Source organism: Stegastes partitus, unplaced genomic scaffold, assembly GCF_000690725.1.
Source record: "Stegastes partitus isolate 25-593 unplaced genomic scaffold, Stegastes_partitus-1.0.2 Scaffold81, whole genome shotgun sequence".
Taxonomy (NCBI): Eukaryota; Metazoa; Chordata; class Actinopteri; family Pomacentridae; genus Stegastes; species Stegastes partitus.
Genome location: NW_007577812.1, coordinates 1 through 68,608, shown reverse-complemented (window position 1 = coordinate 68,608; position 68,608 = coordinate 1). Strand labels below are relative to the sequence as shown.

The following is a 68,608-nucleotide window of genomic DNA, read 5'->3' as shown; positions in this document are numbered from 1 at the left end:
CTGCGCTGAGGTCAAGCAGCACCAGGACTGAAACCCTCAACAACCATCAAAAGCTCACTGAGCTCAGTTTCATTTATGTGGAACTTTAGGAACCCAGACTGGAACTTTATATAGAGGTTGTTATTTTTTTCTTTTGAAATATACACTGTAAGTTGTCATGAATGCTGTTTTGCTCGTCTGACAAAGGTCATGACACAAAACAAGGTGAGACAGCTGTATCCCATGTAGTACTTAAATGACATCACTCTAAATGAGGACCTGCTGCCTCGACTCCTCCTCCCTCCCTCCTCCGCCCGGATCTCTGGTGGGAGGGAGGAGAGGAATCAAGGATGCACAATTAGTCAACTGAGATGAGCCTCAGGTGTGCTGCAGAATGTTTGCAGCATTTGGACTGGAATGGATGCTGTGCCTGTTACAAAAGAAAAGATGAAAATGATTAAAGCTGATTAAGCAGTTTGCTAAAAACAAACAAAAACATCCTATGCCACAACATAAGTTTTATTAAAGTTTATCATTTCCATTCTCTGGTCTGGTTCACACCACAGAATCCCACAATGGTTCATTTATTCACAGCAAACATCGGCGCTGATGTTGAAACTTCCACCAGGATATGCAAAAAAAAAAAAAAGGTCTTTCCACACCTTCCCTGGTCACGCCTCCTTAGGATATAATTCACTTGGCCTTCCTTTATCTAAAGAAGCACTGCAGCCTCTCCTCATTTGGTTAAACTGCTCCAATCTGCGCTGAAGAAAAGCCCACCTGCACTGCAGCCTCTTCCTGGGAAACAAATGGCTTTTGCAAGGTTCACAAAGGGCCACATGTTCCTGAGGACTTTGTGTCTCATCTTCGTGGGGACCTTCCTTGCTTTTGCCCTTTGGGAAGCTGGCTCTGACAGGCAGTCATCGTCTGAGCTCAAAATACCACAGCAGTTCTCCGCTGACCTGCCTGCCTGCTCGGCTATCCTCAGTGGAGACATGGGGGACAGGAAAAAGGAATTAGAAGAGCTTCTGACGTCTAAAAAAAGGACAACTTTCTTCACTGAGGGCTTCTACATGAATGCAACAAAAGACTGCTCAGCATTCATTGAAAACAGAGGTTTCATTACAGAAACTCTCAGTAAAGAGGAGGAAAACTTTCCCATTGCGTACTCAATGGTGATCCATGAGAAGATTGAGATGTTTGAGCGACTTCTGCGAGCTGTGTACGCGCCCCAGAACGTCTACTGCGTACATGTGGACCAGAAGTCCTCTGCAGAGTTTCAGAAAGCTGTGGCGGCCATTGCTTCATGCTTTCCTAATGTGTTTGTAGCCAGCAAGTTAGAACGGGTGGTGTACGCCTCGTGGTCCAGAGTGCAGGCAGATCTGAACTGCATGAAGGATCTGCTGCACTCTCCAGTCAACTGGAGGTACCTGCTGAACACCTGCGGGACAGACTTCCCCATCAAAACAAATGGAGAGATGGTAAAAGCACTGAAGGCCCTCAATGGAAAGAACAGCATGGAGAGTGAAGTCACCAGTGAGTACAAGAAAACCCGCTGGCAGTTTCATTACAACGTCACTGATGGCCTCACAAACACATACGTGCACAAACCTCCCCCGCCCATCAGCAGCCCCATGTTCTCTGGAAATGCCTACTTTGTGGTCACAAGAGCCTTTGTGAAGCACGTGATGGAGGACGGAGAGATTCAAAAGTTTCTGGAGTGGGAGAAGGACACGTACAGCCCTGATGAGCACCTGTGGGCCACCTTGCAGAGGATTCCTTCAGTTCCCGGATCTGTGCCTGCCAGCGACAAGTATGACATCTCAGACATGCAGGCCCTCGCCCGCGTGGTCAAGTGGAGCTATTTAGAAGGAGATATGCAAAAAGGAGCCCCCTACTACCCGTGTACCGGTATTCACAGAAGAGCCGTGTGCGTGTATGGAGTTGGGGACATCAACTGGGTCCTGAGTCAACCTCACCTGCTGGCCAACAAGTTTGATCCTGAGGTTGATGATATTGCCATCAGGTGTGTGGAGTCAATCCTGCATCACAAAGCTTTAGGCCTGGACCCACTGTTACAGCAGCAAGATTCAAACTCCTAGCAAAGCTCCTGATGATTTAAAAGTGTAATTTATCAGTCAGTTCTTCAAACAGGTAAATACTACGGTGTGCCACATTTATTTAAAATATGAAGGATCTTCCACTGAAATATTCTCTTTCTAAGAGCAATTCTAAACATATTCTGGTTGTTAATGTTGTTGTAAGGATACTGTTTTACACCTTTAAGTGGTCTGTGATTTTTAATATGGTCAAGATGTTGGTGTCAATTGTGTTAACTTATTACTAATGTTCCATGGCTTTTAATGATTTCAATGAAATCTGTAATTGTGGTGCCATCTAGTGGAGTCAAAGTGGAAGAGCTCTTCTGGGGAGGGAAAAAAAAACAGAACACTCAGCTGGCACTTTATGTACATCGAGCTAAACCTAATGCAGTCTTGTAATAAAAGTTATATTTCAAAGTTTGAAATTGTTTCCAAGAATGTCTTTTTTTTTTTTTAAAAAAAGATGTGATGCTGTTAAACTGTTCTACTGGCAGCGTTGTCTAAAATGACCCTATAGTTGAAACAAAACCTCCAACAAAAATGATCTATAACCTACTACAGCACTGTTCTATTAGATTGCATTGATTTCAGTAAGGTTTTTCAATAAGTTTAAAAGTGTTTATTTATGAAATCTTGTCACAGTCTTGGGCTTTGGTCATTTTATAGGTTCAGCATTGTCTAGCTTGTGACAACTGGCAGTAAATGGAATAATAAAAAAACAATGCAGTGGGTCTGGGTCCATGGCTTTACTCGGAGGAAATAATAAGACCTACATCTCTGATTCAGATTGTTCCTTTCATAAATGTTCACCCTCCACGAGTGAGAGGGTACATTCAAGTGAGGGGCAAAAAAATCCAACTTTATTTTCCCCAGTAGGCAGGACTTTAACAGAGAACATCAGCAGTGAACGGTGAGAAAGGTGCCGTCAAAACCTGTTCTGTGAAATGCCACTCAAGTGGGTCAGAGACGTAAAATGCAGTTTTAAAATCAGATCAACCATAAAAATATATTAATTTCTCTCCTTTGACACCTTTTTGAATATAAATATACATACATTTAAATGTAATAAAGCAGAACATGCACCAACCACTTGTAACAGAGTGCCTTAAATAAAGTGTAGATACAACAGTGACTAGGAAACACCGATAAGCTAAGTTTGACGGGATATACCAGAGTAAATAAAAAGGATTAAAAACATTTCAGACAGCATGTGGACAAAATGTTGAAGATCAAACTGCTTGATACACAAATACAGCAACGACAACAAAAAAAACAGTTCCACAATGTAACAGGCAGCATCGTGTCGAAAAGGCACTTTCCTGACGCAAAGAGGTCTCCAGTCACATAAACGTAGGAGTGGCTGCAGCTCTAAACATTCATCGTTCTCCTCCACGTCGTGGGGGTTCGAGCGGGGGTCACTCTGGAACAGCGGCGGTGGCGATCTCCGCTTTGCCGTGCATGTCCTGGTCGATTCTGCAGACAGATTCGACAGCGATGAGACGTCTGTGTGGCTGGGATCTAACACTGATCAGGTCACTACGCTACCCAGATACGCAATTTTTTTGTATAATCAAATCATGATGTGTGATCAGTGCATGAACACAATCACAGATGGAATTCTTAAATGTAATGTATGAAATTTGGGGATTTGACACCCATTTCAAAAATTACAAAATAAACAATAACTAAAATAACATTTTTCTGTAGGCTCTTAAAATATCTTCAGTATGTAGACAACCTGCTTATCTCCAAGTGCTTTCATTGTCCACAGCAGACTGTACTTCTGTTAATAATGTCAAGAAAAAAGACCTGGTCCAGCTAATTGTGGCATAGTTTTATCCGCTGTTTCTCTAAAACGGCACGATCATCATTCTTTTCCAATGTTCCAACATCCCTTATCAGCAAATTAATCACCTCAGCAAGTGTACACTCAATACTTATCAGAAATGAGCAGATTATTTCTGTGTGCATGAGCGAGGCTGACAAAAGTCTCGGGTAAATTACCAAACATGAGTAGGGAGTGGGTATGCAGTGAGTCATGCAAAGAGCGGACAGCGTGAACAAGCGGTGTTCAGTGAGAGCCGGTTACTGAGGAGAACCATGTGAGGACATGGTTTAAGTGCAACCACACACCACAGTGACTAAGTCGAACTACTTCCCTGTGCTTCCGCCCCATTCAGTCGCACAAACATTAACAGACTTCCCAAACGCCAACCACCTTAAATTCTGCACCTCTTTTTTTTTTTCTTTAACCAAACACATGCAGGTAAGTGCAACTGGATGCTTCCACCTCCACATCAAAACACATTTAGCTTCTTCCAAACTATTCTGACTTGTTTTTGACTTGAACTTGTTAACTAGCATCCCAGTGCATTAAGGTTATCCTTTCAAAAATAACATTTAAACCATGAACAGATAGCTGACTTTACTTAGAGAACAAACTTAACATGAACTGGCTTTGTGATGAACTTCACATATTGGCTCAGAAAAGAAATAAAGTTGGTTAAACAGTCACCAAGGCACCTATTTATGAGAATCAACCAGCTATTTACTTTATGCATTATCAGCTGAGAGGAAAACGTGGTACATTGAGGAGGCACGTTGCTGATTTGGGCCAGGAGGTAACAGAAAATCATCCAACTACAGAGATATAGGAGAGAATTAGGTGTCTTGGTGCATTTCCGTAAGCCAACTGATCATTTCATTGTTAGTTAAATGAAATGCAAAGGATGCGGAGACTGACCCTGGGTGAAAGTGCGTATACCTTTTATGGCTTTTCCTATTTTTTTCGTCGTCAAACCTTAAGAAGGGGGGCAGGGAAATGGGGTTAAAGAAAGGAAAATACACAGCCAACAGCAACCACAGATGCAAAAGAGCAAAACATTTTCACTGAGTCACGATGATTATTTGTGCTGCCTTTTGACATGACAAGACAAAGTCTGCTGCACGTTGGGCCGCATCGAGGAAGAATACAGCGCGAGCAGTTCCCCAGCATAAGATCAATAGATGAAGCATATCAGCAAAGGTTTACACTATAAATGAAGAATAGATCAATAGAAGTTTATCAAAGTAATCTCGATTACATGTTGACACTGTGTACAATGACACTTGGAAAAGAATTTTGATATGTGAACTCTGCACCCGGATCTCTTCTCCATTGTATTATGCACAATGTAGGCATGACAGTAATGCTTCTGGGCATTACGCAGGCAGCATCTCCTGCCTGAGAACAACTGGCAGACAGTGCATTGTGTACATTTTTAAATAAATCAAACACCCATGATATCTTGTGAAGACTGACCACCCAGGAAGAGCACAACGCTGTAGCGCCACCTACAGTAATACTTGAATGCTTACTCTTCCACCACCTATTTGTATAGATCCAATCAGAAGGTCTGAACCACAATTCAGTTATGGCTTTGACTTTATGTTGCTTAACTTGTATGCACCATATTACATGTTTTCAAACCGTGCTGATGTGTTCCCATACTTACTGTTTGATACAATCCGGTATGGACACGTACTCCATTGGAACTAGTTCAGCAAGGTCTGTCAAGCTGTACACGTACTTGATTTTCTGACTAAATTTGGAGCTGTGAAAAAGAAACAGGAAATGTCACAATCTAAAGATGACCTAAAAATATATTCACTTCTTTGTTTTAATGACCTTAAACATTACCTTATAAAAGGTTTTGTGAGCGCAAGCAGGGTGCGAATAAACCAGGAGGGGTGCACGATTATCAAGGACTTCAAATTCTTCCGTAACCTGCACAGAAACAGTAATAAGAGGTGTCGATTAACTACACAATCCATGTGACGATACAGTTTTAAGACTGGCCTCACAGAATGGGGGAAGCCTTTCTTGCAAGTCATGACCACTCACCTCCTATCGATCTGCTGATAACACTTTCTGAGCCAGCCGACAGTCGGCATCTTTTTCCGAGAGGTTGCCCCATTTAAATACACAATCATATAGTTCTCAGCAACCAAAAGCTCCAGTGTGCCGATGACATACCTGCGACAGGAAGATCCCGTTAGCGATGGCTGTAAAGTGTGTGCTCTACGGCCCATAGAAACTCAAATCAACACTCACTTGAATAAATTGTCCATGATGTATCTGTAATTTGGTTGATTGCTCTCAGGCATAAAGCACACAGCAAACACAATTATGGCATTCAGACCGTCTCCGTAGTAGCCTGCAGTGACAATAAAAACATCAAAAATGAATGTTGCAACAATAAAACATCTTTTTTAGGAAATACTACCCATGTCAGACACTTGTGTAATATGACCTGTGGTCCTGTAAATAAAAAAACAACAAAGACATAAAATGACTGACCTCCATGACTGATAACCCTCTTGTAAGGTTCAATAGCCTTCATGTCCACTCTGTGCTCCTGGTCTCCAATACGAAACACCCTCCAGCGTCGACCCTCCTCCCTCTCCTCCAAGGCTGAGAACTCCTGCACTGACTCCACACCTTTTTGCAGCAGCTCTGTGGTTTTTGGCTTAGGGAGGTCATCTGAAGGAGAAGAGGTACTTTAAACCTACAGACTGAACACTGTAACCCTTGGATATGATCAAATCAGATCTATTTAGATCAAATGTAATAAAATTGTCAGATCGCTCCATTAAACATGTTAACTTTTCAAACACATGCATTGGATTTGTTTTTTCTTTAATCTTCTGAATCTTGATGGCATGCTTTTTCTCTAAATCAGCACCGACAATCAAACGTCCAATTCCACGTGTCCCTTTTGCTTTTTTCCAAAGAGGAAAATTCCTGATATTTTATTGTACTGCATCCACATGTCACAGTATAATAAATAGACATAAACGTATCAAACACTTGCAACACATCACTGCTGTAAAATACCTGAGGACTCCTGTGGATGTTTTGCAGGATGATTAGCTGCATTATGGGAAGAATGTCTTTTTCGTATATGATGCAGACATCAAGCAAAGTGTCCAAATGATCACGTATATCAAGCATGCAGCAAGCAGAATCAAAAATAACCAAGTGGTGCAACAAAATCACAACAACGCATGTTATGAGGAGTTTTCTGTGAACAGCCTATTTCCAAAATATACCCAATTTATGATACTGATATGGTATCCCCACATGGAGATCTACACTGAAAATAAATGATAATATAGTCATTGTTTATAAAATGGTATAACACATAAAAATTAAAAATCATGTGAAATATTTTTCAAGTGGCAAAATGCCAAATATGTACGCTTTCAATTAAACACGAAATTCATTAGGTTCATACGTATCATGCTAAAATGTCTTAATTTGTTGTTCAATTTCTTGTGGTTCTTGAAAATGTGACACATTGACTGACTAATAATCACCGGCACAAATGTTAAAATGAACTGCAGCATTACAGTGCCAACTAAACCACAAGTGACAAGCTGCTATTGTTTCTTCCAACGTAGGGAAATTTTGACAGAAAGGAAAATGACACGAGCAAAAAACATGAAGTGCAAATGAAAGGGTGTGAAACACGAAAAAAACCCCATGATTTGTTTGAAGAACTGAAGACATGATCTGGACAACAAGGGTTGATTGACTCATGGTTTGCAGTAAAGAAAATGAAGGCTGTCCAGGAGACCTTACCACAAGGAAGAGAGAAACCTGTTGCTGGCCTGCAGCCTGTTTCCAGGCAGAGCATGGAAACAATTCTTCCAAAGTGAAAAAGAGGAAGGCAGCAGTTTGGAAACACAAAAACAACAAAGCATATTTTAACTACACTTCAGGCAGTCAGCTGCCTAAGCAAACCTGTTCAATCAAAGGAAGAAAATGCCATTGCTAAGAATCAGGAAATAAAAGCTCCTGTTCAACAAGCCGGCCATTAAACCCAAGGACAGAGCTTTTTATAAATATCCACCTTGGACATCAACTGGGTAAAGCTGGAAAGTTTTCTTTGCACCTTCCACCTCATCATTCAAATGTTACTGTTAAATCTTCTGTATTATCATCAGGGAAAACTGAAACAAACAAGGTTGACAGATAGTACCTAAGTACTAAAGCTAAGGTCTTGTCATTGTCTTCACGTGATGTAAAACCCTTACCTTCCCATTCAAACTCATTGCTGTTGTCTGAGGGAGTGTCTATGTCGTCCAGGTCCAGCTCTGTGCTTTCATCCAGCTCATCAGAGAGAAGCGAACCTTCACTGCGGTCAAGTGTAAGACTGATGTCTGGGGCTGCAAGTTTTTTCTTGGCCTTCTTGCCGTGGGTCATTGCATAGCCTAGGGTAGATGCCAAATCATTAGTAGTTATACAGTTACACTGTGAGAACAATTTAAGGATAGGTTCAGATTTTTTAAAGTCGGTTATAACGCAATAATCACATACAATGAAGAGTTATTTTCCTAAAGCAACTATAATTTCAGCAGGGGTGGGTATCATTAAGAGTTAAGTGGCACATCTTATTTTAATGATACCACTTATCAATTCACTACTTTAACAATTCTCTTATTGGTTCTTTTAATTTTGCTTTTTTGAAGAAACACATTTTAACAATCTCTCTAAGGTAAACTCCCTCTCTTTCACTGTTCATTTTTAACTAAAACATTTAATGCTGGACTTTTTCCTTGACACATTTTTACTCTGCAGGATAAATAGTTAAAAAAAACCAAGTACTTCTTCTACCACTGCTAATACCAACATTCAGTAAGAGAAAGAGTGACGATAAAGCAAGACAGTGTCACTAAATCCCTCTGCTCTGAAGCTGTAAATTTCTGACTGACCGTTCAGATGATGCTCTGACCATTTCAGATTGAATTTGTAAACACACCCACATGTAAACAATCATCTGGATAATGGCTACTCATTAACCCATGTTCGCATAATTTAGTTAACTCCGTGTGAGGGCTCTAGGCTACTAGCACACATAATATACTTGCTACAATGACAGATGAACTAGAAGCTAATCAGTGGAAAAACACATTTCACTGCCTGTATGAGACAAACTTTCACTGGATGTTCTTGAAAGCTAAAGACTTGTTGCAGTTGTGGCAATAAGTATAGTAAGCATCAACTGTACTGGAGTGTAACCACACTTGTGAATGGTAACTTCTCTCTGAGTGACATTAAGAGCGGGGTGTGTGTGTGTGTGTGTGTGTGTGTGTGTGTGTGTGTGTGTGTGTGTGTGTGTGTGTCTGACAGAAAAAGCTGGCCTCGCCCTTTGCACACAGGCTTTGAGGTAGAGAACTCTTTCAGATTGAGAAAAGCAAAAATGCCTCATGGATGAATATCAAACAGACTTGGTGAGATAAACCATGCAACGTAATGTTTATGTAGCAATAATAAATCGTCTATTTTCTTAATTTTTCCAGTACCGACAGCACAACCCATAATGTTAGAGCTTGTTAATCTCTGGTAATTTATCCCCAAGACATGTTTCATACCAGGTTTTGATACTCATCCTTAAATTTAAAGGATTGTGGACACGATTTCAGAGAGTTGGTTTGAGCAAAAGTGTTATCTAAAGTTCAGCCACATTTATTCTGAAACTTTAAAAGTCTGAGTCACACAGATCAAGTGGGATCTTTAATGTTACAGTCTTAGTTTGACAAGATTCAACATTACCCCCTTATCTTAATATCATTCCACTGCAGCTCTGTAAAGAAAACACTGCCTGAGAGGATTTCAAACTCAAAAGACCACCTTAGAAAATATCATTTTCCATGGGTGTCTCACACTGCTGTGGCTTCATATGACTTTTAGCTGAACTTTGCGCAAACAAGAATGAACAGTGATCATTACAGCAACCGATAATTCTCTTAACATTCATATATGAAGTGTGACATTTAAGATTAACTTGAGAAAAAATGTGAACATGTTCTTTAATAGTCTCCTCGGTCACTGCAGCAGTGTATTAGTGTAGTCCTGTGTTGTCATTACCAGCGTCTCCCTCCTCAGAGGTTCCTGCGAAAAGGTCATCTTCAAGCTCCTCTTCTTCTGGGAGGGGCCTAATATTCAAGCAGAAGGTAATCTTGGCTACAGTACGTCTACGGTTCATGTAACTTTCAGAACATGTGATGGAAAGCTATGAAGTCTGATGCATGCGTGATGGACACAATACCTTGGAAAGTCCTCATCCTGCCACTCTTCCTTAAGTTCAACTCCTTCCATTCTTAAGCGGGCCTCTGTTGTGGCGACTGACTCTTGACGCTCAAGGCTGAGAAAGAAAACACAAAAAAAGTTATGCAATCTTTCATGCTTAATGGCCTCTAATTGCTAAAAGGTATTCTTGAGCTACAGATCTATTAGGATCAGGAGCAGGGCAAGCAAAGATTATGTGTCAAATCCAAAGACATAATTGGTCATCTTTCAGTGGTGACTTGTACAATCCTGAAAGGATTACGGGGGAAATGTTAAAGTTCTACTGATTTGCTAAGAGTCAAATACAATTTTTGTTCTGCGGTTAATACCAAAACAACTGAAAGCTTCACAGCGTTAGTGAAGAATAAGCACATAAACTTAGTTGAACAAAAGCATGTGATTATACACTTAGCAAATAAGTGTGGAAACTGTCATAAACACTTTGATTTAGATTTTAAAGGATTTATTGCCCCAGCATGAATGAAATTTCATTTATATCTGCTCTACTGATGTGTAAGGTATATAATACATTTCCTCAACTTCTATAAAAGCTAGATCAACAACTTCTGAAATCTGACTATATGTTTGTGCTGGTTTGTAATATATAAACAGAAAAAAAATCTATAACTAACTATTAATAACACATTCAGTACTTTAACAGGATTCTTATGTTATCCGTCCAGTTATTCCTATAAATTGTCTTTTTAGTTTGGTTGTGTTTGTTGTTTTTCACTATCCCTCCAAAATACAAATTAAACCTTTTCCTCCGTTTGCACTGCTTAAGATTTTAGTCACAATGCCTGTGATATGAGAGAAGCCCAACTTCATGTCACTTTTGCATTCAAGCATTTTTTGCAACTCAAAAGCAGCATTTCCTATGTCCCCCTGGCTTTTTGGATAGACCTTAAACTTGCACTATTTACTATAAAAGGCAGAAACACGTTTTCATGTGCTGTACCTAATCTCAGCAAAATGGGAAAAGCCCTGTTTACGTATGTGGCTCTTAACCATCACAGCAATCCAAAAAGCTAACATATCCTTATAGCGTTTTGTTTCTCCAACAAACCAAACTTTAGGTTCATATGAGAAGAAAACAACCAGGATACCTTTGTTACACCAGGCAGCGAGGGACAGATGCTGTGCATTGCGCCGCTAATCATTATGTGACACACAGTCTCATGTTTGAGAATCTCCTCAAGAGTTTCAGCTCGCAACTGGCCACATAATCAGATCACTGGCTTCTTGAAAAGCTTACAAGCTTAGTTTGTAAACCATAAGACTACTTGCTAATGCTGACCATGGTATCAGTATCTTTGCTGTACAGAGCTGGCTTTGATGCACTAATCATGTACGCGACTCTATTCGTGCTCCAGACATAAAAACATGCTGGGCATTTAGTGCTCAACATTTCATAAGGTATAAGTGTAGCTGTCTGCTTATACACAGCTCTAATCCCCACATTACATGTGAAATCCAATGGCTACAGGAATGTGTTTTTTTTAAAGGAACCATTGCAAATAAAAGTGCACTGGCTGCATGTAAATGGAATTAGCTACAGTAGGAAGACAAAGGATGGATGACAGCTTAACAACTACACCAATAATGAAGAGCTAAATTAAGATGCAGATCAATGATGGATGGTTTGACTACGGTGACACCTCTTGGCTGAGGCTTCCCTCAAGGCACTTCACATATACAACGTACATTCCATGCTAATTTAAAGAAATGTCAAGACCAAGTTAAATGTTTGAAAGGATGTCTGTCTGAGCTAAAAGAATTCAGGTGTCTTGACCATGATTGTATCCATACTGCTGGGATCATTATTCTGTGATATGATTCTTTTCTTCGTCTGCAGCTCTTCTTTGCTGTCTTTTTGTTTTCATTACAAAAGATGTTAGGATTAATTAGTACCGTATATCTGAATGTAGTACAGTGCAATCTGGTTATACATGTTACAAGAGTTTGAGAGAAAGTTTGCCAAGGATGGTCCTGTGTATGACATTCTATTATACATAAATGAGTATGTCAGAGAGTGAGTGGCCTATTTTGCTTTTAGGGAAGTTCTCTTTAAGTGTAAACTGATAACACTTCTGTCAATAAAACAGCTAGTTATTCGACATGAGGATTAAACATCCATCTTATCCTTTCACACAAATAAACAACAACATGGCAGACATTTCCAAAAGTAATTAAAATGCTGATTTGTAACAGTTTTGCAACTTCAGTGATGTGCACAAACTTGTAATGAGCGGCTGCGTATGTGATGTAGCTCTGCTGTTGTTGTTTTTGTTTACAGCGTGCAAGAGAAATGTTCATGAAACAATGTGGGAAGTTTTCATGTCCAAATCTACGACCCTGTTGTACTGGATTGCATTATAATGTGGTATACCTTTAATCTAGCATGCAGCTTTACTTACTACCCCAGCCAGGAGAATGGCAAAAGGTTTGGAAAGGACACGTCCGCACCTTTTATTAGTGCCTGTTTGCAGGTTAAGCACTGATTTGGAAAAATATCTGGATGCCTCCTGAAAACAGGTTGTATGCCTAAAAGCAAGCATTGGTTCCTGTAATTATATTTCTTTCTGGGATCTGCGCCCCACAGTAAGAGAAGGTCTTCACGTAAGAGGCTGAACACATAAATAGAATGAAATAACAGGGGATCGCTGGCCTGTCAAACGACTTTTAAATGCAGTGGACTGAAAAACATTAGACTTGTCATCCGGCTCAGGTGGACGGCATGCTGGGAGAACAACATTCCTGCAAAGGAGCGATGAAACCTGAACCTTGCTAATGTTTTTTTTTTTTTTTTTAGGTTGCCAACCTGCAGAGCAAACACCAGAATGTATACAGACCTTCCTATGAGTCCAGATGGTGAGCGAGGCTGAGGAAGGCCGACCGGAGTGGAGACTCTCTCCCCCGGCACATTGTCTGGAGTTGTCCTTTCCTGTGGCGTACCTCTGGACTTGGTCATACTGTCTTGATATGCCTCTTCTCCCGTCTCAACTGTAGATGCTGTGCTATTCTGCAATTCGCTTAATTCCTCTTCATCGCCTTCTCCCGATACTCCGGAAGATGAGGGGCTGGAAGTCTGCCTGTTGCCCAAATCCTCGTGAGTCCTCCTGGGTGTGACAAACTCTTGGCTGCTATTGTTTAAATTCATATCACTAACACCCTTCAGCACCGCTTCACTCTCGATCACATCCATGAGTTTCTCTGGTCGCCCTGCTGCCAGAGCGGGTCAGAGTTTAAGAGTCCGACAGACAAAAAGAGTTTAAAAAAAACACCGCGCAACTAGTCGCCCGAATTAATCAAACCGCTAAGTCTGACTTACACAACTTCTTTAGAAGTTTTTTGGCTAGCTGGCTAGCTGACGTCCGCCGCACAGCTACACAAGAGACGTGTTGCTAACAGCTAGCTATGGCAACTAACAGCATATCTTATTAACCAAATAGTGTCAAATGTCACACAGGCTGCACAGATAGTCACCTTTCCTAAATGCGTCACAGTGTGAAGTCGGGAGTCCAAAAGTGTGCTAGCTTTGCATGAGCAGCGGTCCTACTTATCAGCTTCCTTCCTTCCTTCCTCCCAAGTCAGAATGCTCTCCTGCGGACGTAACAGACGTTAGTCACGCTAGCTCCGGGGCTACAGTTAGCTACCGTAGCCAGCAGCCAAAGCAAAAGGTAAGCTATGTTGTCCACCTAACGCCGACTGTTACAAATTAAATAAAGCCAACTGTCAACTAAGAAACAACGTGATTCCGTGGGTCCATGTTACGTATAAAGCCACCCTCCCGCTTGTTTAAACTGCCGAGTTTTCCGGCATCAATCTCAGCAACGGCAGAGTTAGCTGTTTGCTAACAGCGCGAGCGAACATTGTGTTGTTACTCGGCCACCTAGCGGTGCACGGATCTCTGTGGAGTCGTCACTCGTGTTTCCTGCAGGTTTGTATCTGAACTTTCTGCATGTATCTCAAGTTAGATGCGTTATTAGAATCTCGACACATTAGGGGTTTTGTCCAGCACAGCGGACCTCGTATTTTAACCTGATAATTGCACCATTTTCAAGTTAAATGAGTGTGAGACGCTACTTTAAGCTAGCCCACGTTGTTTGTACGCTTATCCAATGTTCGCAATAACAATCTCTTTTGTCACCAAGAAGGGTTTTAAATTGTAGTTTTGGTACAAAACAGTAAACACAAGTTTATTTGTTTAGCATCTTGAATGATAAGGTTATTCAAAGTCCTTACAGGAAAATGTAAAAACACAATAAAATATATTAGCAAAGTTAAATTGACTGCATACAATACAGGAAAGGTGGATAAAGTGCACACACATGTGTAGAGTCATTAAAATTAACTGACACCAAACACAGACAAGAGATGAGGACAATAGTATATTAGTATACCTTAAAATCTAAATAAAAATTAATTCAGCATGTGGATAAAAGTGCAGATATGCTTACTTAAAAATATTGTGGAAAACAGTCGTCAACTTACTTGTAAAACTTGCTACATACCTAAAAAAAAAGAAGTAGGATCAAGGATTTAAAAATCAAGCATTTGTAGTCAAATACACAGTAGTTGTAAGTAGATATTGATATTTATATGTACATTTTTTATTTTTTGTTTTTTCCTGTGTCGTATCTGTGTACGTCTGTTGAAAGCTGCTGTCAACGATGTGAATTTCTCCACCGTGAGATTAATAAAGGCATATCTTATCTTATCTTATCTTAGACAAATAAGATGCAAGAGTTGCAGTCTAACACAAAGCGACAGTGTCAAATCAAAGCTGGTATAACAGTAATAAATACATTATTTAGGTTGTACATATTGTGCAGGAATGAGTATTTTTATCTTGCCTCGGATTGTACCAAAGTCTCCCACTATGTAGACTTTAAAATGTGCAAAAGGATTATGTTCAAAATGATGAAAATGTTCCCCACTATTATTACAGAGAGTGGAGGCAAGCGAGATCTGTGATTCTCAAACTGTGTGCGGTGGAATTAGTCTGTTTGTGGAGATTCACAAAGACAGAATCACATGTAAACACTGCAAAGACATGTCTTTAATATTTTAGTTTATTTAATAATATTTTGGATGACCAATCTTTGAGGAGTACAGAAGGAGAGATGCAGGTAAAATGAGAAAGTCCTGTAGCACAGTCATTTAAATAAATAACTTGTGTTTGACCAAATATTTTGTCTATTTTGCTGACAAACAAACCCACCAAAATTCTGTCAGGAGCCTAATGATAACTTACTAACTACAACAACTTACAATAAAACAGTAAAATGTGTTTTATTGCTCCATGGCTAGCTGTTTTCATATTTTGTACTTTAATGAGGTTAAAAAAAAAAAAAAAGAGAAAAATGTGTTTGAGTTTAGTGAACAGATCAGAGGCTGCAAGGTGGCGCAGTTGGTTAGCATCGTTGCCTCGCAGCAAGAAGGTCGCCAGTTCGCATCCCAGTGAGGACACCCAGGATCTTTTCTACGTGGAGTTTGCTTGTTCTCCCCGTGCAGCGTGGGTTCTCTCCGGGTTCTCCGGCTTCCTCCCACAGTCTCAAAACATGTTGAGGTTAATTGATGATTCTAAATTGTCCGTAGGTGTGAATGTGAGTGTGTTTGGTTGTCTGTCTCTAAGTGTAGCCCTGTGATAGACTGGTGACCTGTCCAGGGTGTCGTCAGCTGGGATAGGCTCCAGCTCCCCACGACCCTAGTCAGGATTGAGCGGTGTATAGATGATGGATGGATCTGTATTAGAAATATAATATCCTTTGTAGTTAAGTTGTAGTATCAGTAGTAGTCTGTTAAGTAACTATTCACCCAAGTATTGTACTTAGTACAGTTAAATGTTTTTATTTTGTGTTTCTTTTTCACTTCTAATTCACGGCTGTTACAACTAGAAAGTATTACTTTACAGGTGATAAAACTTTTTGTTATATAAAAATATGTTTTAATTTTTGTTGCTAGTATTTTCATAATATTTAAAGTAAAATTTACTGCGTTTTAGTCGCCCAGTGTTTTCTCTCGAATTGCTACTTGCATCTTCCATCCAAAAGATTTCCCTTTCATGAAAAACACCTGTTTGAAATAAGACTAGTAGAACTAAACAGAACATGCTGCATAGCGCAAGAGTCAGACGAGGGCTAATAGAAATGCCAGTACAGTTAGGAATCTATAATTAACTATCTTTATCTAACTAAATTATTGTTCTTTGATGGTTAAACGTATAAAGATATCTTTATAATATTTAAGATGACATCATTACATTTTTAATTGTTTCATGACATGTAATATTAACTTATTTCCACGAATGCAATTTGAATCTGATTTTGAAACTGTTTCACGACCACTTCGAGAGTGTTTATCTTTATCTCCAGTAACCAACATTCACCACTAGGTGGAGCCAGATGCTCACTTAAACACTGCAGTCTGGGGATGCATTTGTTGATTAAAAAAAAAAAAAGAAAGAAAAGAAAAAAGCGGCCTCCTTAATCCCCCTTGTAAAGCAAATTGGACCAAAGTCTAAGATGTGGTGAGTAAAAATCCGGCACCTGCCAATTACAAGACTTACATTTACAGATTTATCTGAATTTCGCAGGGACACGCTGATGTGTCTTGCACTTAAAGAAGTATAATCTTTTTTAAATAGAGCAATTCTTAAAATAATATGGTTGTTGTCATCACTCAGATTTGGTTTAATCAGTAATTATTTTTGGCAACCTGGAATTTTTGGAGTATAGAAGATGCAACAAATGCGTTTTACAGGTGGCTGTGAGTCTCATTTTATTTTCAGACCTTCAAAAGAAAAGGAGAGCCTGCTATAGATTTAATATAATGACGCAGCCTGGTTAATGCTTCCTCTGTGTGCAGCGGATCATTCAGTGTAATTTCTAATTAACACATTGCTATTTACTCTGCTGGATCATTAGGCCTCATCACAAAAGGATAATCCAGGCAAATTGAGAGTTTATGCTTCCCTTCCACCTTCCAACATGGTCCTGTATGCTAATGAGTGGAGTGGAAATTATCTAACAAATTAAGACAAATGTTGGCAGTTTAGTCAAGAAAAAAAATCTATTGAGTCAGGTTTTACCGTTAACATACAGTCTGTTAAAACACGGTTTTAACAGCTAAAATATTCCCTTCATTTATAGTGGTTGATGCAATTCTATTTTCCTTTGCCTCGCTTTTAAAGTTTTTCCAGCAAATACACGTGAAAATCCAAATGATGCTAAGGAAGATTTCTGTCACAATTGCTGTTAGAATGAAATCTTGTCAAGCAAGAAGCAGCCTTAGTGAAAGAGAATAATTGTAATGTTGTGTTGTTAATTACTGTACACCTCTTTCCTTAAGCGCCAGCTACAAACAGCTATTGTTGCACATACACTGAAGCCCAGCAGTTGATTTAAACATTAAAAGTCAAAGCAGCATTGTCTTGATTCCGCATGTACCAGGATGATTCCTCCTTTTAAAAGTATTACAAGAACTCCAGATCTGGAGCAGACCCCTCCTTTCATGATGAAAGGAGGGATGAGCGCCAGGATCAGAAATGGAATCTGTATCCTATTTGCGAAGCAGAATCATTAGGAAGGTTCTCCAACCAATTTCCATAAGTGGGGTAGCGGGAAGTATTTAGGCTACTCGAAGTATATCACTAATGAGAAAAGACAAAAAGGATTCATGTGCATGTTTTATGCAATCTCTTTTTGGGTGTAGATGAATAATTATTTATGATTGCAAAGCCTAAAAGGGAGGCAAGAAGATGGCAACTGCAAAGAGACTGGTAAAAAATTTAAAGAGGAAGTTAAATGAATATTTAAGGGAAGATGAAATATTTAATGGAAACAAATGAGCAAAACATTTAAAACAGCATGATAAATAGTAGTGAGTGCCATTAAAACGGCCCTCATAATTTGTGCTATTTGCTGCAGTAGCCGCAAGGTCTCGCTCGAACTTGTAATGGTGTGAACTGAGGACTCCCACAATTGTTTTCAGCACGCCAGTCATAATATGAGGACATTGTGTCTGTAACCCAGAGCTGACCTCCTATCTGAGAAATATTAGCCTTTGATTCAGTGTCGTTTGTATTGATGCCACAAGGCAGAAACAATTCATGTTTTATTGACCTTCTCTACATCCGGGGTTAGGGTTCTGAAAAAAACACATAATGACATAAATTCTGAATTTGGTTGCAGTTAATTTCTCAAGAGATGTTTGTGCAAGAGGAGTTATCATAACATCAGTGTCAGTAAGTCTGATACTCACATCTACAGCACATTTAAAATAAATTTAAAAAAATCACCTACCAACATCAAAAGAAAAAAATAAATAAATTCTGGAGTATGCACCAGCACACGTTCATTTGTTTTCCAAATGCGATAATAATTAAATCAGCAAACAAATAATTATTCAAGTCAATGAGAACAATTATCTCAAAGACGCCTCTGAGACTTGGATGTGCATACTGAATTGATTAATTATCTTGCTGAAGATAATTGAGTGGAGCTAGATCTTTGACTGCTTCCTCTCCACCTCTCTTACCTTCATTTGGATCTAAAGAAAAACATAATTTCCACCATCATTTATAAAAAAAAATATCGTGCAAACTTTTGTGTGTGTTCTCAAAAAAAAATGTCCCAGTATAAAGACATATAGGACACTTTAAGAGCTGCAGTTATAGTTTTGCGGTTACATTGCAGCTGCTGTACATTATTCCTGGAACATAAGAAAAAAAATCTAAAAATGTCTATGGGCAGGAATATGGGGCTGTTCATCTCTTAAACTTAAACTTCATGAACCTTAGGTTTTACAGCACATTCTAATCTTTATGAAATTGCCTATTAAATTTATTACAAATGTAGCAGCATCCTGACCTGTGCTCATCTGTCCAAGTTCAACTTTGTCAGCGGCGCCGTGTTATGCCCTTACTAACCTGTGGGCAGACTATTACTTACTCCTGAGCCAGACAGAGATCATTACCTCTGTGAATGATGGCGAGGAAGCCCGAGCCCAGCAGCTTTATTTCCCAGCTCAACTCGGCGGACGCAAGCCATCACATCCTGTTAACAATTCCATGGCTCCACCATAAAGATAAGCTCTCTCAATCAGCCCCGTCTGTCCCGATCGCCACTGAAGGGCCATCAGTCATCGCTGCCCGGGAACAGGGGGGCCCCTCCTTATTCACTGGTGATTGACACCGTTTAGATGATTCAGCCAGAATCACCGGGGCTGTTTATTTCCTCTGCGGACTAATGCACTGTTTTCTGATTAAGGCAGTTCATTAAATATTTATTTTTGATATCAGCATATTCCAGTTCATGTAATCAGTCTTTTTTTTTCTGCTCTGTGCAAATATTGGACCATTTCGTGCGGAATCTCACCGAGATGAATTAAGTCAGAGGCTTTGACATTTTAATCAGAGCGAACATAAGGAGCCAATTGTCACTGTCAAACCACATAAAGGTCATTTCAGTTGTTAACAATCTGCTTGCCATAACATTTAATCCGTACATCCTAATGATTCGTTTACATGTGAGATCCGCTTGATATTTTATGTATAAGCACACATTCTGTTCAAGGCCTTTTATTCTATTAACCTGTCCTGTCTTTATTAGATCCTTTCTAAGATAATTCCCATATGGCTTAGCCTTTGATAAATATGCTTTTAGGTCTACCTAATTAATGCATTCCGCTGTGATTTTCTTCACTTGTCACCCACTCTTTAACCTCATAGCGAAAGAACAGACTTTTCCTACTCAAATTAAAGGTCCTCCGAGACGCCGTACATGTGTGAGCTAATGATGTAGCGCGCTGTACAACCTGATCTCTTATCTGGAGGGCCTTGTCGAAATGTTTTGAATAAAAGTGAATAACATGACCTCACTGTTCCTTACTGTGGATATATTCCAAGCAAACATGTTTTAGTGTATTATGTCGGAATTAAAGTGATATTTCTGACTTTTTTTTTTCTTCCTGTTTGATCATCCCTTGAGTCATTTAATAGAGGTCTGATTTTGTTACAAACAAAATATTATTAGTAGTGCTATTTGCTTTGCGATGGGGCTCTCATCGGGATTGAGATATGTGTTTTGTTGCGAAATTGAGGCCGATAGTGTTTGATGATTTGTACTCAACCCGGATCCTCTGTTGCGGGTTTAATTGGATCTTTACATTAATTCGACTGCGAGTAGAACAAAGTCACATTTAGATTCGTGTGGGCATGGACCGACAAAGCATTGGCGTGGTGTTGAGACAGCGTTTTTGAAGGGACACAGGAGACCTCTGCTAACTAAGTCTACGATTTCCAAATTAATTAATGCAATTCAGCATTTTTAAATGCACCGCTCAATTCTTTTCCTTTTCCTGCCAGCATTACTGTAATTTCCAGCCATGTGACCAAGGGACCATTCATAGGTATAATGAATGGGATAAGGCGGTGATCAGCATATAGACTCTTGGCCATTTTCTTAACTAAATGTGCCTAATAAGAAAAAGGCCAGCTGTGCTCCAGAGTTATTACAATACAATATGTTGCCTTATATTTTTATGCCGTTATATTTTTAGGAGAATTATTTGCAATGATTGACCTAGATATAATTAGACAGCTGTCACCTGTTGTTGTGAAGTGTTACAGTGAGGGTAACGTTTTAAAGAAGCCACTAAAGGATTTGTTGTTTGTTTCTATGGTAACACATCCCAGGGTGCCTGGTCTTTAGAAAGAGTAGTCTTTGTACGCAACCAGAGCAAAGGTTGTCCGGCAGAAACGGATAGTTTCTTGAGTAGTAAGAGGAAAGGAATTTAAAAAATAGATATAAATGAGCAATTTATGTCAGAAGCTAGAAGGCAGATCGATTCTTTTTGGGGTATTTTCCAATAGGCCACATAGAATACATAGAATGACATCTATATGTAGATGTATACTTTTTTGAGCAATGCTCCATTAACTGCTATCTGATACCCTAATTAATTAAGTTATTCAAAGCTGTAGGAACCTGTTACTTCCTCTGAGACCACTGGAGGTGTCGTGCTGTGATTTCTCAGTATCCAAACAGTTAACTCTGTTTGCCTTGTAGGGCCACTAACATGTACAATGGCCTCGTCCTTTTCATGTCCAAAGAGCGGTTGATAAAGCAACTCGTTTGTGAAAACATCGACTAAATCTGGGATAGTAGTCTTATGACAAACAGCTTTTATTGTCACCTCCTATTAAAATTAAACCCAGTTGAATCAATCTGAGTGAATTCGCCATGAAGTCAAGTTCACTGAGGACACTTGTCTGAAACACCAGCACACTTCTTCTTCTACTACCAACTCAGTGAAGAGTTCTAATAGTATTTAGGCAAAACAGGATTTTGACACTTGACTGAAATATCAAACAAGTTTTAGTTCATCCATTGTCAAAATGCCAAGAATCTTTCACAATCCAAGCGTGATCAACCCCTCTGCCAACACGGAACCCTTTGAAGCACACTTTTAATTTAATGTCTGAGAAAAGCCCACCGGTAACTGTCAGTGCATTCATCTTCCATCCAGTGAGTGATGAGAAAAACCAAAACTTATAATTACTCTTTCTGTCACTTTTCTTTCTTTCTTTTTTTTTTTTTTTTAAAACAATAAATGTTTAAGTTACCATCCACACAAAACAATAAATATTGTGCACAAAAGCTTCTATTTTCTCCTCTCTGGCTTCAAGCCCTCTTAAGAATTTATTCACCATTACAGCCAAACACTGTAACTACAAGAATACTTTTCCTTGTCTTTTAAAAAGATGAAATATTTTCTCTGCTGTGTAATTCTCCTCTCTGTATTTCGAGAGATACTGACCTAAAAAGGTTGATCAAAGACTGTTGGAACTCTACAGCCTGCAGCAACCAATAAATTGGTCCATTCGATGTTTTGCACTGACAAATTATTCTCCAGAGTACTAACATTCTTGGTAGCAACTCAATTAGCAAGAGACAGATGTAGCAAGAATTCACATTTATGTTTCATAGACGTTTCAATATTTTATTATTTCAGCGCATGTTGGCACGGACTCTTTTTATGTCATGGAAATGATAACTGTTTGCTAATTCTCACATAAAGCGATAGTTGTTTTGGTTGCATATCGCAGATTTGCGGGGAAACTACACTCTACCTTCAGGCTTCTACACAGTGTTTGAATGGCCTTGAGCGTCGATATGTTTTAATTTAACTGTAAAAAGCTAATATTTCTTATTATAGCTGAGGGGAGGCTGATCCCACTCACTGTCAATGTAAAGAGAAGTGTCGACAAAGGAAAGTGGGGAAGAATCGTGCACTTTTCATTGCAAACCTTTGTGATGTTTAAACATCATGAGTGAGTGCAGAGCTTCTAATGTGGGACATGATAGTTGATTTAAAAATGTCATCATGTTAGTCAGGTAATTACAACAGACAAAGTGCTGAAAACACTGTGTGTTCAAAGTTGTCTGAAGAAGAAAAATACAGATGCCATCTACCCGATCTTCTTTGCACAAGGGAATATATACTGTCATTAATATGCATGGGTCCCTCTTGTCTCTGTTTGGGCTTTTGATATTAACCCTCAGACACACTGGTGACCTTTTGCACAAAACCATATGGTTAACAATGAGCGATCTTCCTGCTGTTCAAGCATCATTTACCTCAGAAAGGCATGAAAATAGAGAGCTTTACATCACAACTCAATGAAGATGGGTGAAAGCGTTCAGACATTGTGTTCAGTTCACAGAGTGTAGAAATTCAGATGAACCATAGCATATCCATTTTTATTTTCTTTACGTATGGACCATTTAAACATTTGAAGACACTCCTCTACTTAGTGGACATTAATTCTTCAGTGCATTGCGTCTGTGTACTTGTGGAATCCAAGTCAACAGCATAAATATATGATTATACTCATGTTTTGAAAATCAAACATGAGGGATTGCTACCTTATGTCACAGGAGCTGAATCCAGTGAGGTATGATGCACCGCTCTCTCCGCAGATACAAATAACACCAGCGTTTTCTAAACAAGCTGAGCCTTTGCATGTGGCGGGAGAGGCAAAACACATGGCGCGCTTTCTGTTATGCAAATACGAAACGGAACCAGAGCGCAAAACAGCTTTATAGTCTCACTGTACGTTTGCTGAGGAGCATTTGAGAATAGCAGGCTGCATAATTAACTTCCGATGAAATGTTCCCTCGAGTCAGTCCTCTGCTTTATTAACAAAGTAATGAAGTTATTTTTAATTGGCCATTTCATTGTAAACCGAATTAGATAAATTGACACGGGGCACATTGCTGAAGAATATGACCGGTTTTAAGAACATGTGGTCAGAAAAATAATGTTTTTCTCATCGATCATCTAAAATTCACAGTAGCGAGCAAACATGTATGTTGACTATGATGTGTATGTGAGCATACAGTATGGATTTCTATTACATCAGGTCTGTTTTTGTCTTTACAGGTGTATGAACTGAGACACATACAGTCAACTATGTGAGTATTTATGAAAATTCAGTAGCCTTTAAAATGAATTTTTAGTTCACTGCAGATGTTAAATGCAGCTAGTTGGAGCTTATTCTGATTAAACTCAATTTAGCATAATTTAAAATTGCACCACCTTTCACCACTTAATTATTTAGTTTGCATTCACACTCATGCGTGTCTTTGATAGAACATGATCTTCTTATGTGTTTTACATGGTTTGGTTGTCAGACGTAGAGTAACGATGCTGAGCGGCATTTGAAAACATGATGTAGGAACATAGCAGTTGCGGAAACATAGTTGTGCTGCTCATCACAGTTTGAGATGAAGTTGAAATGGTTTAATAATGTAGATCAAAGTAAAAGTTGAAAAAAATAAAAAAAAACTGAGAGCAGAAGACGCCTTTGTGGCACCGCATGAAAATTTCTCGCAGCGTAGCTTAAAGAAGACAACCAAAGGGGGGTGACGAGCAGTTGTGAGGACATCAAACAGTTCTGCCTCCTACTGAAGAAATACTCGAGATTTTTATTTATTTATTTATTTATTTTTTTGGTAAGAGAGTCTGTCTTTTTACTGGCAGAGATTTCAGAATTGGCATTGCGCTTAACAGCAGGGAGGCGCCACTGGAGAACTACCTCGATAGCCTTTCCCAACCGCGGACCTCAACCAGAATGGATCATTAGGATCGTGCCAAAGATGGATGGCAACTTTCTGCACGACTTGCTGGCCGCCAGTGTAAGAGTAGGGCGCAGGCTTTCCTCTGGTCCCTTGGCCTGCCTGCTGACCTGCTCCTGGGTCTTAGTTAACATTCAGGGAGCCCTGACCTGAAAAGCAGGCTTGGCAGCAGAACCAAGGTCCCATCCTCCCCAAAGAAATTAGAGGTGGTAATCTTTCAGGAACAACTTGCTAACCTTCCCAGACCATGTAAATGTAATAGATGCAGCTGATTGCCCTGCCTCTGTTTTGCGGTCCCTCTGTGTCCCGCTGTCACCGGCCGTGGCGGGTTGCGGCCAATTTGTGTGTATCTGACAGCTCGGAAGTGACAAACGATGGCTCGGGCTAAAAGAAGGTTACATTTAAACACAGCACAGGTCAATGGGGTAGATGGCTGAATGCTAAATCATTGTCAGGGAAACTAATGATATAACATTATAAGACAACAGGGCGCGCTAAAAGATAAAGTGTAGGATGTCATATTGATACTATAATCAACCAATGTCTGTTTCAACCGCACATTCATCTTGATTTTGCATAGACGTTCACATATTCTAGTCACTGCTGAATAGAATCATCGAGGAATCCCACACAAACAGCTATTTATGCTGCCGGATCCCTTTGTGTGCCACAAGAACACTGTGACAATATGGTTCCTCACTGCAATATTTTAGCGATGCTAAAAATATAATGACCGTTTATAGCCTCTTCCCTGTAATACTACTGGGACTATTCCAGTTTTACTGTCATTAGGACCCAAAATACACTGTGTGAAGTATTAGAAACAAATATTTAATTCGCTGTGTCTAAGACGTGTTACACCTGCTGTAGCAATTTCAAAAACACACAGGAAGTCTGAATAACCAACACAGAAAGAGCCTGGGAACCCAAGCACGAGTTGTGGCATCTTGACAAGTCTTTAAGTAATTCTTACAAGAACAAACACCCTTAGGCTCACTTGCTTCATTGCTTAAGTCAAAACAGAGAGTACATACAGCCACTAGGCTGCAACAGAAATCAGAGAGGTGTCCACTATTTTAATAAGAAATCTGAATGTTTTTTTTTACGGTCATCATGTTGTTATTTTGTTGATGGAACATGGTGTAGTCAACATGAATTTTGTCACATTGACACCAAAAAAATGTTCTTTCAGTATGTCTCTGATTTGTATTACAAGGAACAGGCAGTGTGGCAGCTAATAATAACCATTAGTACAACCTCACTCCATGTAGCTGGAGGTTATGTGGACATGGAGTGTCCAGGAAGCTCAAGGACGGCTCACACTCCCAGATTAAACAACATTCACTCTCTGTCAAATGCCTAGCTCCCAAAACTGCCAAGCCAGAGGAAAATGAGCCCCCACACGACCCTCGCTGTGGATGACAGGATAAAACGCAAGACAGTTGTGCCTGAAGGAGACCCAGGATAACGAAATAATCTTTAATCTCTGTCCCTTCAAGGCACTTTCAACACCTGTTATTCTTGATGGCATTGTGAGAGAGGGCAGCTCGCAGATTCATTTTAAGCCTGGTAATTATTACACTAATTATTCACTTCGGTGTGGGGTGATTACCAGTCCTCGTTCAGGTGAATACTCGTCCGCGTGTACACCAGCTGTGGCCAAAGCAGCTTGGTGGAACAGTTGTTCCACTCCTTTTTCCCTTGCAGATATTTGACCTCTTGTCATGTTTGCAATCTGTACTTTGGGGGGAAGCGAGAAAAACAGCCAGAAACTTTTAATTGCTCAATAGAAACAGTAGTGAAAGGCACAGGTTTGGCCATCTGTTCAGCCCACACCATCTCTTTAGCAAAGAAACTTCCTATTTAAACAGGTTGCACAGTTTCCATTACCCCGCATGGTGGATTTATGGGACACAGATCCATCACTTCTAACAGCGCAGAGTTGTTGCTATGCCGCCCTGCGTAACAACGAGACATTATTTCTCTTAAATTAATGAGTACTCATAGTATTTTTCCCCCCTTCTCTTAAATAATTAATGAATCAAGATATATTCTTTTCATTTAACTGGATGCATTCATAATCACAGCTCGGGGGTCCGAAAGCCTTTAAGACAAATATTTCTGCTCTTTGACTAGATTTAATTCAATTAGTAGAAATACAACATCAAATACTATGCCTCCATTAACAGATCTTTCATGTTAAAAATGAGTATCATGAATATTGCATCTGTGGTCATATGAAAACAATTATTCTCTGATGCTGTGGAGTTACAAAAAAGAAAACGCATAAGTAATTTTCTTACGCTGCATCGGCGAGTTTAGATCAGAAAGAAATGAAGTCTGTAATGTCCGCATCATCACGCCATTGTTTTAATATGAAAGTTCACAAAACCCATTTAAATGTGTAGCAGAAATATCAGATGTTCATTGTTTGAAAACAGATTTTTGCCATTTGGGTGTGAAATGACACATAGCTAGATTTCCTTCTCTGTTAACATCAGTGCTGTCGTACTTTCTGGTATTTTGCACTTAAAGGATATAGTTTCATTCTGCTATAATTTCCAAAAAAAAGATCAACAGAGCATCTGTCCATCTCTCAATACTTTCTGACTTCTCTCCCCTGTCTGCGGCCCGCAACCCTGAGCACATTCATGTCTAAGTGTTAAAAATGAGTCATGAATATTTAACTTAAATTAAAAAAAGAAAAGGCTAAATAATTTATCAATACAGCTGGGCACTGTAGTTTTTTTTACAAGACTCACACAGATTGGTTGTGGACTTCTTCCGCCGCAGATTTGTTGTACAAGTGATTTATTTACAGCAACCCAGAGGGGTGTATGTAGGATTGACTCTAAATAATACAGTCCCGGTGCTCATTGAAATCAAGCACCATTTTCCCACAATGTCTTTCACAGATTCCTTTTTTAATAGCTTTTGGAATCCAGGTATGTCATACTTGTTAGGATAGAAATCATTGTTTATTTTAGCCTTTTCATGGGGTTTGTTGAGAATAAAGAAAAATGTAGAATGTCACCACACTTATCCTTTAAACACACAGATCTGGAGTTTATGTAAGCATTTGGATTGACAGCGTTGTTAGGAATTGGAGCGTAAAACATTGACAGATAAATAAAATAAATAAATTGCATGTGTGGAAGTGAGATGAGCCCTAACAGTGCTGGTGGTCACTTGGTATTTCTTAATTTAAAAAAATACTGTAATAATTAACTGATTTTACAGCAACTGATTGAATCCATCAGAGACTGAGGTGTTCATATAAAGCCTGTTATCCATTAAAACTAAGAGAAAGCGGAGTTTAATGTCATTTAAGGTTTAGTCAGATACTGTTTCATTGACAATTCTATCTTCAAAATCTAATAAATCTCTTCCTGTGATTCAAATAGAGCCAATGAAATACTTCTACTAGCTCTAACTCACAAAGACAAATGCGGGATCTAGTTACTAATACTGTTGGCACTAGATAACACATGTGTTGATGCAACATAACCACCCGTGTTCTGGAATAACTCACACGCCTACCACTAACCTTGAAGAAACTCCAACCACTGTCTTTTAAAGTTGGAAAAACCAGGAGAAAGAATTGCAGTCCTTCCTCTTCTAAAGGCCAGATTTCACTGTCTCTGGAAACACTGCTGAAATATAAATGCTCTGTGACACCATGTCCGCTGATTGCTATACTCTCTAGGCAATGTCAATTTTGTGGAAGTACTTGCAGATTAAGTCGGCAGGATGTCAAGAGCCCTTGTAGAGGCTGCTATCTTGTCTTAGCGAAGGGTCCGAAAGCCCTTGTCTATTACTGGAGACACCCCAAGGACAGATGCTTTAGGCTTAGGGGGGTGATAGAGAATAATAGCACATTAGATTCCTAATGTATCTTGGATGCGGGACTCGGGGGAGACAGAACTCCTGGGTAATCCAAATTCATCTCTCTCTCTCTCTCCTCCCTCATTTCCTCCTTTCTTTCTTGCCTTTCTTCGCTCATATCCAGAGTTGGGTCTCTGTCTGCCTCTTGAGGTGCAGAATCTTAGCCCGAAGCTACATGCTACACAGTTCATTCATCAAAAGCATGACCCTCTCCAGTCGGGGACAGGATGCTATGGACTAATGAACTGAGTGCATGGTATGAGCGTATGTGTGTCATATCTCTACACACAGGGGAGGGAATCTTTACTTATTACAGGCCATCACAACACATAAAACACACCAAACACCAGCGTCCTGTCTGTCTGGTGCACCCCTATTGCTATCCTTTTATGTTATGAACGTGAAATCATTCAACTAAGAACGTCATTTAAAGGCTGAATGTCATTGTGAGTGTCACTGCGATGCATCCAGTCAGTGTGCGTGCAAAATGGATGTGTGGTTTTGACTTAGCGGGGAAATGTACCTGCAGGGGAAGAAGTTTTGTCACTTAATCTTTTGCCAAAGTTTTTTTTCCTACAAGGCCTCTCTCTCTGGTAAATATATTGTCATAAAGCTAATATGTAATGAACAGCGGTAGTGTAGCGTTCCCCTCTGGAGCTTTTTATTGTCATACATCATACGCAAATTGGGGATAAAGGGATTTTCATTTTTTTGTCCCAGCATGAATCTGCGGTGTACTAAACATACGCTAGTGGTAAGAAATCACTGTCCCCACTCCTCCTCCTCCTCCTCCTCTCCCACCCCCTCACCACCAGCGTGGAGCCCCCACCCCCATCTCCCAACCCCAGGCCAAGGGTACACCTTGATGAGTGAAGAGGGAGGCTAATTCAGTCCTCAGGCTTAATTAATCCTATGTCTTATTTGATGAATGGCTCCCAAATTGTGCTGTAATAGTGGTATTTTTTTTTTTTTGTTTCGCGGAGGGGGCTGCCGAGCGGCGTGTTGACACGGAGCTAGGAGAAAGTCAAAGTCGGGACTTCCGAGAGGCTTGACTTAGGGCTTTGTTTGCAAAGTTGTTGTCCTCTGTAGACAGTTTAAGCCCCGTCCTCTGACGTCAGGCCAGCTGCACAGAGTGATGGTGCGCTGTAGGGAACATGGGTTTATGGATTTCTCCTGGCTAAAATCACTATAGGAGTCCACTGCCTTTGTCGCACGCTGGGTTTGTCACTTTTGCCAAACATGATTTGTTGTCTGTAAATACGCAGAGTGCCCTGTGATGGTTTTTTTTTGGTTTTACATGAATATCTGCCTCAGGGGGGCAACACATTACAATGATAAATCCCATGTTTGACTTTTATAATGGGAGGTGCCTAAACTATTCAAAACCAACAGTTTTTCTTTATGACAAATCTGAATGCTAAATTGTTCATTTATTCGACCAAAGGTTAAAGTTAAATGTGCGAGATGCCTGAAATATGTCTGACTTGAAAGTAAATATAGAATTTTATTGAACAATTTGTGTTATTAAAGGCAGACTCCTAGCGCATAAGATAATTATTGTGGATTGTGCACTAGTTTTTAATGTTGTAAATGTGCCCACACGCCATATGATAGCGTTACTGCCCGCAGATTCAGGACTCCCGCTTCTGCCTCCGATTAATATTAATCCTTTTGTCACAAAGCCTTCTGCTTTAAGTGTGCATTGTCCTAACAGAGGTAGCACTTAAAACTAACGATGTCATAAATTTTTCTGGCTAATGTGGCAGGCGTAAAGGGAGCTTTGGCGGGTGGGGTGAGGGTCTGGTGATTTGAGAGGAACGATGATGAGATTCGGTGGCCTAGCCCAAGCAATGAACTTGATTAAACTAATCTCATCTCTATCAAAGCATCACTCGGATCCCCCCTTGTCCCATTATTCATGGCAATGGGATAATTACACTGAGATGCATGGGGGCCAGACAGATAGCATTGTGACACGGGGCCCTCAGACCCTGGGCTATGCCTCCACTAGTACGCGGCCTGTTCATTTTAAACACAGATTAATTATGGTCAATGGGATGGTTCACATCTGTCACTCTTAGTGAGAAAAATGGAAATTGCTGCCCCTCAAGATGATAAAGGATGTATATTAAGTCATCTTCTAGTTGGAGGTTCAATAGGACTGAATACGATCAGCATTTTAATTCTGACATCAGCATTACGAGTGTCGGAACAACGTGGAAAAACAGCAGATATGATACCGTGATGATCGCCAAAAAACTCACAACCCTGCCTCCTAAAACCAAAGGATACAGAGATAATGATGGCGGACTCAAGTATTTTCTCGCCTTCAGAGTGAGAGCATGTGCCATCAGCAGTGCTTTTGTTATGAGATTATGTCAGTAAATCAATAAGTCAACTGATGGTGCCCCGACTGCATTTCTAGAAGTTAGCAGAATAAATATAGCAACAAGAACATTTTATGATTTACTTTAGCTACTGCCAAGAACCCACACTCTGTGTTTAGTCACACTTTCTATGCGGTCATAAAAGTGTTTTATGATTTTAATGATTTAAATCTGAAACACTGTAAATGCAAACAAACACTAGTGTATTTGTGTTCTTCATTAACATTTATTTACTTTTTCGTGAAAAATGGTCCAAGCTTAATAGGATTTCCATCTTTTTTTGGGGGGGAAATTTTTGACCCCAAGCATCCAGAATGATAATGTTCATGTTTATGCTGGTAAAGCATGCTTCAATATATTCCACTTATGTCCTGTGATTCTCCTTACAAATATTTTCCTTTTCAAATAAAACACATTTTTTAATTAATAGCAATCACATAAATAATTGAGTATTGTAATATTTATGTAATCAACTCAGAGGTGTTTGTGCTACAGTGCAAACGCCCACGCGTGTCACTAGTTTATACTGTGTGCAGTGTTTTAAGGCTTGCTTCTTCTTTTTCTCTAATTTACTGAGGCTACAGTAAAAGAAATAACACGTTAGGGCTTTTTTTTCTCTCCATGAGTTCAAAATATATATATAACCCTGAGCAGCTTAATTGTTAAGAGTATATTTTAATGGGTTTAGTGTCTTTGTTTTACTTTTGTTTGGATGACTGCGTCACACAGATGAACGTTTTCATCAGCTAAGCAGTCGGGACCACCTGACACACACACACACACACACACACACACACACACACACACACACACACACACTCCGACAGAAACACACAGTTCCATATACACACCCCAAGGGACTCCTAAGGGACAACAGGGAGTGATGAACAGACACAAGCAATAGACACCCAGCCCGTGTAATTATCTCCTGGAGTGGTGTATGTAGTCACTGAGCTCTGCCCTGCCTCGGTCAGAGCTCTGTGGCCCTCAGTGCTCGTCTGCAGGTTGTTTTTTTTACCACCACAGTGATTGGGCTTCTTCCTTCGTATACCCCAAGGATGTTTTTCTGCAGTTCAGCCTTTCAACTCTGTCCCCAAGGACTAACATCTAGTCACTGACTACTGACCATACCACTTGAAACTAACAAGATCATTCGATTGCACAGCGGACCAGCTTTCCCTTTCTTTCATTTTCCGAAGCCTCCGACACGTACCTGAGAAGATGTCGCTCCCATTGTTCGTTTGTTGTTAGCATACAGATCAAAAGCCGTTCCACGAGTATACGCGACTGTAAAATGTAGGTTTATGATAATACACAGGCCTTGCCCAGATGTGTGCAGGCATGTTTATTTTCTTCTTCGGGGGTTTATATATTGAATTAAAAGTGCATATTAATTAACACCCCTCTCTTTGTGCAGTAATTCTTTATATTTGGATGTGGTCCAATGCAGTAAACACGCTCTCAGATGCAAATGTTTATTGCTGTGTTGTTTGTAATAGTCACCTTTCATTGAACCAGCATTTTATATGCTCTGACACAACAGTTACAGATTGCAAATAAAAAATGTTTTAACTTGAAATGCAAGAGATGAGTCTTAAAGGAATACAACACTTTAAATACAACCGCAGTCTAATATTGTACCACTTGAACTAGTGAGATCTGAATGTAAAGCAGCATCACCAGATTCTTCTGAGACACAATGAAAAGACAGACAAATTGTACAGTTTTAAAGAATTTTGAAAACTGCTTATTTGAGAGTACTTCATGTAATTGAAGTTATTAAGGTGTTGTCAATGCCACATCGCTATAGTTTTGGTATGTTTACGGTCTCTCTGTTTTTATTCCTCAGTTTCTACATGTAATATAAAATCTATTTCCCAGAAACAGACTCAGAGAATGTGATCACTCTCTAGATGTCAAAAACAACAAAAGAACTGCATGTGTTGATCTTTATAACCCGGAGCGATGCCTTTTCTCCTGATTCTGTTTTTGTGAAATGTAGACACTAGATGGGGAAGTTTTTTTTTGAGGCAGGACATCAGTTGAAGTTTACAACAAAACCACTCAAAATCTCTGATGTTCTTTGTTCACTGGCATTGCTTTGGCCGTCAACGTTGATCTTCAGTTCTCATCTCCAGCTCAGATTATTCTGCATAACCAGAGATGTGGTCATACACAAGAAAATGGAGCTAACGGGGTTGTACAGCTCAGAGATATATTCTCACTTGTAGCTCAGCTTTGTATTGCTGATATAGTCAGGCTGCATGATGGATCGGTGGTTAGCACCGTTGCCTCGCAGCAAGAAGGTCGCCGGTTCGCGTCACGGTGAGGACACCCGGGATCTTTCTGTGTGGAGTTTGCATGTTCTCCCCGTGCAGCGTGGGTTCTCTCCGGGTTCTCCGGCTTCCTTCCACAGTCCAAAAACATGTTGAGGTTAATTGGTGATTCTAAATTGTCAGTAGGTGTGAATGTGAGTGTGCTTGGTTGTCTGTCTCTAAGTGTAGCCCTGTGATAGACTGGTGACCTGTCCAGGGTGTCCCCTGCCTTCACCCTGAGTCAGCTGGGATAGACTCCAGCCCCCCTAGTGAGGATTAAGCGGTGTATAGATAATGGATGAATGTAGTCAGTGCTGTGCAGGAGCCTCACTAGTGCTGTCAAGTCCATGTATCCATTAGTTGTTCCAACTTTATCCTGCAGAGAGTCACATCTGACGTTAGGCGAGAGGGAACACCCTGGACAGGTTGCTGCTCAATTGCATGACTAAGACAAAGAGACACACAACCACACACACAGTCCCACTACAGCCAATTTAGAATCACCAATTAACCTGCCATGCATGTCTTTGGACTGTGGGAGGAAACCCACCCAGACGCAGGGAGAATATCAGCGGGTTCAAACACAGACAGTGCTAACCACTGCAATGTACATGAACATTTAATTTGATATTCTGGTGTTACTGTGTTCATGTCAGCTTTTTTGAAATGGCAGCAGCTTTTAGCAAAGTAGGATCTGTGCATAGTTTACTTGAGATTTGACTTCACGCTTATTTTGGTTGGAGATCTTGTTGCTGCAGCTCTTATCTAAATGTAAGTGTTTACATAATTGCTGGCTATATCTTTGTACGTTTAAATGTTGTATATCTTGTTTATTGCTCTTTCCAGCGTCATTTTACTCAACTTGTTTTAGAGTGAGCAGCAGAAACGGCTTCACAACAAATAGTTCAATCAGGCCAAGAAAATGCAAGTTACAGACAGTCTTTAAACAAGTTCAGTCTTATCTAAGCTGGCGAAAGCTATAACTTGGAGGCCTAAACGGAAAGGAAATGAAGTTGTTGTTTCCCTGTTAATAAATCCTGAGACTGATTTATATTGCTGAGATGCTTCCAAGTTGGACCAAATAGACGTCAGTGGTTTGTCTATAATTTGAAAGTTGGCACTATGAGTGGAATAAGACCAAATGAGAAGTCAAATAGACAAAGAGGGGCTATTTGTGTTGAAAGAAAAGTTTGAGGGAAAGTTTTAGTCATATTCTTGGCTTCTTGGACTCAGTTAAAAATTGTATGAACATATACCAAAGCTGTTGAGCAAACTGCATTTGTACTGAAAGTAACCTTAGTAGACTTGAGCTTCCACTAATGTCTAAGAATAACATGATGGCTAAATAATATTTTAACCTCTGGAGATGTTTATGTGAGGTAATAGGGTCTATTAATTGTAGATTAGTGAATTAATTGGAAACCATTTCTTGTGCATCTTACGTTACCTTTACACACAAAAACTAACTTTTCACTCTACTAAAGGCCTCTGTATTTAATTATGTCCAAAACATATGATTAGTGATTCACTACCATTACATCACACACTTTCTGATTTGTCTACATCGCTGGAGGTATGTCGTAAAAAAAATTCACACAAGTTCGTCGCTGAAAAAGTGCGACGTTTCCATTATTTCTCCTTATGCAAAAAACAAACTTTTTTTTTTTTGCCTGGCTGAGTGCGCTTTACCTGGATCATGTCTTAAGTAAATCAATATGTCTTTCAAGCATGGCTATTAACAGCAGTGTCCTTTCATTCCCTTTTCTCCATCAAACCACACTAATCCTGATTTACACAGTTTAAAACCTTGGCCATATCCCTTACCTTCCAAGGAGATAGGGTAATTAAATTGGTACTTTTTATAAGTCGTTCTCAATAAATCTGAATAAATTAACAAGGCATTACTAAGACTGCTACATTAAATTTGCATAGTGTGTTTAATGAATATGCAACTGCAAGTGAAAAGGTCTGCTACTGTGAACTCTTGAAATTAGCATAACTACTTCCAGCATGTTTCTTAAATAATGCTCTCATTTGCACATCACTGAGTTGGCTAATTCTAACTTCAGTCAGTGTAGCCTCATAATTAAGACTCTTGCTTTAATTTTTAATGAAGTTTACGTTACATCAATCCTGACAGTAATGAGAGGGACATGGAAACAAAAAGGCTGCTAATAATTAAATTCACCAACCAGTTTGAGGCATAGTAATTCCTGAGGAGAAATTACATGACTAATTATTAATTTGATATTCATACCATTCCATGGATAGACTCACATAACTGCTTGTCCGGGTGCCAGTTATGCTGAAATGCAAAATGCCTTTTCACTGCCCCCATGACTAGGAGGTCTCACATGGATTTTAGTGCACAATTAATCATGTTGACACTCGCGATTAAATGCTTTTTATTGGTGCCGATTTATTGGGCCGTATTACCTGAGTTGGTTTAAGGCCTGTTGGAGTCTGTCAGTGAGATGCAGACATAAACAGAGTAATGATTGAATAACATCTCTTTGGTGATTTGGAGGTAGTTCAGAACTGGAGCTGACTTTCAGCACTTTGATTAGATACCCCCCCCCAAAAAAAAAAATCCAAACAGTTTCTGCCTCCGAGTCATGGCTGTTCACTTTCAATGTAAAGAAGCCTGCTTCAATATTCCACGCCTGTATTTGTACAACATTGTATGACTTATAGAAAACTTTTAAAATAAACTAGTGAGGTAATCAATTCCACATATATTTTATGAAACATTTGACTCAATAACCATGTTTATTTTGAATTAGCCATCAAGAACTAGTTGACATCAAAACAATCAAAAGAGTGTCGGCTGAACTAGTGTCTGAATTCAAATGAAAAGATTAGTAGAAGAAATGAGAACTCAGCGGTAGCTTTTTTTTTACCTTTTATTGTGAGATATTTTTGATCAAAACGATCCCTCATGTAGATCTTCTCATCCTAGTTGTCACGACAACTGGCTACTCCGCTGAAAGTTAATTATTTGGGATTGTAATAGCTTTGGTTTAGGCAGGGGAACTGAACATCTCCCTTGCTGATAAGCCTGTTAACACTCTGTCTGTGCCTACAGTAGCTGTGACCGGTAAAGATTTTTTTTTTCCTTTCCCCCCACCGACATGCAGCCGTACTTGACATTTCATAGGATTCCTTCTCTGCTTTTTCCATTAGTGCATTATAATAGCACAAACCTCAACTCTAGATTAAATTTGTTTGATAGAAATGTAATTGCGTTCTTTTGTGTGCATGCAGTCTGTGTATATTTCCCCTCCCACCTTCCATCTATAATTCAAATGCCTTGTCACATCTGAAGTACTTGCTCCCGAACAGGTCAGAGTCAACAGCATTATTTTCAAGTGCGGACCCTTAAGTGTCTAGTAATCAACATCACAGTTCATCAGTTCTATTACTACTATCCTTCAAAAAATATAAATCTCCTCCTATATCAGCTGCAGCGCCGCTTACAAGAACCCTTAATCAACGGGATTTCGGACACGTAAACACATATTTTTCTGTGCACATTAGCCACGCTTTCCTAGGCCCCTCGGCCGCCGGTTAGCGGTTGCATCCTCGCGCTGTTACCAGGAATAATGATGCCGAGCCCGTACTGTGCCCTGCCTTATGAGCATGCTTCTGCGGACACACAAGTATTCGAGTCTCGCTTTAATTAATGTGACAAAATCCTTTTTGCTGGGTTGCTTCCTGTGCCCCTTTGATTAGCCGTGGATTAACAGGACCTTTATGTTTTTCCTCACTGCACCCATGTTTTCAGCACAGGTTAGCTCCCCTATTACTGAACAAATGAATTAGTGCCTGGAAATGTGTCATGCATATTACCTTTCAGCAGGAGGCACATTGAGCCGGTCAACAATAAAGAGCAGTTCAAAGCGTACCATGCAACATTTCTTGTTTGCGTTCCTCTTTAAAGCTCTTTGTGATTTACTGGGATGCTTGTTTATGCTTAGCAATGCAAATGTGCGTCTTACAGCGGCATATATCACGCACCAATTAAAACATATCAATAGAAGTGGCCCTTGGTGATTGGTCATTGTGTTGAGCCAAGGACCAAGCATTGCTGCCGTCGCTGCAGTTCTGTCTTGTAAAATAATAGACTTTAAAACAAACCCTTGTCTTTAAAAAAAAGCAGCCACCTTACAGATGTAGGTCAAAAAGAGCAAAGTTTAGGTGTTCTAATTTTCTGCTTCTTAGATGTCCACAAATAGATTATGTTTGCAAACCTTTTTTTGTTAAAATTCCTGTGACATGTTTATTTTTTTTTTCAGTCTTTTACCTTCCCTTTGGGTGTCCCCGGCATCAGCCATGTGTTTTTGTTTACACGCGCTGTAAACACTCCTGTATTTTTATTGTGTATTGTGCTGTTCTGGTCTTTGGCTCCGTTAACCATCCGTGGAGACCAGGCATTTCCCTGATGTATAAGATGAAAGACGGAACAAAATGCCCCCTCATTTGGTCCCAGTTGGTTAAGTGTGTTCTGATCACTGCCAAGGTCTGGATGAACATGAGCCACACAAAGGACCGTGCCTTCCAACCACACGGGGCTCACAATAAAAAGGGATTTGCCTCAGTTAGACGTCTTGCACACGAACCCCCAAAGGAGGGAGACGTGTTGGTGGCGTTACAGGGGACATGTCAACTTTCTCAGAATTGAACCCTGAGTTCAAAGCTTTTTCTTTCATTTTTTTCCCCCCTCGTCATTACCTTACAAACTAATTTCAGGCTTACAGTCGGTTCTCAAAAGGTGCTTCTTCTTCTTATTTTGCAGCAATAAAAACATAATAGATTAGTCAATGCAAACAGAAAGGTTAAAGGTTTTAGGTTAAACTTACAACTCTGACCTGGAGAGGTTGTAATTTCACTTAAAGTGACCCCATATTGATCCATTTCACTTAATGTGTCACCTGTCAGCTGGGTGGGCTGCACGTCGCTGCTTAATGACAGTTCAGAGGAGCTTAAGATTATAAAACCCTCATCTCTCCCCCTCCGCCACCTCCATCCTTTAAACTTGGTTTCATAAATATTTCTCCATCCTGTGATCTCGCCCTCATTGTGCAGTTGCAGAGATTCATCCACCTCAAAGCCTTCCACCTCATTCTTATCCTCTATGAAAGATAACTGTGGATGTGACTGACCTATGTTAATCCATACCTTTCTTTCTTTTTTCTTTTTTTGCATAAAGGCCCTTTTATCTTTCCTCCTCATGATGAAAGTTCACTCTTCTGTTGAGTTTGTTGTTAATATATTATGATCTCACGTCGCTTAATATTGCATTATTCTTTCATTTTCAACAATATATACAGTAACGGAGAATTGTTCACAGGATGGTGGTTCATTATAAGGTGATACATAGTGCAGTGAGGAGGGCTTTGCATTTTCTTTTCAATATTGATACGGACTCTGTTTTCTCCTCTCATCTTCTCTGTCACACGCCGACACTCTTCTTCTTCTTCTTTAAAAAAAAATCTGTCAGCTCTCTAAGTATCACGTGTAGTTTAACAGGATGATTTGTTGTCATCGAGTCATCTGTCACCAAAAGCTAAATGATGAAATGAGAGCGGGAGCGCCACTGTCTTGTCTGTAATGAATTATGCAGAGGGGGGGGAGGTCAGGGGCCTGTGTTTTGGTTACAGTCGACAGCACAGACACGGACCTCAGGTAGTGCACTCATCAGTCCTGCTGTTTCTCACCATATGGAGTCAATGAACTGGGACACCCTCCTCCTACACACACACACAAACACACACACTTCATCACACACACTCATGTGCCTGAAGACAATTTCATACAGTAGATAGAGGGACAGTTTTTATATTGTCAATAGATAGATAGATAGATAGACAGCACATGTGTTGTTATACTGACCTTTCAATAAGAAGTGGCTCGTTTAAACTACTATTTAGCGAACAATTCCATTTACACTGTCCCCATCTCATGGCCACTGAGTGAAACTGCTCCTCTTAGTGATCATCTTTTTTTAAAAAGTAGTAGTTAAAAAAAAATAAAAATTCCAAACTAGAAAAAAAAAACCAATCCCTCGGTGCCCTCTTTAAATAAATGAAGCCATGTGATCAATACTTCTTCCCCTCTTTTTTTTCCTCCCTTCTTCTCTCCACCTCTTTCAGTGTTTAATTGGATGAAACTAGACAAATTGAATTAGATGTTCCCGCCTCTGTACAATTGAGATATCTGTTACAGATGATGTGCCGTATAATGAATGCCTAATTTATGTAATTAGACCATTAAGCATAATCCGAGCATATGTTGGGAATGCCCTGAGGCCTTCTTCCAGGTACTCCCTCTGATGTCACCCAGACATGGCTAATGGACTGGGCTGCCAGGAGCATCTAATCCCTATTATTATTATTATTATTATTTTCAAAATAAAATACATATTTAAAAAAATTAAAATAAATCCCTACATTCTGAGATCAGTGTTTTGAAATGTGATGTGGGGATTTATTTTCTTTTTTTTTGTCCCCTTAAATTCTGGCTCTGGTCAAAATTCATACTCAAGGGGGCAGCATGTGAAGATGGCCTTTAAGTAGTGTGAACATCCCGTCATATAGGCTAAATTTTTTTTTCCATCGAGGAGGTTCTTGTGAGAGCACTCTGTCTGCTAATTAATTGTCATTCCGCTGAATATTCATACCTTATCATCAACGCGTCCTTAATTGCACCGTAAAACATCTCTGGGGGCTGAAATCACCACGGACTTAATTAGAAGCCTATTGTAAAAAAAAAAAAAGTGGAGGGGGGGTTGGATGGAGAGTTTTGCAGCAGACAACAAAACTACATACCTGTGTGTTTAACATAGAGGCCAGCAGACAACAACAACAAAAAATCCAACCTTAATAAATCTTGCAGTGGTGATAATCTGAGATGCAAAACAAGTCAAATAGAAAATTGCGCTAATTTGCATCCCATTCATCGGGATCGCAAATGTTTGCCTTGAAAGTTTCTGCACCTCTAGCGATGATTTGTTTATTTATTGGTTGGTTAATTGCCTAAATCTACATTGCCTGGAGTCTGGCATGGAGCTTCAGCAGCCAGGGTGCACCTGAAAAACAGTTAAAGACAAATTGAAATCACATTTAAAATTATTTTTTTTTACCCCCCACTAAAACATTTATTCCACAAAAAATAGATGCGTAAAAACCACATTTGCGTTATTGTTATTAATTGATCTTCATTTTCCAAACTTGAGCCTCCATAATAAACGTTCCCCTGCGTTAGAAAGCAGCACTCTGGGCTTAAATTCAACCCCCTAATCGTTCCCTGAATAGCAGCTCCTCTCCACCTCTCCGTAGGTCTGGGTGGCAGCATATCTCAACTCGATTCACTGTGACAATATTGTTTGGCTATCATTCGCTGCTTTAGGATGAATGGCATCGATCCTCTTTTAACAACATTTGTTTCCTATTGTGTTCGGGGGGCGCAGCAGAGGAGGGCAGACGTGTGAAAGTGGCTGTTTGATTCTCTTTTTCATCCCCATGACCTCAGCTTTTGTGTCTCGTCACCCTGGGAATGTCACGCCTCACTACTCTACTTTAAGATGTTTCAGAAAGTGCCCTTTGTTTTCACTCCTTTTTTTTTCTCCCTTTTTTTTTTTTTTTTTTAAAGCTCACACAAAATTGTTCTTGGTCCCCCTCCTGCTATAAAGGATACTTCAGACTGAGGCACGGTTCACAAGTGCAATGCAATTTGGCTTATCCCAACCTTTGTTCGGGTTTCTACAAATGACCAAACATAGTGCAGACTTGATCTACTGCTGCTTGAACTCGGGAGTTTTGGGAGCAGCTAAAAAAAAAAAAAAAAAACCTTTTCAGATTCAGAGTCATGGTGGTATTTTCAGTGTGTGCATTCGACGGGGGACAAAAGGCCTACCAATATCCCATAACCCTGAAGCTCAAAAAGCCACTGCGTCTGTGAGTGAGAGGAGTCAAAAAAAAAAAACAACACACCTCTCCCTGCCTGTGTGACTCGGCTGGTTAATGCGAGTGTCGCAGGTTAACTTCCAAAGCATGACAGCGAGTTTTTTTTTTTTTTTTTGCGAGTAAATAAACTGACAGCGATTATTAATTTCAAGGGGAAAATGTTAAAATTATGAATCATGCGTAAAGAATAAAAAAAAAAAGAACAGTGCGTAAAATCCACCTGATTCGCTGCACGTCTCAGCGTTTGCAGTGCGTTTTTTAATCGTGCGTAAAAATCACATTTTGCATGCGTAATTTTTTTTGCACGAAACAAATGTGCAAATTACGCACTAATCTAACTGTGTGCACAGACATATTAATCTAATTAAGATCTAATAATAATGCGTATGTATGGTTTTTTTTGGCTGAATGAAGAGGCTGGATGTCAGAAGATGTTTGCTGTTGGCAGTGTGTTGTCATTATCCGCGCTGTTTAAGATGGGTCGACAGGGCCACTTCCTTTCAGACAAAACCTTTTTTGAGCTGAACATTAATGTGAAATGACAGGTGTTAAAAGCCAGTGTGTAGGAAATTTAAAAAAAAAAGCAACAGCTGCAAGTTTCCTTCTAGAAACTGCAAAACAAAGTAACTTTTTTTTCCTATTTATTTAAAATTATGGCACAATTACGCACGTCTTTGTGAAACAGCCGTTTCCATTTTTCCCTTTTAAAATGTTATTTTTCTAAAATGATTAGTGAGTTAATTAATTAATTTCTGTTGATTGAGGAGTCGAAGCTCTTAAAGCAGTCCTTGTGCAGCTCTGCCTCAGCCTGCTCCTGGTTTCTGGGTTGAAAGCAGCTCGGTGTCCCCCCGCAATGCGATTCTTTTCGTAATCCATCAGACTGGTGATGGGGTGCACTGTGGGTTTATGGGGGGAAATTAGCATAAATTATGAGTAAATCTGCGTGTGCGTGTGTGTGGTCCCTGGCATTGCAAACCCTCCAAGCGGAAAAAGGTGGCCCTGGCCAAAAGCTTGAATAGCAATAGCTCAAAATAGGCTTCCCATTTGGTTTTCACATTCATATAATTGACTTATGGATATTTTATACAGTTTTCGCCACACCATCCTCAAGGGTTTATTTGCATTTCTGAAGTACTTTTGGATCTTCTTTACATAAACACAATAGACCTGATTGCCTCATGAAGTTTCGGTTTGAACAGCATTGTTTGCATTGTGGTGATGTTTTCATATCGTCTACTTCCTTTGCTCAGCTTTGGGCGAAATTAGCTGAGAAAAACTAATAGTCGGCTCATCAACAAACTTGCTCGTGGCGAATTATTTTTTGTATGGCGTGTGCATAAACAATATTAGAGTGTAATTAGTGGAGGGAGGGGGGAAAGCAAAAAAAAAAAAAAGCATTTTCTCAGCGTTTTATCTGTAAAATCAGCTTTTCATTCAAATAATAATAAAGATCAGCATGCTGAAACACTTCATGGACCTCCTTCACTCCTCACACACAGCACTGCACAAGTACATTTTAAATCCAGCGCATCCACATTGTTAAAAACCTGCCTCATATTAAAACAATATTACATATGCCCCATCATTTTAATGTCAGTCCGCATTCCACAGCCTACGTGTGAAGTGTAACTGTAAAGTATTAGCGCATACCTTCACACACTGAGTGCCATCGCAGTTCAATTCCGGTTACCGAGCCTTTTCGCCCCCTTTTTCTGTCTTCAAATGGAAATGATTTCCATTGGCCCAAGGTGTCCATGTAAATAGGTGTAAATGAAACCAGATTATGCCTTCCTCCCAGCCCCCTCCTCCCATGGCAATTGTCATGTGATAGCAAAGAGGTGGCACATTAATGGAGCGCCTCTACAGGGGTCTTTTCTGCTCATGTCACTACATAAAACTATCAGATGGTTAGAGGAAGGCCATGGAGGCATACGCTTAGCTAGTCTTATCAAGGACGCCAAATGAAGTCTATTCAACTCTGCTAGCGGGACAAGCTGACTTACTTTGCAAGAAAGACTTACAGCAGCCCCGTCACTCCATAAATGTGCACCGTCCTCGCCTGTGCTCGCCTTGCCCACCGCAGAGGCGCACAAACCGGCTGTTTTACGCGCAGCGCAACTCCGGCGTCGCCTGCACCGAAACTTTCCTCCTCCAGCGTTTTCATGACGAGCAGCAAGCCAAGGAATTAAAGGAGACTACGGTTGTTGTTTTTATTTTTTTTATTGTTATCATTATTTGCTTTTCTGAAAATCTCGAGGATGCCTCGTCCGGGGAGAAACACGTACAGCGACCAGAAGCCTCCTTACTCCTACATCTCGCTCACTGCCATGGCGATCCAGAGCTGCCCGGAGAAGATGCTGCCTCTCAGTGAAATTTACAAGTTCATCATGGATAGATTCCCTTATTACAGAGAAAACACGCAGCGGTGGCAGAACTCTCTGCGGCACAACCTGTCCTTCAACGACTGTTTTATTAAGATCCCCCGGCGCCCAGACCAGCCAGGTAAGGGCAGCTTCTGGGCTCTGCACCCCAACTGCGGGGACATGTTTGAGAATGGAAGTTTTCTGAGGCGCCGCAAAAGGTTCAAAGTGCTGGGCGCGTCTGATCACTTGGCCCCCAGTAAGCAGTCGGATGCCGCCCATTACCTCCAGCAGCAAGCCAAGCTGAGGCTGAGCGCCCTGGCGGCCACCGGCACGCACCTTCCCCAGATGTCGACCTACAACCTCGGAGTGTCCCAGACGTCAACTTTTAAGCACCCGTTCGCCATCGAGAACATCATCGCCAGAGAGTACAAAGTCCCGGGAAGCCTGGCGTTCTCCACCATGCAGTCCATGTCCGCCGGCTACCCCCTCCACAACCAGCTGACCACCGCCTGGCCCCACATGTACAACACCAGCGTGATTGACACGGCGGCCCCCATCTCCATGGCGAGCAGCGACTACAGTGCCTACGGCGTGCCCATCAAGTCCCTGTGTCACGGGGGGCAGTCGTTACCGGCCATCCCCGTGCCAATCAAACCCACCCCGACCTCCATGCCCGGTTTCTCGGCGCTCCCTCCCCACATCCCCGCGTTTCTATCAAACTCTCCGCAGTCTCTGAGCCCGACGTCCCCACAGACAGCGACGAGCCAAAGCAGCCCGGCCACCCCGAGCGAGACTCTGACGAGCCCGTCCACGCTGCAGTCTGTGGCCGTGCACTGACCGCCAGAACTGCTGCGGTGAGACCCGGACTGCTGGCCAGGCTCCCAGGCCGACCTCCCTCCCTCCCCTCCACCTCCACCTCCACCACCTCCACCTCCCTCCCCTACTCTTCTCTTTTACCAAACCCAAAGTTTATAGCCTATTTTCTGCCGTCGGAGAAACTATCAAGGCGAGTTGCAGTTGCATATCGATTTATTTGTGTATATGTGTTGAATGTGTCGCTTTAAATTGTGTCAAGTCCAGCACAGAGTCGCACAGCGAAGTATTGCTCTTGAAAATATAAATTATTTGATGATAGTTCTATTTTTCAGTTTGTTGTGAAAATGTGTTGAAAGTTGGAGCCACTGAAGGGGATCCAGGAGGAGGAAGAAGGCTTTTTGTTTTTGGCAGATTTAATATTTGTTTTTATTTTTTTTCCTTCAGTTTTATCAAACAGCAAAACTTTTGCACCGTTTCTGTGTGACCACTGTAATGTCAATGAAATTGCGAGGCAATGGCTCCGTGTTTTTGTTTGCTTTTAATACTGGAATGATGGGTAAGGGTATACCAAATAGGACTAGGATTTAGATTTGTTCTTACCATCCGTGTAAAAAAATAAATAAATAAAAAGGGAAAAAAAAAAAAAAGAAAAGACAGCAAACTGAAATCTTGTGAGACGTCCTCAAAATGCAAGATGTGAATATTGCAAATAACTGATACTGAAATGTTGTAAAATGCACTTTTTAGTTTTATGTTTTAGATATCTATTTTCCAGAAAAAAAATGTTCTGTGAAGCATTTAATTTTAAAAAAAAAAGAAAAAAAAAACAGGCTGTGGTGACCATGTGTATCAGATGCTGTAAATTTGTACTCCTTTTTTTTTTTTTTTAATTCTTTTGTTTTTTTATTTTATTTTTATTTTTTTGGTAAAGCATGCATTCTTTTTTTTTTTTTTTAAATTCTTTTGTTTTTTTATTTTATTTTTATTTTTTTGGTAAAGCATGCATTCTAAAAAAATTGTGTTGTCACTGTTGTTGTTGTTATTGTTGTTGTTTTGTTTTTTTTTTATTTTTTTTGCAAGCATGCGTGCTTTGGGAAAAAAAAACAGTCTGCAATGAATTGGAAAAAAAATGGTCATCGAAATATTTTCTCATTAAAAGTGAAGTAAACAATCAACAATGTTTCTGAAGATTTAATCAAGGACGATGACACATATGTTATTATTATTATTATCATTGTTATTATTATTATTATTACCAGATCGCATTTTTCTGATCATTATTTTTTAGCTGTCAAATTTTTAGATTTCTGAAATTCGACTATAATAACAACAACAATAATAATAATAATAATATTAATAATATTAATAATAATAATAATAATAACATCCATCCAGATCTGTGTGTGGGGAAGGCAGGGGCAAGCTGTGGGAAGAGAAGTGAATCGTGCAGCCGATTAGGATGCATGGAGCTGCGATGCTGTGGCCACAGCGCAGACAACCAGCCTCATTCATCAAGCTGAACCAAACACAATCGGGCCCGACAATAAACATTTAGAAAAGCTGCCTCCGAATCAACAGCCTTACATATTTTTTTTCAAATGTCACAGAGAGAGAGGGTTGATTAAATAAGCTCATGTTTCCCTCCATCGACCTGGTGATTCTCTCCCATTAGCAGCAGCCTTTATTCAACAGGTTTATAAACACACATGGAAAAAAAAAAAAAAAGAAGTCTGCTTTAAAAATAATCTTAAAATAATTGTTGCAACGGATTAAATATATAATTTTAAAAACGAGGCGGTTTCTGTGTCTCCTGTGCAGAAAGCAGCATCAGCCTATTTCGGGGGGTATTAAACAAATACATTAGAATTCCGTCACTTTATGGAATCCAGTAGATCAAATAAAGGGTCTCGGGCCACTTCATTCTCCCTCATTCACTTGTATTGAAAGTGCAAAGAATAGTAAACTTAGACTGGGCCACCAATGTAGATTTAGCCTTTTTTCAGCAAGACAAAAAGACTGATTTTTTCACAAACACATTGCTGACTGGGGAACTAGGAAACGAGCTGCGAGACCCTTTTGGAATTTAAATCCACCCCTCCCCCATGGACTGTTTGTACAACAGTGTTAGTTCTTTTTTTTTTTTTTCCTTTTTCTTTCTTCCCCTCTTCTCCCCCCTCCACTTTGTGCATTTGTGTGTGTGTAACATTAATTCTGACTCTGGGTGATTAAATGAATTGAAACTGAAAGATTATAATTTAGCATCAGATTAATTACAGATCTCTTTCTGGCCGGTCGTGAGAATTAAAACTACATTATTATAAAACTTTTTTTTTAAATTTAGCTTGTTGGGGAGGGAAAAAAATCCCATAACACCTGTGTGACACAAGTGGAAAAATCTTGTAACAGCATATGATGCGATGATATATTTACTACATATTTATATTTGTGCTTTTTTATTTTTATTATTTTGATTTCAGTGTACTTTTATTTGTATTGCATTGTTCTAAGTAAAAGATTTATGTAATGTACAGATAAATGTTTGAAAAGAACTTTTATGAATAAGAAGTCGTTCATTGTCACATCCAAATGTGAGATGTAAAAAAATAACCAAAAGTTTTGTTTGTTTGTTTGTTTGTTTGTTTGTTTAAAGCCTTATGTAGTAAAAATAAATGCAATAATAAAATGTCACTTATTGCATTTTTTAAAAAGCAATCTTGCAATTTTCAGATAAAGAGGATTCATTTGAATTGGAAGAATCGTGTCTTCACTGGGCACAAATGAACAACTTTTCCTGAGCAAATAATCAAACAGATTTAACCCTTTAGAGAGCAAGTGGAGAATAAAAGCATTTATATAACAGGTGGGACTGAAAGAAGATATTATAAAATAATGAAAAAAGCATCTCTGACACTGATTAATTGTAACAAACTGTCTGGAAAACGCTTTTCTTCTGAATAAAGCCCCTAAAAAAAAAAAAAAATTAGCTGTTTTGGACACTTTTAAATCAGTGCCCAGAGTTTTTCTTCCCAACCAGTTTGCATCCTTCCCCCCCTTCTTTCCTAAAACAAATAAATCCTCTTGTTGCCATTTCAGTGGCATCAGCATGAACTCGCTTGTATAATCCAAGTCTGCATTGTCCTTGTTCTCTCAACTATGTTCCACTTAGACAAAGAAGAAGGTCATCTCAGGCAGGCGATGAAATATAGACCACATGCAAAACCCCAATGTTGTAGTTTAATTAAAATAATTCATTAAAGTGGTGGCCCAAGGTAATTAGCATGTATAATTTATGATTTGCTTAATGCATGCAGGCAGTGGCCTCTGCAATAAACTCAACTTAACCTCAAGTAGGGAACTGATACGGACAGGGTGCCGTTATTTACTGTGTGTTTGCTGTTTGGATATTTGTCAAAGAGGAAGCGAGTGTTTTCAGGAGAAAGCCTCGCCGTTGTCTGGCTTCCATTGTACACAAACAACTTGGTTTTTTATGTGTTTATCTTGGAGATTTATGCTCACTCATGAGAGAGGCTGTCAGATGTGTTATATGTTTTTACAGTTTTTTTTTTTTTGAAGCTTATATTCATGCTGCTGGTCACTTGCTGTTGAGTCGTGAGCTGACAGAATGAGGACGCCGACCAGCAGCAGCACCAGGTAGCTCATCCTGTCTCCCGCAGCAGCCTGTCAAGCGCCGACTTTTAGAAGAAATAATCAGTGATAGACAAAACTTGCATTAATTAGACTCGGCAAATGTGTCAATCCCTGACAGGCCTTTGACATTTTGAAGCATGGCTAGTGGCTGTATTTTATTATTTCTTGCATGTAGTTTTTTATTAAAAACAACAAAGCAAAAACAAATATTTTCAGACGGAGCTGTAGGACCACGGTAAACAGATTTAGTTTAGAGGTAAACAGAGCTGGAAGAGGGACATACTGAATAAGAAAGCTCAATTTCAGACATTATTTTGAACCCCTCAAGGTGTCCAAACAACTCCAACAAAGTCCTAACCTTCATAATATTCAATTTAAGATCATATTTTTGTTTCCTAAAATCATGCAGCATTCCACAAGTTCCAGCTCACACCCATGATTGCGGCGTTATATGGTTAAATCATCAGTCATAATGTGCAGTGACTCCCAGGCTAAATACATTACATGGCTGTGTCGGAGGGCAAAGGGCAGGTATAGTGGGCAGCTGGAGGGGGGGAGGAAGGCGAAGAGGAGGAGGAGGGTGGGCGGGTGGGATGCAGCAACATTCAAGGCTGGCTCAGCCAAACACCCATGTGTGCATGAAATTAGAGTGTCAACATCTGATTCATGCTGCTGGGTGGTGACTGTGAAACAAATTATGTCAGCGGGTGGCAGCGGCAAAATACCACTGAGCTGCGACAGACAGTGGAAGTTATAGCAGGCCGTAGGTTCCGTTTTACAAACTGCGAGGGAAGTTTTCACGCAATAAATTTGAAGAAGAGGGGAAAAAATGTATAATGAAGTTTTTTTTTTTAAAGAATTTCCAGTGTAGCCCTGTGCTGGTATTTTTAAAATGATCCACTGTAGGTGTCATATAGAGTGGTTTTAGGAAATGGGGTGATAATTGATATTCAGGATAGGGATGTGTATTGTCACAGCTGCAAATGAAGGAGCTCCTGCTGTCAGGGTCATCATCAAAACAAGGATTTTATGAATTAAAAAATGGAAATATTTCACTCATATAAATCTTCTTGATGTTCTAATTGTAAGGAGACATAAAGTGCAGCCATCATATATTGTTCAGGCTGCAAAACCTTGATTTTTTATCAATAACACAACATTCAATGAGCGTTTCTCTCTGCGTGCAGTGACTCTGACATGTTTTCCTTTTTCAGTTTACAGTCCTGTGTGTGATCCAACAGCGCGCCGTCTCCGTATGCAGATGGATCACTTGTTTTCGCCTCAGTGTGTGCAAAGTGTTGGGCGGGTTGAGACAAGGTGAGAAAATCAGCCGAAATGCCATTCATCAAATATCAGGCTCCAGCCCTGTCATCCTCAGCTTTCAGCCTCCGCAGCTAACTTACATGTTTAATGTATAGATTTGCTAGAAAAAGAAAAAAAAATCAGCAAGCTTTTCTTTTCTTTAGCAGGGTCCAAGTGAAAGCAAATATCTAATTCTATTCTTAAGACATTTATGTTTCCACTTTAATTGAAGGTGTTTAATTTGGAATGCAGGTGAAGGGTGTGGCCTGAGAGCCAAAAGTGTCTGCTCTGTCCCAGCTTGTTCTGTCTAGTGAACCTGTTGGACTTTCAGGCTATTGGATAATTATATTTAATAATTCTGTCAAAGATGTCCCAACAGCCAGAGTTTGACCAAATGTCTGTTTATACAGATCCTCCGTGTGGGGAGCCGGTTAAACGCCCGTACAAACAAACTGCTGTAATGAAGGTACTTAACAGATCTGACACTGCGATGTTTTTGCTTCTCAAGTGCTTTAGCTGTTAGGTGTTAGAACTATAACAGATTCTGTGGATTTTAGCAGCCCGCTATTTCCCCTTTTAAATGTGGGACGAAAAGCTAATTTATCACCTTTCCTTGGGATCTTATCGTACCCTCTCCAGCCATAAACTAACACTTACACAGGACTTCAAAGGTGCACTAGGGGTAGCAGAGGTGAGAAAGGGGGCCTTCATCCACTTGGGGCTGGTTTCTTCCAGAGATGAGATGGAGCTGATTAGCAGGAGTGTGCAGCAAAGCCCCCGTGGGGCAGCAGCTGGAAGAGAACTCCCCACGGGAGCTGGGGCGAGGTGTAAGTTTTGACAGCTCCTGTCTCTCCCCTCTGGATACTGCGGGGTCAGGGCACCCTCAGCGGGCCCGGGCTCCGCTCTGGATAGGAAGTCGGCAGTAATTGCCATTCAGCCAGTGGGACAGAAAGAGAGACAACAATAACCAGCGAAGAACACACAGCCTGTTTCCTCTTTGTCTTCATGTGTTTGAGGAAGGATGCTACCTCCTTCTCAGACAGAACAAAGCCGCAATAAAGTTCTCACAATCCAATACAATCTCGCAGAAGTTGTCGAGGAAGACGATCATCCTGGAGATGCTGCGCACTTGGAGCCTTTTCCTCTAGCGGAGAAGGCCCAGATGGCTGCTTGTTGTTGCATAACAAGACCGCATTGTTTTGTTAATGTAACTTCATCTGTCTTTGATCCAATCTCATGTTGTCATGGCCAGTGTGAAAATCCCTATTAAGTGCATGATCCAGCACTACGCTCATTGTGATTGTGATAATCTCCTACATTGAAATTCCACTTTGTTCCTTTGTTTCTTTGTTAGCCGACACAATGTGAGGTTAATTAGCAGCCACTGGTAACCTCTGCGTTCCTGGATACTTCATCACAGCTGAAGTGTACTCTTCACTGGGAAACGGGGCCGCTGGCACTAACAAGACCAAACACAAGGCCTCGAGCCAATTGAAAGTAAGCAGAACACAAACGCAAGCGCTAAGTTAATCCCTTTCAGACTAACACACAGGCCCCAAATGTATAAACTGTAATTGTCTCTTCACGTCATTAATTGCTCTCATCACTGGATCCTTTCTCGGAGTGAAAACACACACACACATGGAGGAGAAACCGACTAAATCGCTATATATATTTGCAGATAAGGTGGCAGTTTATCAAACATTAAAACGGCTTTAATCTGATTCCAAGGTGTCACAGTGTAAATTTCCTTCTTCTGTGGCGCAGAAGCTTTCAGCGCAGCGCATTTATCTGCAATATTGCCCTTCCGCCACTTCAGATCTCCCCATTCCCTGGTGGTCTAATTTATGTTAAGTCACAAACCTCCCCTATGGCTGTTTTGAAATGTTCAGAATGGAGACTGTGTGCTCCAGGTTTATGCCAGCGCCACAATCCCCTGTGTAATTGTTCTCTATGGGAAAGCACATCTCAGTGAAACCATCTGCAAGTCCATGGGGCAGTTTCCTAAGAATGACTGGACTTCTTAGGGGGTTCCACTGCAATCCAGTTTCTCTTGTGAAGCAAGTAATTAATTCAAATCTCAGGAAGTCAATAGCTGCCTGGATCAGAGGCATGTAGCACACAGCTGCTGATACCTCCAAACACACCGCTTGTCTTCTCAGGAAGTCGCCAAACAAAACAACACAAAAAAAAGAAAAAGGTCACAATGGGCGCACACACCCATACAAGGCCACTTCTAAACTGCGGTTTTGGTGTACTCTCGTCATACAGTACACTTCATTAATCTGATTGTAGTGACGGCGGGAGTCACCGGTACACATGGGACACTGGGTTCTTCTTTATGAGTGATGTAATATCCAGTCAATAAACAAGCTTTCAAGGTTCTGTTGAACCTCTAGCTACAATTATTTACCTCCTTGTTGATTGGCTTTTTTAGCAAAAGAAACAACCTGCCACATATTAGCTCGCCATTACACAAAACGTAGATTTAATTTGGCAGCGTCTTGATTTATTTCACAGTCTTCAGTTGTAGTTGGGGTGGTGGGGGAAATTATGCACAAAGAAGTCCCTAGTTTGTGTGACAGTTTTTGTGATGATGCGTTGAAAAAGTGGCCTTCTTCTCATTTGCTACTTTTTTTTCTTTTTTTTTTTTTGTGGCTCATTAAATTCATTAGCAAAAGCACAGAATGATGAAACGTGATGAAAGAGCCAGGGCAGCACTTTAGGAACCACAAATGAACATCACTCGCTCGCCGTCTCCATCTTTCTCCTCTGTGAACTGTACAAAAGTAGAGCAGGCCAGAAGTTACTTTGAGGTATTTATTCTTGAAGTTGACCAGCTGTGTCTGTCATCACGCCATCTAAACTCTGAATGTGCTGCGTTTCAGACGTGAAATCAAACTTTTGGTCTCCTCCGCTTGTCGGCGTGATCTCCGAGCTGTCAGGCAAAGAGATCCGTAGAGGAGGAGGAGAAGCTCGGTGTGTGTGTGTGTGTGAAGGGGGGGAGTGAAAGTGATTCTCAGGCAGTAAACTTCTTCTGGAGGTGGGGCAGGGCTGGGCTAAATGCCTTTGCCTGGGCTGCTCCCTACAGCTCATTGTTATCTGGCCCGTGGAGGAAGCCACTGCTGTGCTTCCAGCCTGTCTCTGACAACAAGTGTAAATAAGGATCTAAATAACAAACAGAGTCATGCGAGCCTGTGTGTCACAGTGAGCTTCACAGGGCTTCGCTTTAGCCCCGCGCTGGCCACCTTAATGACTCCGTCAAAGGGAGCGTGCAATGGTCGGCTAATTTCTTTTCTTCGGCGTCATTAGATGGCACTGTAGTGGACGAATGAAAAGCAGGGACCAGTGTGTGTCATGGATTACTGGATTGACATGAAAATATGCAGAAATGAGTTTAACATGAGACACGGTGGTTCACACGGTCGATGGAGCTAATAAACTAAAAAAAAGACAGATTTGACTACATCACCTGACTACTTTTCTTCTGACATTCTTATGTTGTTTTTCGTACCTGTTAGATGATGAACAACTTGTGGAACATGCCTCAGTGCAGGATGATTTACACCACTTTCAGCCCCTGCAGCGAGGAATAAATTACAAGTCTTATTTACGATTCACTTGTTAAATATCTAAAGCAAGTTTAAAGTGTACCGGTCGTGCTGGGTTCATAGATCGCCTCATGTGGAAGAAAGAAAGCTGTGGCTAGTGTTTGGCATTTCCAAAAAGCTGGATTTTTGTTTGCATATGATTTTCTGACTGCGACTAAACCCTCATGGTGTCACCTAAGTCTACTTCCACTTGACCTTTGACAGTCAGCAGCCCTGCTTCTTACTGCCGTGGAGTGTGGGTGTTGTGCGCCTTGATTGAGGGCTCTCAAGCACATCACCGAGTTATGAGTTTACCTCCTTCCCTGACATCCTCTCTGGTTGGGCGAGAGCATTGTGCGGGGCTGGAAAAAAAAAAAAAAGGGCTTGCCCTTCTGGCCGCAAATCAGCGGGAAAAGCAAGTTTGTATCTTCAAAGGGTGGCCCTCTCCCCGTGATTTACAGCCCCCACAGAGACAAAGTTAGGCACGGCCACTGTCTCTGCACCTGGGCCTTTATCAAGCAGCCAGGATGAGCTCTTTGCAGAAGACATTCAAATGTACAAGGAGCAGATTAGGCTGACTCAATCTTCTTTTGCCCGGAGAGAGAAAAAAAAAAAAAGAAAAGAGAACCGGCTGACTTCAAAAAGACCCCTTTCCCTCGGCTTCTTGAATGAGTGAAAGGGTTCAGGAATGAAAACAGCCTTGTGTATTCAAAGTGCTAATTCACAACTTATTCCTCTAATACACTCATGAAGCACTTTTAATTGTGTTAGTTCGCATTCCAAAGGCATGTTTGTAGCTTTTAATTGGAGGTCTCTTTGAAATCATTGAAATGTATGACTTGTGGGGCCAACTTAAACAGTTCTTATGTGCTTGGCGAGGAGGCTGCATGGCTACTTTTCATTCCCATGCCTGGGTGGCACTCAAATATTGACTGTTGGAGTGAAAGTGGTCCTAAAACTATGTAAACATGTAATTAAAAAAACTAAATAAATCGTCAATGTTATATATAAGTTAGGTGCATTTCTGACTTAAAGGTGTTGATAATCATTGAAAGTAACTGACAAAAGCAATTTTTACAAAAAGTGTAAATTAGAAAATGTGTTTTAAAATTTTTTTTATTATTGCTCATGTTCCCTGTTTAAGCACAAATTACTATTTTAAACCTTTGCAATTTAAAAAAAATCCCATAATATTGCATAATTGTGTACGAGTGTATTATAGTTTGCAAAAAAATAAATAAAATAATTCCAAAAAATAGGATATTTAGGGTATTTTTTGCACAACAATCAAGTGGAACTTTTATACAGTTGCATTTTAACTTCTATATACATAAAACTGGAAATGCTAATAATAGTGTGTGTGTCCTGTGGTTGGGAGGAAGGGGACGTGGGTGGGTGAGTGGGTGAGGGGGGCTACAGCATATCTCTCTGTCAATCTTCACACATGTCTGCAGCGGTCAATAGAATTTGGCAACCTCTGCAAGTCTCAGTTACTTTTTTCAGATAAACTATGGACTTCTTTCTCCTTGAATGAATTCTTAAGCCATTCTGCCTTCCTCTCCTGAATCATCCTTTAATCCAGAGAAAAGGCCCGGAGAACTGGCTGTCATTTAATGCTGCCACTGCCAGGACTCTTAGCTTAAATAAAGTCAGTGTAGCATGAATCTAATTCTGTGGATGTATGGGCCTGGGCTGGTGAATGTTGCGTCTGGAGAGCCAGTCCTCCTCCTCCTCCTGCTCAAAAAAAAAAAAAAAAAACCTCCGTGCGAATGCCTGGCGACTGCACAGTTACCCACAGTGAAAGGACCACCCACTTAGGATTGAGAGGGGATTTGAAGCTTCCCTGCCTGCTCATTCCTTTCCAGGCCTTTCTGATACTGTTTGAGCTCATCCAATTGTAGCCACTCTTACCATTATTCTATAGCTTTCCTGAAAAGCAAGCCGCAATTGTCAATCTTTCTTTCGGGGATCATATCCGTTGTGTATTTTTGACACATCTTGAAGGATTGCTTGACAGCCCTGAGTGCACTTTATTAGATCTTGTTAATAGTTAAGTTCATAACAAACAGACTGATCAAATATTGAATTTGGATTGTCTGTTTTTTTTTTTTTGCAGCGCTGTAGAAGACGTGAACCTGCTACTTGATGCACCTGCATGAGAGAAACGACTACTTCACTTGTTTCAGAGGAGATTTAAACACAACCCTCTCCACAAAAGCGCATTCAGAAATCTCTTTCTAATTTACTGGACAATTTTCTCAATTGCTCGTCCTTGTTTTGAGTCTCAGCAAGCCGCACTCACGCTGCATCCCTGGGGATTCTCGCTCCGCTTTCGCCCCGGTTTTCTTTGAGGTCTTGTATATTTGGATTTCCCGCTTCACTGCTCCACCCCAACATGTTCATTTCCAACTGCCCATCTCCATTTACAACCTGTTTTTATCAACTTTTTTCACAAAGCACAACAAAACAGAGGGAGGAGAGCCTCGCTGCTTGTGGGGGGCTAACACAGCCACGAACATTGTCCATGAACTTCTCCTCATCTCCATCCCCCAGTGTTATAGACAAACAATCCTTTCCATATGCAGTGGAAGGGGTCATGGCGTTAACAGAAGGAGGAATGCTTTGGGGAGAAAATATTGTTCAGCAATGACACAGAAGTAATTTGGGTCTCACTGAGTGATTTCATCAGGGCCTTTTGTTGCCTCAAAGTGTTTGACCCAGAGGTCCCTGTCAGCCCTGTTGTTAATGGGAGCCAGAGCAGAGTGACAGCCCCAGAAAGTAAAACATTTTACTACTAATAGTGGGCCTCCAGAGGCTTAGGCATAAATATTTAAGCTCTTCTCCCTTGTCCCAAATACTGGGGGGTCTCCATGGTGCATTTATCTATAATGCAAGAAAAAGAGCAAATATATCCGCTGCGTGCTACTAGACCGGCTTCTTGGCATTTTCATCGCAGCGTTTGTCAAATGAAATAAGACAGAACTTTTTTTTTTTTTTTTTTTTGCAATAATAATGCACGCCGTCCCCCACGCTCACTTCGCCCCCCTGCAGCCGCATAAGCAGAAAATATACACTTTTAAACACTAATCTGATGGCTAATATGGTTTGAGGAGATTTCCCTAAAGCAGCCCCCGCATGGAGAAAAGGTACTAGCTTTGGCCTTTTTCTCAAAGTAAACTTCATTAAAGAGGCTATGTGGCTTGTGAAGGTGGTCTGACGTGCCTTGAATGATGGTCTCCACAAACAAAGCTGCTACACAAGCCATCGAATTATCTCTGTCAAACTTTGGCGTAATCTGAGCTGATCCTCTTAAAAATATTTAAATGAAAACATTAGCACATCAATGGGCTCCATGGCAACCCTGTGTGTATTCTTCTTTGGGGTGCCTCTTTAACACCAGGCTTTAGAAAAGCACATCTCCTCCGTTGTGTTGACAAACAACAAAACAAACAATATTAAATGGAGGAGCTGAGGTTTTTCACATCATTGATGGATAGAGGAATCTGAAAGGCTGAAGGGAGCCACGTTGAATGAATACTCAAGTTTGAGACGCCGGTAATTATGTGATTGGTGCTTTTTGGGTGTGTCGTTATACACGGGCTATAAACCAGAGCGAGGGCGTTTTTGAATAAGATGACCAAGGTTGTGCGAGTGAATCTAATTCAGGACTCTTCATAAGTATTCACTGAGCTGCCTCATCAGTAGTACTTTATAGCTGCATATTATTGCTCATAGTGAGACCTGTGAGGAGCACCTCTCCCCCTAGTGGCAGAAAAATAAACTGTTTGATCTTTAAAATCATCTCCCTGCTCAGGTTTCACTCCCTTTTTTTTCTCCCCAAACAGCTCTGTTGGCTTCTGAATAACATTATAGGGGGAAAAAAAAAGAACGTGGGTGCAACTATTGCAGCAAAATGTGATTATGTTTGTGGAAATAATAGTGCTTCTGTGCTACTTCCTCTGTTTGCTGGGAAACGGGCGATGTATTAATATAGCTCGTGGCTTAATTGGGTTTTGGATGGTAGATTAATTAATTTGTGGCTAATAGGCACAAACATGAGAAAACAAACTTCTTTACTTTAAGCTGGGGCTGTACATGCATCTAAGTAAGTAATGTAAATTATGCAGATTGTGTTGATTATTCTGACAAAGAGGTTTTTGTAAGAAGTGCTTTAAAAGATTACTGCTTCCTGGCATTTTATCAATTGTACACTTCCATAAATAAGCTGCAGATTTGAATTATTAGTCTGCTTTGCTCTAACAAATACTGCGCGCTGATTAATGATACGGGGCGTTTATAAGTGAAATAATATCATCAATTTTACAATACAATAACAACCAGACTATAAAATAAACCGCAAATGCACTCTGCTTGTACGACTATAATACAAACAGAACTCTTTAGAAAGATGCTAATACCGTCACTCTTTTGTGAGAATGATGATATTAATACGAGTGTTAACACAAGACAGGGCTCAATTTTAAAAAGCTAATTATACTTTTCTGTTCTCTTAATCTGCCTTTTTTTCTTTCAAGTCTGATGCAATCCCCCCCCACAAAAAAGCCACGAGGTTCATCCCGGCCTTGTAACTCCGCTGCAATCCGTGCCTGCAAACTGATAGCTTACAGAAATAGAGCCCCCCTGGTCCTCGGCATAAAATGTGCTTTAATCAGCAGAACATCAATTAACAGTTAGAAATAAAATGTCACCTTGGTGTTTCAGAAGGCGTCTCCCCTCAAGCTTTCATTTGGGAAACTTTTTTAAAAATTCTTTCTTATGGTAATTTTCTGATTGTACTGTGTGCTCGTACCATTTTCATTTACTAGGGGGGGTTGTTAATTATATTTGCAAAGTTTTAAGACTCAATAAAGCAATTAGAGCCAAATAGTTGTAGCAGAAAATGTCAGTATTCAAACATGTTTTTCCAGAGCCCTTGTTAATCTAAGTTTTGAATTAGGAAGTGTTGACAGAGCTATTCCTTCTGACACAGCCGCAACAAATTAATTAGAAAAGGCAGGGCTAGTCGGAAGGTTTTGGAAAATCCAATACGATTTGAATTTTAAGATTTTAAAACTTTAGAATAAATGCGATGTATAAAATCAAATCAATGTGTCTACAATAATCAAGTCAAGGGAGAAATCCAACCAATTTACCTTCAGAAATAAGCTGATATTTTGGCTTCTAAAAGGACAACTTTGGCACAAAGACGTGGATTTTCCTTTACATCCACTGTCCAATAAAGACATCTCTGGTGAGGTCACACCACTATATCCACTTCCCCTGATCGCGTGGGCCAAATAATGGCATTAGATCTTCTACCCTAAAACGCAAGATGTATATAACGCTATGCTGAGGTAGGACTGCGCAGCATATATCAGCCAAGTCCTGCCCATGTGATAATTCTCCGAAGTTAAACAGCCATAAAAGGCTTGAGAACTCTGACCTTCACAATCTAACTAAGCAAGAGGAGCCAATGATGTGGAACAGACCCATCGCAGCACTCACATGATGATAAACTATGCTCCAGCTTAGCTAAAAAATAACTGTATGTCTTCGATGACATATATAGCGCCAGCATTTCAATAAGATCCCAATTTATTTTGCACTAAAATGGTTTATTGTCGGCTATAAAGCATATGCAGCAAGAGGCGGAAGGACGAGGCTGCTTCGGTGCAGCGAGAGAGAGTGTCTCAAAGGCACATTGTTCTCTGTGCAGCTCAAGAGCACATCTCAGCGATGCGTCTCAGCTCCACCAGAAGGCCGTAAAAACTATCAAAACTTATAAACCTTATCATTAGTCTGCCTCTTGTCACTCATTCTCGTGCTACTTTACTGGCAGGGAGCTGTTTTTCGTTCCCCGCGACTTTCTGCAAACTTGTGCGAAACTTCTATCGAGTGAGGAGAATTTTGGCACAACAACAAAAAAGAAGAAATAATTTGATCTCATGCGAAGCGTTTTATAACAACCTCGCCACCGCCAGCTCGGCGTACACACAAATTGAGTGAATTTACAGATATTTAAGGCTCCCGAGCAGTATTTGTCACTTTGTGTCAAAAAGTTATCATAGAGAGTAAAAATGAGGAAGGGGGTAAAACAAAAAGGTGTTTTTTTTTTTTGCTTGTTGTGAGACTCGTGTCATGATATAGGGTCATTTACAATCCTATAACGTATTCAGACACTGAGCAGATAAGCGAGCGATACATCTTTCACCACGCCTGCCCTTCACACTTGTCATAGCAGCACCATAAACAGCATCCATAACAATTGAGTCCACAGAGAGAAAACCTCCGATATGCAGAGGAGCCTGGAGCTAGGGCACTCTTTGCAAAAGAAATGGATATATTTTTCAAGTCGCTGTGAAAATAGGGGAAAAAACATTGCTCTTCTCTCGAGCGGTGTACTCACAGCAGTGTTATTTTGCAGAAAACAGACCTGTAATTAATGAATAATGTAGTGTTTAGTGAGAGGATCCTATTATTTGCATTATTACTATTGTTGTATTATTTGTACTTGGTATAGAGGAAGTCTTTATGGGTGTGCAATTAATCACAATTAAGAAGATTTTGACAAGAGCTCGGGGACAAAGCAGACAAAGCCCTCTTTCTATATTCCCAAGGAGGCTACTATGAAATGATGGGAGAGGTATGCAGGCAGCTAATGAGATACGTTTCCACCAGGTCTTGTTATGATCTTTGGTTTCCTCTGTGTTAAGGGAGATCATCGAGGGTTACAAACCGCTGGCTGGAGAAAGGGAGGAACGCGCACCTCCTTGTTTCCTCTAAACCTCCTCCTTAGATCTATTACAGTGCATTTCACAAGGCTAAGTACCATTTAATTTAGTTGCCCTCCCATATTTATCTTCTGCCTCGTGATTTATGGGTTTAGAATCTCTGCGCTGGAAATGTAGGGTATCGCTTTGCTGTGTCGGTCCACAGAATTTCATGCGATGTTGCATGAACGGCACATCCCTACTTTGAATAATCATTAGTTATATTAGCAATGCATATCATCATTATTACATTTGTGTGTGTGTGTGTGTTTAGATGTTGTTTTTGGTGCAGGTGTGAAAATTGAGGAACAATTCACACAAGTGCAAAAATGTAAAGGCTGCTTTTTTCAGGCCACTTTGTCCTCAGACTTGTGTATTCCTGACCTTGTGCAGCACATTATATTTGGAAAATCCTTCCCTGCACAACACATAATGCATTTTTATTAATATATGAAGAGGTCATTTGCAAAAACAGATACTTCCATCTTCACAAAGCTTCAGAAAACCCACTTTTCCATCATCTACCTGAGACAATATCAGTCAAACTGAAGTTATCTACAAAAATGAAGTTATCTGTTTTCACAAATGAACTCTTCATATATTAACTTTTTATTAGAATGTTTATGCACAATATTTATTTTTTCGCCTATACCTTGCATTTATTTTGCATGTACTAACTGCATTTCATATGCCTCTGAATCCTTGAAAACCCTCCCAGATATCTTCCTTCGTTTCCTGGAAGCTAATGTAAACTAACACAATCCAACGCTGACCTCACTGTTGTTAAATTTAAGGTCTAATGCTCACACACCGAGTACAAGTAGGCTCTGTTGTACTTACAAGTTAAAAGGCGGAACAAACACTCTCAAATCTTTCAGCTCGAGAAACACTGATAAGGCAGAGGTCAGCGACCTTAACACTGAAGAAAGTTCCTGGGCGAGAGCTGCTTGTCAGCACCTGTGCGTCTCTGACTGGCCGTGTTAAAGGTGTGGAGGGCTGACTGTTTGATTAAAGTCCTGACTCTCTTTAAAGTCCAGAGAGCGTGAGATAAAGAGGCGCCCGAGTGATGAATGGCCTCGTCCCTCAGTCCACCTCTCTAATTTTCACTTTTTTTTTTTTTTTGGAAACGAAATGAGCTCGTCTGCCTGCGTCTGCTGCCGTTATGTTAATTGCTCTTCTCGAGCTGTGTTGAGAAAGTGGATGACAAAGTGAGCATACCATCTGCAGCAGCTGCTGACTGGAGGCTAATGCCCCGAGAGCTCGCATACTGTCCTGACACTGGCATTTCTCACTCTGCTCTGTTCATCCAGTCAGGAGCAATAACACCACAAGTTGAATAATTTAGCCATCGCCTCGCTTGTACGTCAGCGATCATCCACGAAGACAGCCGGAGGAGGGACGGCCTCCGGGTAGCACGGTTTTACACATGTTCCACTCGGTTCGCGTGCTCGGAATAACCGGTTGAGTGAAAGATCGGCGTATCGATTGCTGTCATTTTGATGGTCAGTAATCACAAGAGTGGGGGATTTCATTCTAAGATTATCATGAGCAGTAAAGAGTGGAGATTTGTTGAGTGATCTAGAGAGCTGTCCCACTTGGCGAAGAGCTGAATTGTGTTTGATTTCATAAATAATTGCAGTCATCAGGGACACACATTGTTTTAGGCTTAACCGTGTTGTTTACCCATGCCACATGTCTGAGGGAGAGACACTGTTGTGGATACACATCGCCCTCAAGGAATCTTACCCAGGGCCCACGGTTGGCAAGTGTATTAAAGGCTTTTCCAGGCTGTGTGTGTGTGTGTGTGTGTGTGTGTGTGTTTGCATGTGTGAATAAGTGAGGGAGAGAACTTAAAAGGGGAAAGAAAAACAACATGCATCTAGTACTTGAGGTATTTAGGCGAAGCTGTAAGCAAACACATCCGTAGCTAATGAGGCCTGGCATATGGAGTGATCATTGGAATTCATCATCGCTCACTGTTGCTACAGTGCAGGAGTGTTATGCTCCGTCACTTAGACAACCACTAAAGAAAAACTAGAAAAGCTGCCTTTTTTTTTTTTACCCCAGTGTTAACAAATTAACCGACACATATGTGGGCCAAAAAGAAAGTTGAAAAGAAAGGTGATTGATTGTTCCCTTGTTGCCTTCCTGTCAGCTCGGTTTCTGTCAGCAGAGGATACATGAAAGATGGAAACCATCTACGCCTCTGGCCCAAATCCCACTTTGCACTCACAAATGTAGAAATTCTTCGAAAATAACAAAAAAGCAAGAACTTTTCCTGTCCTCATGACCCCAAGAGTTTTCAGAACAAGAAGGGGAAAAAAAAAAGAAATTTTCTTTGGGAAGAGGTGTGGTGCTCACTTCTACATTTGTTCATCAGAGCCTTGTGTAGAAATCTCTGTGGTGGACTGCGTGTGTGTGTGTGTGTGTGTGTATTTCTGCGTGCAAATGTGTACACTTTGTATTTGTGTGTGTGCCGAGGAGAAGGTGGAGGCAGTGCAGACGGAGCTGATTAGGAATCAGCGGTTATGCTTCCTCTGACTGTGCTGCAGATGAAAGGGAGCGGAGGTGGAGGTGTGGGTGCAGGTGCTTGAATCTTTATCTGAGTGTCTCCCTGCACAGTGCAGGGACTGCTATGTCCCTATTATGGGTGACTGCGGAGAGCTCTATCACCCCTCAAAAAAACAAAAAAACAGCAGTGCAGCAAGAAGCGGCATGGTGCCAATTAGGATGGAGCGAGCAAACATATGCCTCTCTCGGAAAAAATCCTGATGAAAATGCATATTGATGCCATAAATTAGAGGAGTACAATAGAATGTTGGGCGTTTGTGTGTAAATGTTTAATTAACCTGTTTGCCTACATCACTGCTGCGCTTTGCAGCTTAGGAATCAATCTACTTAGCAACCCATTTAACAATACAAGGCCTGCCTTGTATGACACATTCATTGGGGACAGCCGAGCAATTGTTAATGTCTTCAAATTAACAAAGCCATTAACCCAAGTGATAACGGTCTGTTTGGTGTGTATGTGCAGGATGTCCAAGGACGATAACTCTGCGTAAAACCCCGGGTCTAATTTTCTTTATGGCTTCAGGTGAATTATCTGTGTTTTTAACGATCACGGACACATTTAAATCAGGATGCTAATGATGGAAGGTGTTCTCAAACTATCTGTGTTTAATCAGCAATGAAAAAGGGAAGCCGGCAATAGAAATGTTAATATTAAACAATTAAGAGTTTTGTTATTCCGCAGCAAGAAGTCGCCACTTCTGGTGCACCCTCAGCTCCAATTCAAATATTTAGACATTTCAGTTTTGCGTGTGAACATAATCTGTAGCTGAATCTTGATTTTAACACCCATTAAGTTCTTGTTTGTGTTTTTTTTTTTCCTCCAGTAATAGTGAACAGTCTGCACCTCCTCCCCTCCTCTTTTTTTTTTTTTCAGAGATCACAGAACACAGAGGGGGCCATGATGACCCCATCCCAGAGGAGCCTGCTGTTTTGCCTGGAAGGTAAAGAGCTTGGGATGCAGAGGAGTTTTTTGATTTAATCACCGTGCTCCACAGTGCACAATGTGCACTAGGAGGAGATGGCAATTATAACGCCCATGCCGGCCCTGCTGTCCTGCCCGTGTGGTGATGTATTCCCCGGGGCGTCACAGGGAGACGGCGGCGGGGGCACCGCTACCATGAAAGAGAGCACAAATCCTCCTCCTCCCCCCTCCATCCTCCTCCACCCTCAGACACCAGCAGGCTCATCACTCTGCGCTAAGAGCCAATGACGAGCCGGATCACTGGGGCGTGCCACACTTAGTTAGAGCCTCCGTTTGAGCAGAATAAACACTTTAAAACAAGGTGCGAGGTATTTCTGTTTTTTGTTGTTATGTTTTTTTCTTTGTGTACTTTTCTGCCAATCCAGAAAAAAAAAAAACCCAGCACCCACCACACTGACCCAGTTTACTTTCCTGCTTCACACTGATTTGATTACACAGCTTTGTATACAGTGGTTTCACATTTCCCTTAATCCTCCCATTAATGCCATTCTCGCAGTCCAGATTTAAAGTACCCCTTTTGATTGTATTGTTTATACTAAGCGGAGGGGATACGGTATTATGATACAATATTGATATTTCCATAAATAAGTACTAGCTCCAGCTCTCCCACATACTGCAATCGTCAGACTTTTTTTTTTCTTTTCTTTTCCACACTGAGAGGAACTAGCTCAACAACTTTTCATTTTGGATCAATCCTACAAGGAATATTGTTGTTTATTGGCAAACATCCTGACACATCATCATACACAATGAAGCGGGCATGAATAATTAATATCCTCTCATACAAAATATTCACTCGCACTCCAATGGTGTTTACTCCCCTGCAGACATCCATACTGAGGATAACCTCTGCTGTTTAGAGGAGCTCTGCGTCTCACTTCTCTGCTGCTGAATACTGAGAAGTTACAAGAGACACAGTAACAACATGAAAGCAGCAAGAAATAGATCAGTAAATACACAGCAGCACTGTTTAAAGAGGAGGAGAGGAGGAGGAGGAGGTGGGCATGAAAAACACTGTGATTGTGTTTTTGGAAACCAGGAAAAGAATAAGTGCAGTGCAGCAGTGTAGCCAAGAACTGGTGACTTGCAGAGAGACTGAGGCTAAAACAGGTGAAAGGAAAATGTGACTTTTTTAGAATTTAAACAGAGGGTTTCAGGAACAGAGGTTTATGACGCATTAGTTTGTTTAGTAGTCTGTAAAAAAGGAAAAAAAAAAGCTCTGTTAAATTTGTTTTTTGATTAAAATAATTGCCGTCGTTTGAATTTCTCCAGGCTACATTTATTACCTCTGCCCTGTCTTTGTTTAGTGTGTTTGTTCAGACTTGGCACCAGCTGTTAACACATATTTGGATTGGATTTGATTTTTTTCCGGCGTTGGGCTGATTTACGGTCGTCCTCCTTCAGATTCCAAATGTTGCCACAAATTTATTTTCAGTCACATGAATTATGCTCTAGACAAATTATGGCTCCTGTTAATACTTGTGCTACATTTTTGTCGCATTCATATTAAAGTTAGTACCTCTGGTTTAGACTGAAAACCAACAGACTTACAAGTGAATTTTGTATACCTTAGCGAATGTAACCCAGTTGGGTCCTGTAGACAGTGTACAGCTGAATATTAAGCTGGTGACTGACTTGACTGATGGAAGACGGTGCAGCCCTGGGGAGACGTCTTTTGTGGGAGAAATGACACTCCCCTTGTAACTGTCTCGGAAGTCAATGCTATCACACTGTCAAACTCAGAACTTGCTTCCCTCATTTCTTTTTATTTCCCCGCCGCCGCCGCCGCCACCCCTCCTCGTCTCTGCATTCGAAATCATTCCCACAGCCTACAGCTATGAGCGCAGACTTTTAGTGCACGTCCGCTCTAGACGGGAAGTGTGGGGGACGGGGCGCATCCTGGGCCACCCTCACCAGGGAAAGTGACAGCCCGGATAATTGGCACTAATCAAGTGACTGCTTGGATTGAGAGAACGTCGCTATCTGCTCGGCGAGAAGAGCGAGGTTGACCCACGGAGGTAGTGCCCAAGGCCTTTACTCTCCTACAACGGCGTCTGTCAATCCTTGGCGTGTGACAGTCGTCGTCATCTGCCAGCACAGTCCCTCTTTGGTCAATATGCACAAAAAAGCAAAAGGAAAGAAGAAAGTCAGAGAGAGAAAAGAAGAGGCGGGGGTGGTGGGAGAGGAGAGGGAGTAAGAGAGACGTTTCCTATTTCACATGAAAACTAGGATGTTATGAAGTGCATACTACATTATTCTTTTTTATAATTTCTCTTACAGCTATTGCTTTGAATTACAGAGGACTTTTTGTCAAGAGCGAGAAGGAGATGAATCAAAAATTCATCTGAAGAAGTTCTGCATAGGGCGAGGCGAATATACCTCTGGTGGAACCAACATTTGCAAAAGTTCTATCTCCTTAAGCAATTATTAGCGGTGATAGTTTGACATGTACAAGAGTTGTCAACAACTGACTTTAAACAAAGTACAAAGCAGAAGTAAACAGTGCCTTGGGCAAAATTAACTTGGGGGACTAGCCATCTCATGAATTATAAATGGCTATCTATTACTGCAGTGAGTGCTACTACCAGGAGGCTTCATTCACTGGAATAGACTAACCTATTTTCAACACATCTGAAAGTCAAGTGACAGTGAGGCGCCAAAGAATGCAGTTCAGGGAAAAATGAGCCTGTTATTTAGTAAACGAGTTGTGTAATTTCTAAATTGTACCAAACTAACCATGGAATACCCTCAGGGCTTTGTGTCATCTGCTATACACATTTGCCTGCTAACTGCCATTCAGTTGCAAATTAATTCCCTTCTCAGAGCGCATTTAATCCATCTAATTAGCAAAGTGGCCTATACATAAAAGCCTATGTTTTATCTTTTTAATCCTCACCTCCCTAATGCTGCCGAGAAGTAAGTGAAATCATGTCAGAGCAGATTATATCCAGTCAGGGTGATTTTGACAAACCAGACTTGGACTTCGGTCACATCCCTGCAGATGGAAGCTGTTTTGTTTTTTTTCAACTCAGAGAGATTTGCATCTCGTGAGAAAGAAAATTTGGGGGGGAAAAAATCCACAAATTCGGTGTCTTTACATACCTTCAGAGCATTTTCCTTGTCATAATTCTCATGGTGGAGATGTGGTGCATCTACTGACCCGAGTTGACAAAGAAGAGGGAATCGAGGAGCTCCCTGATGCAGCCGTGCAGGAGCCACGAGGAGTCTGGCTGGTCAACATTGATAAAAGACGGCAGCGTGTCCTAACCAGGGACTTGTGCCTGCCTTCTGCCTTCTGGGCTCCGTCTCCGAAAAGGTGGTGAGACGTCTGGATTGGCACCTCTCTGGATACACGAACCACTGGAGAGCCGTGAAGCCTGAACTGCAGAGACTCCCTGTAGAACAAGGCAAACACCAAAGGCTTCTTTAGACATGCAGAGTAAACAGATGCTGAAAGTCAATTAGACTTTAGGTATGATGTGAGCGACTCCCAGCTGGTAGAATCAGAGGAAGAGACTCATTTCTTTTTTCCCTCTATAAAACAAGCTTCACCTTTTTTGTTTCATGTGTCACACAGTCTGAATCCTCTCTAATCTAAAAGGAGCTGCAGCTAGCAATCTGGTCCGATTATGAGAAAACGATGGAGCTGCAGTGGGAACATGATTACCAAACCTACTGAAAAATAGGAATGCTTTGCCAGGTCTGACTTTCCGTACATGCAGCAGACACAGTTTGCTTTTCCTCTTCCTTTTTTGCAATTTGCAAGTCTTTGCACAGAACCGCCTCATCTTCAAAAGACCAGCAAATGCAATCTTTTTGCACCAGTAGAAATAAATACACAGCTGCATACAGTAGGAAAACAAGGCTGTGATCTAGCTCTACAAACATGGTGATTGGCAGGTGTATGGCACAAAGTGGGATTCAAGCGCAGCTTCACACATTAATTGTAGCTGCTGTTAAAGGATGTTAACCAATATATATTCAATGCTCCCTTTTTAGACTCAGTTCTGAGGAGTCACTCTTCAAGCATGGCGGTGCTTATGTGAGCAGCACCGCGGCAGATTTCAGGAGACTTGAAATACCTTTTTGAGTCAGAGCGTCACTGCAGAACAACATTCCCTCCAGGTGTTTATTGGCAAGAAAATAAACTTAAAATAACTTTAGTTTGTTTTGAATTGAAAGTCTTCATAAATGAAAATAAACAGCGCTGCAGCTATGTGCTGCTGAATATTCCTCCCCATACAAATGAATATATATTTACTTTGTATACTTTGGCACATCAGTATTTCATTTTTCTCCTATTTGATTTTATAGTTTTGACAAGGTCCAGAATTATTTATCAGCCTGGACACACTGAAGCCATCGCGCTTTGTTGTTTCTGATTAAGGGGGCTTCTGTTACGAGTCTATGCTAATCTGAAGAACACAGGATTTGGTGAAGAACTTTGCAGATGAAAGTAGCTGTGCTCTGATAAAAGGACAGTGAACACAACACTGCATAACATTAACAAGGTGCAGTTACTTCTACTGACTCATAATTGTCCAACATGCCTGGAAGATACACAGATGAGTTCGTGGGACTCCAAAATCCTCGCCCTCTTGTTTTGCATAATACTCAAGCTTTGAATGGAAGCAGCGAGGGGAAGCAGGGAGGGGCAGGTGCGAGTGATCTTCCTAGTGTCTCCAAGTCATTTTGTTTATCATTCAAATGCAAACCTTGTTCCATTATCCATGAGGGAGCGGGAGTAATGTGTTAATGTCCCCTACTCATGGCTCATCGTTGGGTCCGAGCTGACAGCGGCGTGCTCGTCCATGTCACAGATGATGAGAGACAAAAGGCGCACAGGGGGCAGCAAAAAAAAAAAAAAACAGGTAATTACCTCATACCTCCACTTTCATAAGGGCGACACCCTCAGCGTTCATATTTCTGTGTATTATAATTAGGATAACCAGGCCGCAGTCTGGGGATGCGTTTGAGGACACGTAGACTTGCAGACTTTGATGAAATCGGAGGTGTCAAGCAGACATGAAGGGACCACGGCATTTGTGCCCCTTCGCTCTCGGTCTCGTGTTTATGCTGCATGCAGTAGAAGAGCCTTCTCGTAGGGTTTCTTCGCCTTTATGCCGCTTCTATGTGATTGATTATTTAGTGGAAAAAACTCCACTGCTCAAATCAGTGTGAAGCCAGCAAATAAAGTCAAATAACAAGGGAGAGTGCAGGTCTGAGGGAGGGAAAGATCTCAAGATGTTTTTGAAGCGAGTCAGAGTAGCCAAAGGCGAGTAGATCTTCACGCTTTCATATCCCCCCTTTTTAATATTTCTACCCCATTTTAATGATGTGCTTCCTATCCTTGAGTAAAGTTCTTCATAGCCAGTCTTTTTGCCAGAAAGGATTTTTTCTCTTTGAAATAAAATGTAAGTATATATTTAGTCTCCTAGTTTTGAGGCTTACAGGCCGAGGCAGATATTCAAATTTGTGCTTTTATGAATACGCATATTGACGGTTTTCTGGCAATTGCCAAAATGTTAACAATATTTTAATAAACAGTGTGTAAGTTCTGCCGCTGCGCTTAGCTGCAGGAATCTGATGCCTCGGTTTTGTAAATTAACAAAAATAATCACATTATTAGATATTCTCCAGCTCACTTCCAGTCATCTGTGTGTAATACAAAAATAAT

At 40.7% G+C, this 68,608-nt stretch overlaps 3 protein-coding genes and 1 long non-coding RNA gene across 7 annotated transcripts; 3 read left to right on the top strand and 1 right to left on the bottom strand.

Moving 5' to 3' along the window:
• Nucleotides 1-671: 671 nt before the first annotated feature.
• gcnt3 (glucosaminyl (N-acetyl) transferase 3, mucin type) lies at nucleotides 672-2,506 on the top strand. The gene has a single exon (XM_008276786.1). The coding sequence runs from the start codon at nucleotides 789-791 to the stop codon at nucleotides 2,079-2,081; it is 1,293 nt and encodes a 430-aa protein (XP_008275008.1). The 5' UTR covers nucleotides 672-788; the 3' UTR covers nucleotides 2,082-2,506.
• Nucleotides 2,507-2,812: 306 nt separating this feature from the next.
• On the bottom strand, nucleotides 2,813-14,027 carry bnip2 (BCL2 interacting protein 2). Of its 4 annotated transcripts, none has more exons than XM_008276783.1 (11): nucleotides 13,047-14,025; nucleotides 10,175-10,270; nucleotides 9,994-10,061; nucleotides 8,160-8,336; nucleotides 6,421-6,603; nucleotides 6,175-6,277; nucleotides 5,965-6,096; nucleotides 5,761-5,847; nucleotides 5,576-5,674; nucleotides 4,825-4,881; nucleotides 2,813-3,554 (listed from the first exon to the last, which is right to left on the bottom strand). In XM_008276783.1, the coding sequence occupies exons 1-11, from the start codon at nucleotides 13,397-13,399 to the stop codon at nucleotides 3,497-3,499; spliced, it is 1,413 nt and encodes a 470-aa protein (XP_008275005.1). In that variant the 5' UTR covers nucleotides 13,400-14,025; the 3' UTR covers nucleotides 2,813-3,496. The 4 variants fall into 4 exon arrangements, with proteins under 4 accessions (XP_008275005.1, XP_008275006.1, XP_008275007.1 ...); XM_008276784.1 differs by having other exon boundaries at nucleotides 4,846-4,881; XM_008276785.1 differs by lacking the exon at nucleotides 4,825-4,881 and having other exon boundaries at nucleotides 13,047-14,021.
• A 9,613-nt stretch (nucleotides 14,028-23,640) lies between these two features.
• Nucleotides 23,641-63,231, top strand: LOC103353682 (uncharacterized). Its single transcript, XR_520017.1, has 3 exons — nucleotides 23,641-23,675; nucleotides 48,931-49,033; nucleotides 62,824-63,231. It is a non-coding gene; the product is annotated as an uncharacterized LOC103353682 (long non-coding RNA).
• foxb1a (forkhead box B1a) lies at nucleotides 43,098-44,089 on the top strand. Its single transcript, XM_008276781.1, has one exon. The coding sequence runs from the start codon at nucleotides 43,148-43,150 to the stop codon at nucleotides 44,087-44,089; it is 942 nt and encodes a 313-aa protein (XP_008275003.1). The 5' UTR covers nucleotides 43,098-43,147.
• Nucleotides 63,232-68,608: the final 5,377 nt, after the last annotated feature.

Bases quoted from the DNA above. Each gene is read 5' to 3' on its own strand.
- bnip2 (XM_008276782.1), bottom strand. From the start codon at position 13,399: ATGGATGTGATCGAGAGTGAAGCGGTGCTGAAGGGTGTTAGTGATATG. The intron at 6,604-8,159 runs GTAAGGGTTTTA...CTTCTCCTTCAG, and splicing joins CAATGAGTTTGAATGGGAAG to ATGACCTCCCTAAGCCAAAA. The intron at 6,097-6,174 runs GTGAGTGTTGAT...TTCCTGTCGCAG, and splicing joins ATCATGGACAATTTATTCAA to GTATGTCATCGGCACACTGG.
- gcnt3 (XM_008276786.1), top strand. From the start codon at position 789: ATGGCTTTTGCAAGGTTCACAAAGGGCCACATGTTCCTGAGGACTTTG.
- foxb1a (XM_008276781.1), top strand. From the start codon at position 43,148: ATGCCTCGTCCGGGGAGAAACACGTACAGCGACCAGAAGCCTCCTTAC.